Source organism: Trifolium pratense, linkage group LG5 (genome assembly GCF_020283565.1).
Source record: "Trifolium pratense cultivar HEN17-A07 linkage group LG5, ARS_RC_1.1, whole genome shotgun sequence".
NCBI lineage: Eukaryota > Viridiplantae > Streptophyta > Magnoliopsida > Fabales > Fabaceae > Trifolium > Trifolium pratense.
In genome coordinates this window covers 22,525,077-22,597,165 of record NC_060063.1, presented here as the reverse complement: position 1 = coordinate 22,597,165, position 72,089 = coordinate 22,525,077, and the positions used below count along the sequence as shown (strand labels likewise).

The window sequence follows — 72,089 nt, the reverse complement described above, 5'->3', positions numbered from 1 at the left end:
ATAGTCTAGGTGATTACTATACTTGGTCTAATAAACATGTGGATGGGATTATCTACTCAAGGATAGACCGAGTCCTTGGCAATGTTGACTGGTTCCAATTAAATCTTGATTCCACTCTGACTAACATGGATCCTGGTATCTCTGATCATGCCCTGCTGTGTCTTAAAGGACATGATAATGCTATTTCTACTTCTAAATCTCAATTTAAATTTCTGAACTGTGTGACTACTATGGCAGACTTTACTGATTGTGTTTCCAGATGTTGGAATGAACCTTTAGATGGCAGGCCCATGTTTGTGCTCTGGAGAAAGCTCCTTAGACTGCAACCCGTGATAAGGAAACTGAGCAGACCTGTCAAAAGTATTAACATCACCCTTGAAAAGGCCCGAGAGAACCTGAGGCAGGCTCATAGCAGACTGCTGCAAGACAGAATGAACCCTTTTAACATCATAGCGGTTAAAGAGTACACCGAGGAGGTTATTAAGTGGAGTGATATGGAGGAGCAAATGTTGCAGCAAAAAGCGAAAATTGAATGGCTTCGGCTGGGAGATGGGAACAACAAATATTTCCATGCCTCCATAAAGACAAAACAAACACAGTGTGAACTAAGAACCTTGTACAGAGAGGATGGTACTATGGTGACTACACATGAAGATATTGAACAGGAAGTGCTCAGTCTTTATGGAAATCTTATGGGGAAAGCGGACACTAATCTAGAGGGCATTGATATTGTTGCTATGAGAGATGGCCCTCAAATCACAAATGATCAGAAAGAGCTCCTTCTTGCACCTATTATGGAGGACGAGATTCTAAGGGCCCCTAAAGAGCATCGGGGACCTGAAAGCTCCCGGCATGGATGGTTTTGGAGCCAAATTCTTTAAATCCACTTGGAGTATTATTAAAAATGATGTTATAGCAGCTGTAATGGAGTTCTTCTATGACGAGAAGATTTATAGTGCAATAAATAGCACACTGGTAACTCTTATTCCAAAGCACTCTGCAGCAAAGACTATCAAGGAGTATAGACCCATCTCCTGCTGCACTACTATTTTTAAAACCATCTCTAAAATTCTGACTGTGAGACTGAGCAGGGTATTAGGCAGTATTGTCAACCTCAGTCAAGCTGCTTTTGTGCCTGGGCAACACATCCATGACCACATCTTGCTGGCCTATGAACTCATCAGAGGATATAGTAGAAAGGGTGGAATGCCAAAGTGCATGTTGCAATTGGATCTTCAAAAGGCTTATGACACTGTAGATTGGCATGCTCTTCAACATATCTTGAGGGAGGTTGGGTTGCCGAATCAATTTGTCAGGTGGATTATGTTGGGGGTAACTTCGGTGTCTTATAAATTCAATATACATGGTAAACATACTAGTTTTATGAAGGCTATGCGTGGCCTCAGGCAGGGTGATCCCATCTCTCCATTACTGTTTGTGGTGGTGATGGAATACTTGCACAGAACTTTACAGAGATTGACAAAGGTGCCTGACTTCAATTTCCACTCAAAATGTGAGAACCTTAGCATCATAAATCTGAGTTTTGCTGATGATTTATTGATTTTCACACGTGGTGACGCCAAATCAGTTGAGCTGGTTATGTCTAAACTCAAGGACTTCTCTCGATCAACTGGTCTTTATGTCAACCCTTCAAAATGTAAGGTCTTTCTATGGTGGGGTGGAGGAGCACATAAAGGAAAATATTAAAAATGTGACCTCTTTTGCGGAAGGATCCTTGCCGTTCAGATACCTTGGTGTGCCTCTCACTAGTAAGAAGCTTTCTATACATCACTACATGCCTCTGGTGGATCGTATTGTGGAGCGCATTCGTACATGGAGTGCAAAGTTGTTGAGCCATGCCGGTAGACTCCAATTGATCAGTAGCGTGACCTTTGCAGTGGCCAACTACTGGATGCAATGTTTGCCTCTTCCCAAAAAGGTAATACATAAAATTGATGCGATATGTCGTTCATTTTTGTGGACTGGTGGGGCTGTTGTCACTAGAAAATCCCCTGTGGCTTGGGGAAATGTGTGTGCGCCTAAAGCCCAAGGGGGTCTTAATCTGATCTCTCTTGCAGAATGGAACCGAGCCAACCTAACTAAATTGCTATGGAACATTCACAATAAGGCTGACAGCCTTTGGATACGTTGGATCCATAGCTATTATATCAAACATGACCAGTTGATGACTATGCCGGTAAAGCCCTCATGTTCTTGGATTCTCAAAGCTATCTTAAAACAAAGGGAGGTGCTCCCAAATATCCAAGGGTGGGAACATATCAAGGGGAAGACTATCACTATGAAAGTTTACAAGGTGTTGAGGGAGGACTACCCCTTAGTAGACTGGAAAACAGTTATGTACCAGAATATTGCTCGGCCTAGAGCAGTTTTCATTTTTTGGTTGGCTTGTCACAACAGGTTGGCAACAAAAGATAGGCTCCTTAAAATTGGCCTGACTGTGAACTTACAATGCTGTTTTTGCACCCAAGAGGAAACCATTAATCATCTATGTTGTGAATTCGTCTTAAAATCACACCAATAAAAGAACTTGATGTGTGGAGCAATAGAACGGCAACCAAATAATTAAGCGGAATAAGCAATAATAATAACAACCGATAAACAAGATAAAGGAGAAGAAAGAACACAATATTTGTTTACCCAGTTCGGTCCAATAATGACCTAGTCTGGGGGAGAGAGCAGCCCCTCCGTTCCACTATATCAAACGAGTAACTTTACAAAGAAATTCCCAATTGGGTTACAAGAATTAATCCTAATTCTACCCAAATCCCGAATCTCTTCCCGTGGCCAAGAGACTCAATTTGACAAGTGTTTCCCAAGGTGTAATCAATCCCCTTTGCCAAACCCTAGAGTTATACCAAGAGACAACCCCTCTTGTTTCTCTCTAAAACCCTAGCCTTGTGTCGGCGGCAAATCCTAATTGAAAACCCTACATTGTTGCTCTCTTTCTCTCTCTCAATTTTTCTATGAATAAAGCACTCCCTATTTATAGAAAAATAATATGCCAAAAAATTAGTAACAAATCTGTTTTAAAATAAAACAAATCCAAGTCAAAGTATCTTCCAAGAAAATATATTTTTTTCCCAAAAAATCTTCAAAACATCAAAGATGCAAAAAGATTCAACAAAGATTTTTCTGACTTCTTGTAACTGAGATTTCAAGGCATATCCAACAATTCTCCACTTTGCCTTCAAATCGATGATGATCCCATCAACCACCGTGCTGCTCTCTCCATCTTGAATCTTCTATTCAAGATCACCGGATTGTACCTCCCTCTTCATCCTCGGAATGCCTTCCGCTCTCATGAAGATCTTGCATCCCACTACCATAGGATTTTAGGTAGCCCCACAAGATTCACCGCACCCTCTTCAGACTCCGAAGTGGTCAACTTCGTACCTCCCTGAAGAAACGCTTGCTCCCAACTATCATCGGAATTTTAGATAGCTCAACAAGCTCCACCATCCCTCTTCAGCCCCCGGATTGTGCCTTTTCCGTCCTCCTGAAGAATCGATTGCCTCCGACTATCCATGGATTTTTGCGATAGCCCTACAAGCCTTCACCACTCTTCGACCCCGGAATGCCTTCCGTACTCTCGAAGTTTTGCTTGGCTCCAAACCAACCTTGGAATTTTAGGTGGTTCCACAAGCTGCAACATCAAACTCTCCTTGTATCCAACTACCTCCAGCAGTCTCACAAGTTACCAAGTCTGATCACCTGTTGCTTTCAATTGCCTCCCTGAAGATCCTCTCAAGGTCTTGCACTTCTTCAGCCACAATTGAAACATAATCCACAAGGTCTCCATGGTCATCCCCTTTGGTTCAACAATACCACTCTCCTCCATATCTACGATTAGATAGCCAAGAGCTAATGTTGACTGTCTACCACTATTGGAAGACTCCACCTCAAACTGAGTTTCCACCAAAGTATACCCACCATGATCTCCACCTTGGGAAACACTTGTCAAATTGAGTCTCTTGGCCACGGGAAGAGATTCGGGATTTGGGTAGAATTAGGATTAATTCTTGTAACCCAATTGGGAATTTCTTTGTAAAGTTACTCGTTTGATATAGTGGAACGGAGGGGCTGCTCTCTCCCCCAGACTAGGTCATTATTGGACCGAACTGGGTAAACAAATATTGTGTTCTTTCTTCTCCTTTATCTTGTTTATCGGTTGTTATTATTATTGCTTATTCCGCTTAATTATTTGGTTGCCGTTCTATTGCTCCACACATCAAGTTCTTTTATTGGTGTGATTTTAAAAAGAATTCACAACAATTGGCGCCCACCGTGGGGCAATCGGAACAATTTGAAGTGAGCACCATGGTTTCTAAGTGGGATATCGAGGAACTTTCCGAAAGCAATTTGGAATTGTGGAAAGTGAAGATGGAAGCAATTTTAATGTTCGAGGTGATGGATAAAACATGGAGTGTTGTTATCTGGTGCCTCGAAGATAAAAGGTTAATGGAGATCGCGAAGAAGGTCGGCCTGGAGAGGCGGTGGTAATAATACTCAACATCAGCTTGGAGAGGCGGTGCTAAGAATACTCGGGTTACTATCTGAAACAACAACTTTATTATGCGGAGGTGCTAGTGGAAGTTGAGATTCGGTGGAGTGTTGAGTCATGGATGTTGGATGCTCCTTTCACATGTGTTCAAAGAATGAATACTTTGAGACTCAAGAGTTATTTCAAGGTGGAGTTGTTCATCTTGAAAACGGAAAACTTGAAGGTTCAAGGTATGAGTTTAGTTTGTCTTACGAAGTTTGACAATCGTGAGTTTTTTTACATGATGTGAGGTATGTTTCTGAACTTAGATACAAAGATAGTTGGTATGCATCTTTAACTAGTGGTGACTCTCATAATGTGGTTGAGTTGTGGGACTTCGGGTGGACCTGTTAGTGACATGAGTTTAGTTGGACTAGTGAACAAGGTTTACTAGGTGTTGAACTGAACTGGAATTGTTGGAGACTAACAATAGCTTGAAGTATGTTTCAGAGGAGTTGAAGAGGTCTTGCGTGTTACAAGGTGGAGAATTGTTGGATATGCCTTGAAATCTCAGTTACAAGAAGTCAGAAAAATCTTTATTGAATCTTTTTGCATCTTTGATGTTTTGAAGATTTTTTGGGAAAAAATATTTTTTTTTGGAAGACACTCTGACTTGGATTTGTTTTATTTTAAAACAGATTTGTTACTAATTTTTTGGCATATATTTTTCTATAAATAGGGAGTGCTTTATTCATAGAAAAATTGAGAGAGAAAGAGAGCAACTCAAGAGAGTAGAGATGTAGAGGCAAGGATTAGGGTTTGCCACCACACAAAGGGCTAGGGTTTTAGAGAGGAAAAATGTTTTCTCTTGGTATAACTCTAGGGTGGGAGAACTATCTTTGTGGTACACCTTGGGAAACACTTATCAAATTGAGTCTCTTGGCCACGAGAAGAGATTCGGGATTTGGGTAGAATTAGGATTAATTCTTGTAACCCAATTGGGAATTTCTTTGTAGCGTTACTCTTTGATATAGTGGAACGGAGGGGCTGCTCTCTCCCCCAGACTAGGTCATTATTGGACCGAACTGGGTAAACAAATTATCGTGTTCTTTCTTCTCCTTTATCTTTTATCGGTTGTTATTATTATTGCTTATTCCGCTTAATTATTTGGTTGCCGTTCTATTGCTCCACACATCAAGTTCTTTTCATTGGTGTGATTTTTAAGACAAATTCACAACAATCTATTTTTTGGCTGCACTGAACTGAAACATATTTGGCAAAAAGTCCTTAGATGGTTGCAGGTTGATCATGTCCCTATGGAATGGAGTGCTGAATTGAGATGGATTACGAAACATAGTAAAGGTAAAGGGTGGAAAGCACAACTCGTGAAGAGTGCAGCTGCTGAAACAATTTATGCCTTATGGAAATATAGGAATGATGTTTGCTTTGGTAACAAAGTATATAATACAAACATAGATGAAGACATTATCAATACTATAGTTTATAGAGGTTGGAGGAATGCTAAGCTTAGGGAGCACGTTGCTCATTTGCTAATCTAGTTTAGCCTCTCTGTATGTTTTTGCTTGTCCCCTTCGAGTGGTTGGATCAGTTGTGATCACCTTGTACAGACTTGTTTTTTGAATGGAATAAAAGTTTTCTTGTTTCAAAAAAAAAAAAAAATATTGTCACACAAAAGTCTCATAAGGTGATTGTCTCATTTGGTTTTGAGATATATATTATTATGGAGAGTTGTGGGTTATACAAATTCAGTGGGGGTATGCTTATATTTCTAATAAGTTTAAATGAGTCGATTTTATTCTATTTAGTCAATATTGATATATGATTGTTGTGTGAAACCAAGAAATCACTAACAAAAGTTTAGTGACAAAAGATCTTGGGCACATCTCTTTTGTATTAGGCACTTTGATACTTAGATTTCTCAATGTATCATTCGGTTATCACAAAAGAGTTGTATCAATAAAGTTGAAAGTAAATTCGACATGAAAGTCAATAAACTGAGGAATTGCCTTAATTATAAAGGGAGACTATGTAGTCTCAATCATTGTTCAAAAGAAAAATCTGGAAATTTAAAAAAAAATAAATAAAGTATTTTCCTATATGCTTCAGCTTTGAGAAACTTATGTATGATCTTATTTATATGCATCCAGAAATAGCTTATATAATAAGATCATTTGGCAAATACTTGAGCAATTCATAATTTGAATTTGTTGAAAATAGGCAACCATAAGGATTGTTATAGAGAACAATAATTTGTGCTCACGTATCGGAAATCTAACAATTTGGAGATCATTAGGATGTTCGACTCCGATCCTTTTAGAATGTCTATATTTAATGGACATCCTAACTCAAGAAATGACTATTGGTATTTATGTCACTTGGTTGCATAAAGTAAAAGGTTTTGAAAGACAAATTAAGTTATATTGTGACATAAATTAGTCGGACAATGTTGTTGTTGAATAATAGAACATATAAAGATAAAGTTTATGCTAGCTGACTCACTAATCAAAGACGTGACACCTAAGGTCTTTCATATTACTTTTGTCACTAAGGATGTCTTGGATTAGTGGGAGTCTCTAATTTGTTATGTTCTAACTTTGGTATTGATAAAGATACATGTTTTGTTAAGGTTTTCTGCAGAAATAAAGTTTGAGGTTATTATTGTTATAACCGGTTATGTATCTTTGGTGCAAATATTGAATTTGCAAACTTCAGTTTGATCTCACTAAAGTTTTCAGTTGGACCAGTTGGAAATAAGCATGATATAGAGATCACATTGCATGAAATTTCCATGTCACTCATCCATATCAGATCTATGTCGTCAAGTACATTGATGTGGTGGTCGTCGGGGTTCCGTCACGTTATACGTCAGTGACGACAGCCGCGGTGGTCCCATTATTGGTGTATGAAATGGACCAGATTGTAAAGTTGAAATCTAAAGATAAATAGCATTCGGATGCGCACCTAAGGAATAATGATATAATTATTTCGATATGTAGCCCAAGTGGGAGATTGTTGGAATATTTTATAATATTCCAATAATATTATGTGGGCAAATATCTTTATATAATTATATTAGCTATTTATCGATTAGGAGCCTTAATTGATTAAGTGGTCAAACAAAGTTAAAAGGCTAATTAGATTTATATTTAGAATTAATTAAGTAATTAATTAATAGGATATGGGCTCAATATGAGTGGATGTCAGGATGGCCCATTTCGGGATAATGGGAACCCTAATGGGTCATCACACTATATATAGGCTATGGTCCCCAATATACCGTACATAAGCAAATAATCTCTTCTCCCCATCTGAAGAGAGCTCAAGGCATTAGGGTACCGGTTGAGGAAGAACCACACAAGCCGACGGGTGCTCATCATCCGATAACTCTCTCTTTGTGTTTCAGGAGTGCTACGTGTCACATCAACGGTAGTATCAAATGGATTCTTCTATACAGGTATTCCTAATACTAATTCTTGATAAATCAACTTGATGTAGATTCAGTTTACATATACATGCTCCTTTTGTTCTATCTAGCTTCCGCGCTATTTGTATAAGAGCATGACTTGTATGTAATTAATTGGTAAATTAATTATTAAAACCTATCATCAAAAACTATAGTGATAATGTCTCACACACTTAAAGACTAAAATTATATTATTAATACATTTTTAACTATTATATTATCTCCTAATTAAAAAAAATGTTTATTTTACATTATTGTAAAAGAAATTATTTTAATTGAATTTTACATACTATTTATTGATCTAAACTCATGTTGGAGGTGGTGAAATTGTTTGTTGAAAAACTTGTGATATATATTCCAAGATTATTGTTGAAGCACAAATACGGATAGCAAAGAACCTGTGGAATGAGATGCACTTGATAAGGGATATATATTCTCCTAAATTTTTTTCTCAACAAAACGAATCCAAATAATTGTCTGTTGACTAAATTATCAAATTTATATCCTCAATTGAACAAGTAAAGCATTGATTGATTATTAATTATAATGCTGGCTTATAGTTGGGGTGACATGCATTAAGGCTATCCAAATGCAATTATAAGGTAGATTGCAAAGGTCGAAATGAGGCCAATATTTTTTTACAATGAAATGAAACCACTTTTTTTTTTTGACAAAATGAAATGAAACCACTTATTCATCTTGAATTTTGGTAATTAGATTATTTAACCGAAAAAAGTCGAATTGAAGTCAGAATTTTGTGCTATATGGACGGAGCCTAATATTGGATATCCCTTGAAATTGAAATCTCGGTAATAAGAAGTCGGAAGTTTTTTCTCAAGTTGCTGTGTTTTCGCGCCAGGCAAAATAATTGGCGCCCCAGGCGGAAATATTGGTCTAGGAGAAACGAAGTTTCTGACTTTCCGCTCCAGGAGGAATTTTCTGCGCCCCAGGCAGAATTTTGCGTGCATTGGCTGATTTTTTGTGACAAAAATCTTTTCTTTGAGGACACTCTAATTTGGATTTGTTTTATTTTAAAATAGATTTGTTACTAATTTTTGGCATATATTTTTCTATAAATATGGAGTACTTTATTCATAGAAAAAGAAGAGTGAAAGAAACAAAATGGTGACCATGGATTGAAGGCTATTGGGTTTGAAAAAGATCCACATCTTTTGAAATGGATGTAGATGGAATAATATATGGATATTAAGAGGCAATATTCTATATAATTTCGCGTAAGCAAGCAAATACATCGGATTCTTTTTCTTGCATCTATATAATAAGCTTTTGATTGCAACTATAAGACCATCAAAATACCGAAACACTAAGGTTAGATAACTAAGGTAAAAATGTCATCTCGTGTGCTCAAAAACCTCATCGCAATGCTTGAGGCGGAGGAAGCCGCAGAAGCGTCCAAATCCATCAATAACGGCACTTCAAACTCGTTTAACAACCATGGCAACGGGGGCCAAAATTTCTCCGGTGCAAAAATCAACAGCGGTGCAAATTCCGGTGACCGAAACGTACACCGCACCACCAATAATAACCGTGACCGTACGATTAATAACCACGGTAATGTTGTTGGTCATGGAAATGGAGGATTTATTGATGGTAATTTTGATGCCTCCTCAAAGACCTACAACTATTAGTTATATGTATTTGTGATCATATATATCATATCATATATATGCTACATGCAAGTATAATAATGAAATTGAAGCTATATATAGTTCCAATGGTTTATATGGTTTAATGTTGCTATAGGAGGTTCAAAATAGAAACTTCTGTCGCTGTAATAAATCTTCATATATTTGATTATATATAGTTTTTTTTTTTTTTTTTTTATAACTAATAATTGTATGCTATTAATATTTGCTATTTGATTATAAATCTTCATACAAAAAACTTAATGGGATTACACTTCTACTTCACATGTGAAATATTGGATCTCACACACTTGCCTTGCCTTGAGAATCATCAATTAGATTTTGAAGGCCAGAAAACAACATAGGATATATAGGAGGTTTTGTTTTTCCTATTAAGCAATTTAAAGAATGAGGAGTGCTAGCAACACACTCTTTAACAAACACATTCCAACACACTCTCTTTTATTGGTTGAAATTCACATGGGTCCCATAAAAATTATATGGGTCCACATTTTTTTATGGGACCCATGTGAATTTCAACCAATAAAAGAGAGTGTGTTGGAGTGTGTTTGTTAAAGAGTATGTTGTTAGCATTATTCTTAAACCAAAACCCACAGTAAACAACCAAGGACATCAACAACATCTGCGCTAAAAAATTTACCTGAAAAACTTAATGGGATATTAAAGAATTGGTTTGACTATTACAAAACAAGGTAATATTTCTAAAACAAAATTATGGAATACTAGGGGTAAACCCGTGCGTTGCACGGGTTCGATTAAAATATTTAATTAAAATATTTTTATAAATAAAAAATAATAATTGTGATAAGTATAATCATATATAGTTAAAAGATAGACATTAATTTAAAATATGATTATATTTAATATTAGTATATAAGTATAAATTAAAAATTAAAAAAAAAAGTTGTTTAGAAATATGAGATTTTTCATTAATTTATATCGTAGTTTTGTTTATAATTTAGGCTTAAATGCAGTTTTGACCCCTCAAGTTTCACAATTGTTTGATTTTGGCCCCCCACATTTCAATTGCTTGATTTTAACCCTCTAAGTTTCACAATTGCTTGATTTTAGCCCTCCAAGTTTCAATTGCTCGATTTTGGCCCTCCAAGTTTACCCCATTTTGCATTTGCTAGCCCCCCGTTGACTTTTTTTACTATAAATTGCTTATGTGACATTTTAAAAAAATTAAAAATATGTTTTAATTAAAAAATAATAATATTTGCTTTTATAAAAATGTATTAAAAATTGTTTTTTTAATAAAAAGTTTAATAATTATTTTTTATTTAAAAAAAAGTTTACAAAGTTTTTAAAAAATAATTCATAAAATGTTTTTGTTACTTTTTTATATAACAAAATTATTTTACAAACTACATATAATAAAAAAAAATTATAATTTAGTTTTTAAAAAACAATTTGTAATTTATTTATTTATTTTTAAATACTTATTTAATTTTAAAATGTCACATAACCAATTTTTAATGAAAATATTCAACGGGGGGCTAGCAAATGCAAAAGAGGGTAAACTTGGGGGGCCAAAATCGAGCAATTGAAACTTGGAGGGCTAAAATCAAGCAATTGTGAAACTTAGGGGGTTAAAATCAAGCAATTAAAATGTGGGGGACAAAAATCATGCAATTGTGAAACTTGGGGGGTCAAAACTGCATTTAAGCCTATAATTTAATGTAATAGATCTCTTATAATATTTTAGAATCATATTTTATTTTAATAGTGTAATCGTATAAGATCTTAGTTTTCTTTATATGAATTGCAACTGTATAGTCACATCACATGTACCACTTTGCTTTTTATTTTTGATGTATTTTTTTTTCAATAAGATCTTAGTTTGGATGTTGATTTTCTTTATAAGATCTTAGTTTATTTTTGTTATAAATGTGAATATTTTTTGTTGCCAATATATAAGTTTGGATGATGATTTCATATATATGAATTTAGGCTTAGTTATTTGGCTCATGTAAAGAAAGTTTATTATTTTATTTTGAGCCGTAACTTAAACATTTTTTTAACACTTTATAGAATATGTACTTATTTTATTTAAATATTTGCATTATTATTTAAATCAAATCAATAATTTTGGAATTTTTAGTGAATTTCAGATCACATGCACACACTATATGTAAAGAATAAGATTATCTAAATCACCTTATTATTTTGCATGTAATTATGTTTTAATATCTACAGTTTCTACAATTTCTAAAATTTATTTTGACGTATGAGCATCAACAATTTATATAGTTGATGATTTTTCATCTTAATCTTGAAAAATTATAACTATTTACTCTACCCCTTCACACAATTTAAGGTCTCTCAGATTTATAAAAAAGACGATTCTTGTTCAGATAATAAATTGTTTCTATTGAAGTTTCTTCTCAAACATTCACTTGGTAGAATATTTATATCCCATATTTTATTGGTCAAAAATTTTCATAATGTTTTTAGCTAGCGGTTTTATTTATCTTCTTTTTACTATGCTTAATTCATTTTTTTTATCTTTCATTTTTTTTAATGATTTTTTTGTCCCCTCATTTTTTTTTGTCTTTTGCTATTGAATGATTTTTATTCGGGTTTTCAGTATAGTTTAGTAGTGCTTATTAGAATGCAATACTCTTTTTTTATAGAGGGGTACTTTTTTTTTTATAATATAGAGCAGTACTCTTAAATCATATTCTCAAAATATTATGCACAAAAAATTATTAGATCGAATTGTAGTCTTGCAAGATCATAAAAGCAATATAAAGGATACAATTTATAAATCCAGTAACCTGGTAACACATGAAAATTATTAGACTTGATGTCTTGAAAGATTTTGAGAACGTATAAAAAATTGAAATTTATAATAAACAATAAAAGACATATATGTAAGCTAATATAATTTTTTAATCACTGAGTAACATAACTGATATTCAAGAGATTGACTCATCAACCACCACAAAAACCAATACTTGAAATGTAACCATCAACCCATAAGGTATTCAATGCAAAAAGTTATTTCATTCTAATAGAAGGTGAATAATATGTAACCTTTGAATAATGAATAAGAATAGTAAATGTCATTATATATACATAGTATATTTTTTATGTTGAGCATACATATAATTTATATGGCAAATGCTAACCTATGCCCTAAGGGCATATTTTAAGATGCAATTAATGAACTAGTATCCCACTTAATGTGTTTCAAAAATAGTAATAATCAAGTTTATTAATTAAAAGATATGGTCCACAATATTTATTAATTATTTAAATCAATTACAAAGGCAAATTGTGATACTTGCCAACCATCATCATATGATTAAACGCGCAACTAAATTATTTTGGTACAAAAGCAGTTTTTTTTTTTGTCAAATCTTTTTTTTTTTAACTTGAAAACAAAAAATAATTTTTTTTTTACTTAAAAAAAATTAAATTATTAGTATTATAAAATTCCAAAACATATTATCAATTCAAAATCCAAAATAGCACTAACAATCATTACCATCACAACATAATACTATAATACTCAGTCTTATTCACCGAAACAAAAAAAATACTTAAATGATTAATTAAATAAAAAAAACACTTAAATGATTAATTTTTGGTCATATGTTGGATGCATAAAGATATGCTGATTATTTTTTTTTTTGACAATAGGATATCCTGATTGTTAATAAAACGAAAATAATTAGATTACTAAGGATGCATATAATGTCAGGCATGTGTAATCATGATAATGGTTGACAAAAAATTAGATCACAATTTGCCTGGCAAATTGTGATACTTGCCAACCATCATCATATGATTAAACGCGCAACTAAATTATTTTGGTACAAAAGCAGTTTTTTTTTTTTGTCAAATCTTTTTTTTTTTAACTTGAAAACAAAAAATAATTTTTTTTTTACTTAAAAAAAATTAAATTATTAGTATTATAAAATTCCAAAACATATTATCAATTCAAAATCCAAAATAGCACTAACAATCATTACCATCACAACATAATACTATAATACTCAGTCTTATTCACCGAAACAAAAAAAATACTTAAATGATTAATTAAATAAAAAAAACACTTAAATGATTAATTTTTGGTCATATGTTGGATGCATAAAGATATGCTGATTATTTTTTTTTTTGACAATAGGATATCCTGATTGTTAATAAAACGAAAATAATTAGATTACTAAGGATGCATATAATGTCAGGCATGTGTAATCATGATAATGGTTGACAAAAAATTAGATCACAATTTGCCTTTGTAATTGATTTAAATAATTAATAAATATTGTGAACGATATCTTTTAATTAATAAACTTGATTATTACTAATTTTGAAACACATTAAGTGGGATACTAGTTCATTAATTGCATCTTAAAATGTGCCCTTAGGGCACATGTTAGCGGAACCCAATTTATATATACATACTTTAGTGACGTATTTTCATTTTTTTTCTTTTATAATTTTGATCCTCTTTTTATTTTAGCACCATTAATTTACATTATTTGTTACTTATTAATTTCCAATACTTCCAAGGTATATATGCATAGATATAATATACCATATATAAACGTAATATTATGTTACTTGCATTTTATTTTTTACAATATTTGCATTTGTTTTAAACCCATTATAATCTGCCTAGATATAATTTATGTTAGTCTCAAGACCAATGATTTGGATGATGAAATGGACACAAAATAAATTTTAGAGTAATGTTTAAATATAGCTAGAGAAAATTTTATCTAAAGCATGCTACATAGGCAAAAATATGGAGGCTTCAAAATAACCAAGAGTAAAATACACAGCTTGTTGAAGATGAACCGTCACATACATCTAGCTCCAAAAAATGCATGTTGATTTTGACCGCACACATAACTCCATTATAGAAAAACGTAATCCACAATTATTAGAAGACATAATTCATAATGATTATGAATGAAAAATGTAGAACATAAAGACGGTTGTAGTTTTAACACTTTTTTTTTTTACCGGAAAGTTTTAGCACATATACAATGTAATATCCACAATATTATGAAATAAAATAATGGAAAAAGATTTGGTTAACCTAAATATATAGTGACTTCAGCTTCAATCCTATAAGAAAAGCCAATGAAAAATTTGAAGAGTATCATCAAATAGTTGTTTGAATAAAGCGATGATGATCCAAAATCAATTTTTTTTATTATAGATAGATAGATAGATAGATAGATAGATAGATAGATAGATAGACAGAAAGTTGTAGAATTGTAAAAGTTATATTATTTATTTGTTCACCTAGAATAAGAAGTTGCATGAAATTTTGTAGAGGTGTCAAATCCTCACAATGCTTGCTTAATAGATAGAAGATAGATAAATAGATTTGAAAATTGAAAATAAATACAATATTCTAACAATTACTTAAAGCTTGCAACTGTGGAACAAAACACTAAATGACCATTTTCAACCTAAAAAAAGATAGAGATAATAAAAAAAGTTATTAGATATGATGTGTTATAAGATCATAAGAGCAATCAAACAATTATAATTTACAAACTTAAATGAAAGACAATTATCTCATACCTATGTATATCAATTTCTTAAACATTGAGTCGCATGCTTGGGAATGTAACTATATATATATATATAGAAACACACACTAATGAATTTATGTAATCTTTAAAATATACTCATAACGCAAAAAAATGAGAGTTTGAAACGATGATACTTAGCTTGTTGAAGTTCCTTTGAGAAAGAAACACATTTCAGTACAAAGAGGTTGATAGATTAAAGAATGAACACACAAAATGAGTATTACAATTGCATGATGTGAGAAAGTGGATAGGTTATTGCACATTTATATAGGATACTACTCAACTACAAATATATTTAATTTTGTAAACGTTTTTTATATATGAAAAGTTGTGCTCTTTCAAGTTCTAGAGCATTAACACAATCACAAATTATATGAAAAATTTCCGTTTTGTTTTAGGAGTATTTAATTTTAGTTGGTCCCTTTTAATTTAATTTTTCATTTTTTCATTTTTTCATTTTTTAGTATTGATATATCCTTTTGTAAGCAATTTTATTAGAGGTGACACATCATCACAATGAAGGCTTTGGAGCAACTCAACCTTCCTTTTACTAGTAAAAGATTTCCAATATTTATTAACCATGTCTTCAACTAAGGTTTATAATTGTTTCAAGAAAAAAAGTTTTATATTTGCTTAAAACAAATAATTAAGTTTTGTACTTTTTTTTTAATAGTTAGAGTATTTTATTAATTACCCAAAAAAATAAGTCTTTGTGAGTTTAACTCAGTTAATAAGGGAATTCCCATTATATATGCAGAGTCGGAATTCGTACCGAGAAACTCCATTATTCACTTTAAGGTGGAATTTCTAGTCACTATACTACGTGATAAAAAAAATTTACCCAAAAAAAACTATATCGAGTAAATCATCCAAAACAGGGATTTGGATTCACCTAAATTTAGTTCATTTTTTTTTTGCTTTCACCACCAGTTTAATCTGGTTCAGAGGTCAGCTTTGGCATCAAGTGGTTCCAGCCCCCTCCCGATTGCTGTTGCGGGAGATTGAATTGTATCCTCCCTAGAGCTGTCAAAACGGGCGGCCCGACTCGATTCGGGCCGGCCCGGTCAGGCTTCGGGCTTTATCGGGCCGGACTAAAAAGCCTGGATAAAAAATGGGCTATGAAAATTAGTGCCCGAGCCCGGCCCGGTACAGGTTGTCGGGCTTTCGTGCCAGCCCGAATTTTTTATTTAATTTTTTTTTTACTTATTATGTTCAAACTCAACAATATAAATAACTAAAAAACTACTACGCTTTGTTGTGCATACCAAAATTGGACTTTCAAATTAATTACCATGCTATGTTAATCGATACTCTTATATTATACATACACTATATAGGATAAAAAATTCTCGCGCGCCCTATTTTTACTCACCAGATACCTACAAGTTTCTCGCACCCTATTTTTACTCATCTACTACCTACGAGTTTTTCGCATGCTCTATTTTTACTCACCCGCTACTTATGAGTTTCTCTCACCCGCTATTTTTACTCATCTGCTACCTACGAGTTTCTCGCGCACTATTTTTACTCACCCCCTACCTACGAGTTTCTAGCGCGGCATATTTTTACTCATCCGCTACCTACGAGTGTCTCGCACGCCTTATTTTTACTCACCCGCTATTCATGAGTTTCTCGTGCGCCATATTTTTACCCATCCCCTACTTAAGAGTTTCTCTCGCGTGCTATTGTTACTCATCCGCTACTTAAGAGTTTCTTGCGCCCCCTATTTTTAGTCATCCGCTAACTATGAATGCGCTCTATTTTTACTCATCCGCTACCTACGAGTGTCTCGTGTCCCGTAATTTTACTCATCCGCTACTTAAGTAGCGGATGATATTTGAGACACTTGTAAAGTTGCAAAATAAACTCTTATAATACAAACTAAGTTAAAATCATCCAAAACAAGTTACTTATATTATTTATTTTGAAAAAAAATATTCTAAATTATTCAGGCTTGCGGGCAGCCCGTGGCCCATTCGGGCTAGCCCATATTTTAAGCGGGCTTTATCGGGCCGGGCTAAAAAGCCCGGAAAAAATCGGACTAGGATTTTCGATGCCCAAGCCCGGGAAAAAATCGGGCTTGGCGGGCCAGCCCATTCGGGCTAGCCAATTTTGAAGCACTAATCCTTCCTATCAAGTTCAGCGTTAATCACCACTGAACAAACTAAAAATTGATTACATGTAGTACATTTTTAAAGTCAAATAAAACATCCAAACTAATAATAATAATAATAATAATAATAATAATAATAATAATAATAATAATAATAATAATAATAATAATAATAATAATAATAATAATAATAATAATAAGGGTAAATGATCATTTACCCCCCTGCAAAATAAGCAAATTTTCATTTACCCCCCTGCACAGATTTTTTTTCTGTTTACCCCCTTGCAAAAAATAGATTCCCTCATTTCGCCCCCTGAGTGTACAGCAGGACAAGTGACTATGCAAACCTGTTGACGTGGCTTGTACATGTGGAAAAAATCATTTATATTTATTTTTTAAATTCCACGTCAGATAATATTTTTTAAAAAAAAAATATTAATTTTTTTCCTACAAAATAAAAAAAAAAAAATCTGTTTTTTTTCCCCAAAATTTTTTTAAAAAATTCCTACAATAAAATTAATTTTTTTTTCATACAAATGATTTTAAAAAAATTTCCAACAAAAAAAAATTTCCTCCCAAAATTAAAAAAAAAAATGAATTTTCTTATTTTTCTCCCAAAATAAAGATTTACTCCGAAATAAAGTTTATTTCCGAAATAAAAATTTTAAAGATTTATTTTCAAACTTTTTGAATTAAAAAAAACATAATCTTTATTTTTTAAAAACAAAACTTTATTTTTTGTTATTCTCTTTGAATTAAAAAAAATAGAAAAAGATTTTCAAAAAAAATATAAAATAGAAAAACAAGTTTTATTGGTGTTTTCCTCTTCTATCAAAACCATTTGCCCTAAAACTAGAAAATTATAAAGAAGCAGAAGACAATATAATGATGTAGAAGATGATTTCGGCGATTGAAGAAGACGACGACAAATACAATCATGACGGTGGAAGCAAACGATTACGGCGAAGATTCTGTTTTTTTAATTCAAAAAGATTTGAAAATAAATCTTTATTTTTGGAGTAAAATAAGAAAATTCGTTTTTTATTTTATTTTAGGAAAAAAATACTCAATAATTTTGTACGAAAAAAAAAGTCATTTATGGGAAATTTTTTTTAAAATTTTGAAAGAAAAAAAAAAACAAAATTCGTTTTTTAAATTTTGTAGGAAAAAAATTTTTTAATTTTTTTTTTTGAAAAAAATATTATCTGACGTGGAATTTAAAAATAAATATAAATGATTTTTTTCCATGTGTACAAGCCACGTCAGCAAATTTGCACAGTCACTTGTCCTGCTGTACACCCAGGGGGCGAAATGAAAGAATCTATTTTTTGCAAGGGGGTAAACAGAAAAAAAATCTGTGCAGGGGGGGTAAACGAAAATTTCCTTATTTTGCAGGGGGTAAATGATCATTTACCCTAATAATAATAATAATATTTAAAATTTGGAGATGAAAAAAATATGGTTGTAAAAAAAGATTTGACAAAAATTACAAATCAATTATAAATTAGTTACCGATAAAGCCGATAGATTTTTTTTAAAGCAAATGAGGTGCAGAAAGATCTCCAAGACCCTAAGTAGATGAAATTAAAAAGAAAAAATTACAAAAGATTGGAGGACATAAAACCTAACTCAATTAAAATCACAAACAACAACCGAAAAGGGTACAGGAGCACAAAACTAGATCAAAAGCAAATCAAAACAACACAATAGGAGTACAATCCATTGAACCCGCATAGGGGCACGAAACTAAATTGCAAAACAAACCAAAAAAAGGTGCAAAGTTTGACGAGCAACAACAAATTAAGTTTTTGAGAGCGGAAGTGAATCTGTCCGCCAACACCAACACAAAAATGAATTCATGCACCGACTGTTTACTGCAACAATCAACAATAAATTGAAAGCCATTTCTGGCCAAGCAGTCCAAATTCGAGAAGACCCTATATCAACAACTAAAGATAATAAAACTGCAGATCTCAACATATTTTGAACAATAAGAGATTATGGGATCCACCAACAAACAGAGCCACCAGTGAACAAACCCCCAACGAGCAAGCAAAGGGGGATCAAAACAACATCGACGACTACGTGGATCCAAAAGGAACTCAAACCACCGCTGTTTTAAAAAAAACACAGCAAAAGAGACAACATTGTTTTTGCCAAAAGAGATGAACAGTAGCGCAACAACAACAGTGTGACTAGACCAAAATCCGGCGAACATGAAAACCCAAAAACTGACGAACACAACAATGACGACAACGAGCTCTCACCGGGCACGACGATCCACTAAAAACCCACCACTGCAGCGTCGGTGAAGAAACGACCCAAATAGGTTTGAAGGTAGTATCGCAATGTCAACGAACACGAACACCATCACATCTTTAACACAATTAAAAAAACAAATAAAACAACCAATCGTTAATTAATCTGGTGGTGATTGACGCTGAACTTGATAGAAAATACCACATTTTGACTCCCCACAACTGCGATCGGTTGGGGGCTGGAACTACTTATATACTACGGTTTAAACTCTGTGATCTGTAATGCTGGTGGTGGAAACCAAAAACAAATAAAACACTATTTCTTTCAACAACAACTTGGGACACTTGAAATTTCAAGACCAATCCGCCAATCATCAAATCACGAAAAAAGAAGTCTCCCAACATGAGATTCTCCAATTCTATCAAAAACAAAATGAGATTCTTCAAAAACCCATTATATCTCCTGGTTCTCCTTTAATAATTTATTTGTTCTTACCTTGGCATGAGATTCTCCTATATCTTTGCAAATATGATGCCACACCCACCCATATCAAATTATCAACAAAAAATATATATTATACCAATATTATTTGAATGGATATTATTTTTACTCATCCGCTACGTACGAGTTCTCGCGCACCCTATTTTTACTCATCCGCTACATACGAGTTTCTCGGGTGTCCTATTTTTAATCATTCGCTACTTTAGTAGTAAAAATGAAAAATTTGAGGAAAAAACACCGTCCGCTACTTAAAATTAGGAGAATCATCATATTTGCATTGATATTATTTTTATCTGAGACTAAATTAGGCATTTAAAAATTGTGTGGGATTAAAATTGGTCTTAATTCATTTTTTTCCCTTGTGCGATGGTTGCTAGACAAAATTTTATTTTAATGTTTTAAACAAGAGGACTGATATTTGAACAACCCTTTGATTTTGTTTTTCTCTGTTTTTATTGGTCAAAAATAATGGAGAGATAAAAAGAAAGAGATAACATAATATTTGACTTCTTAATATACTAATAAAATATTTTATTTTCCTTAACACCCCCACTCAAGTTGGTGCATGGATATCACACATTCCCAGCTTGAATAAAGACTTATTAAACACCCTACTTGCCACTCCTTTAGTAAGAACATCAGCTAACTGCAATTCAGATCTTACAAAGGGAAAAGAGATTATTCCAGCTTCAAGTTTCTCTTTGATGAAATGTCTATCAATTTCTACATGTTTCGTTCTATCATGTTGAACCGGATTATGAGCAATTGCAATTGCCGATGTATTGTCACAGTACAAACTCATAGCCTCCTGTGGTTTAAAACCCAAATCTGATAGAACATTTCGTACCCATAAAAGTTCACAAACTCCAAGTGTCATGCCTCTAAACTCTGCCTCAGCACTAGACCTTGCTACTACCGGTTGTTTTTTACTCCTCCAAGTTACAAGATTCCCCCTACAAATGTAAAGTATCCAGAGGTAGACCTTCTATAATTTTTCGAACCTGCCCAATCAACATCAGTATACCCTTCTACCATCAAGTTTCCATGATTTGAGAATAAAATTCCTTTACCGGGGGTGGACTTCAAATATCTCAAAATCCTCTCAACATCATCCATATGAGCCTTACGTGGATCATGCATAAATTGACTAACAACATTCACCGCATATGTAATATCTGGACGTGTATAAGACAAGTAAATTAGTTTTCCCACCAGCCTTTGTTATCTTCCTTTGTCTATGTTGGCTGAGTTTGAGCATTGAAAGAGCATATGATTTTGTTCAATTAGGGTATCAACTGGTTTACACCCAAGCAGTCCAGTTTCAGATAGTAAATCAAGAGTGTACTTTCTTTGGCATAGAAAAATACCATGTTTTGATCTAGCTACTTCAATACCCAAAAAATATTTAAGGCTTACAAGTTGCTTCATCTCAAATTTAGAAGCAAGATATTTTTGCAAATTAGAAATTTCATCTTGGTCATTTCCTGTAACTATCATATCATCTACATATATAATCAAGGCTGTAATTTTACCTTCTCTTTTCTTCAAAAATAAGGTGTGATCAGAGTTACTTGCTTTATAGCCAAAAGCCTTCATAGACTTAGTGAACCTACCAAACCATGCTCTTGGAGATTGTTTTAATCGATATAGAGCCTTTTTTAACTTGTAAAACTTCACTCCATTTGAATCTATCATAGCTGGTGGTGAATCCATATGTAGGAAAGCATTTTTTACATCAAATTGTAGAAGAGGCCAATCTTGATTTGCTGCTAGTGACAAAAGTATTCTCACAGTGTTGAGCTTGGCTACAGGTGCAAATGTCTCTTGATAATCTACACCGTAAGACTTGGTGTAACCTTTAGCCACTAGTCGTGCTTTATATCTCTCAATAGTTCCATCAGCTTTATGTTTAATTGTAAAAACCCATATGCACCCCACTGTTTTCTTTCCTTTGGGTAAGGTCACAAGATCCCAAGTGTTGTTTTTTTCTAAAGCTGCCATCTCCTCAATCATTGCTTCGGTCCATCTAGGATCTGCCAAAGCTTCCTGTACATTACTAGGAAGAGAAACTTATGATAATTGAGATACAATGATGCACATGACTTAGATAACTTGTGAGATGACACATAATTGCTAATGGGATATTTAACTTTGGATTGAGTGTCTGGTTCATATCTGATGGGAGGTTGGCCACAGTTAGAACGGGGTGGAAGCTTATATTGGACAATAGTATGTTCGGTGTTAGGTGTGTTGGTAGTCTCATGTAAACAAGGGTCAGTTTCATGCGAATAAGAGTTTTTGTCGAATTTCTTACTCCTAAGTTGTCCAATACCAAAATCTGTGTTAAATTTTAAAAAACAATACAATTGAAATTTTCCAATCCCCTTTATAAAATAGTTAGTGTATTGTTTAACTCAATTGACATGATATTACATTATATATGTAGGTGTTGGGGTTCGAACTCCGATCATCCCAATTATGTGCACTTAATTAATTATAATTTCCCTCTTACCCATTATAAAAAAAAATTCATGTGTTTCGCGAACTTAACTCATTTGTCAGAACATTGCATTATATATGCAGAGGGCAGATGTTCATTTGTTAAATATACTAAAAAAAGAAATAAAAGATAAATTAATATTGGTAAGATAAGTTTTTACACTTTTAAAATATTGAATGTATAAGTTTAAAGACATAATTTCTTATTTATTTATTTATTTGTTAGATAGTCTAGTGGCTAGAAATTCCACCCTTAAAGGTGGATAAGTGAAATGTCCGGGTTCAAACTCCAACCTCTACATACAAAATGCATATCCCTAATTAATATGTTTAGCTAGTACCGAGGGCTTAACATTTTTCATAAGAAAAATACTAACTAATTACATCTCTAATAATAGGAATGGATCCCTCTGTAACTAATTCAATTCATGATTTGCATGAAGCTATTAAGAAAACATGTGACAGTGGTATTTGGTCACATTGTGATTGTTCTTACTGTAGAAGAACAACAAAAGGTAGTAGCAGCACTTGTTTGAGAAATGGAGATTCAAGTTCATTGTTGAGAGATGAATTTAGTGGTCAACAGAGTGATGGAAATTTAGGTGGTGAAATTGTGAGGCGTGATTTCGTTTTGAGTAATGTAAAAGAGCAATCTAACAATGGTTTTATCAATTCAACTGGAAACACTTCTGGTACTCTAAACTAAACAACTCTTTGGTTTTTTTTTAATGCACAATTTGGAAATTGTTGATTGTAATGCAGAAGTTTTTATTGGATGATCGTGTAAAATTATTTAACATTGTCAATGTATCTACATTAAACTCCTTATAATATGTATCTACATTCCTATTTATGTCTAAACATTTGGTTGGAATTCAGGTTTGTTTGCAACTAATGTATCTGCAAGACTTTGAATTTAAATTCAAATGTAACAATATCAATATTATTCGTGTGAGCAATATCGTATATACAAACCAAAGCATCTTAGATTCTAAACTATTTTTTTAATATTTATAAAACTCAACTCAGTCTCACTCGAATCAAATGAAGTGACAAGCATCACCTGAAACTCAAACACACAACTGTGAGCCTGAATTTGAATTCGGACAAAAATGTTCAAATTAATAATATCAGTACATTGAGTTAAATTTTAGAGAAGAAAATTTTCTCATTCATATATTCAATGAATTAGTACAACGTATATATATTGCTTATGATAGCAGTTTAGGCAATTAGTCTATACATAATTATTGCCTACAAATAAGCATGAAATATCTCAAATATATGATTCCTTATTAACATAGAATAGATCCCTAAAAATAAGCAATCAATTTCTCAACACGTCCCCTCAAGTTGGTGCATAGATATCCCACATGCCCAACTTGCTAACAACATTTGAGAACACTCGACTTGAGACTGCTTTAGTTAGAATATCAGCCAATTGGTCCTCTGATCGGATCCTAGGTAATTCCAACATATTCTCATCCAATTTCTCCTTGATGAAGAATCTGTCTACTTCCACATGCTTGGTACGATCATGTTGAACCGGGTTATGAGCTATGTCACATGCTGCCTTATTGTCACAATATAGTCGAATTGGTTCATCGGGTGGATAGCCCAAATCTGATAGGAGATGTCTTAGCCATAATGCTTCACATAACCCAAGTGCCATTCCTCTAAATTCAGCTTCTGCGCTTGAACGTGCAACGACATTCTGTTTTTTGCTTCTCCATGTAACAAGGTTGCCTCCTACAAAGGTGAAGTAACCTGAAGTAGATCGTCTATCATCTATAGATCCAGCCCAATCAGCATCAGTATACACACTCACATTGTTATTATTATCATATCTTTTGAATAAAATTCCTTTCCCGGGAGCAGATTTCAAATATCTCAAAATCCGCATAACTGCATTCATATGCTGTTCTCCAGGATTATGCATGAACTGGCTCACAACACTCAAGGCATATGCAAGGTCTGGCCTTGTGTGTGCCAGATACATTAATCTTCCTACAAGTCTTTGATACCTCCCTTTATCAGCCGGAACTTGATCAGGTTCAACAAACAATTTTGACCCCGCCTCTATAGGTGTATCAGTTGGTTGACAAGCTGACATACCAGTTTCTTCCAATAAATCTAAAGTATATTTTCTTTGAGACAAGAAAATTCCTTTAGTTGATCTTGACACTTCAATACCAAGGAAAAATTTTAAGGGACCGAGATCTTTCATTTCAAATTCCTTAGACAAGTAGCTTTGAAGGGCTTTTCTTTCTTCAACATCATTCCCAGTAACAACCATATCATCAACATATACAATTAGTGCAGTGATTTTACCTTGCTGCCTCTTTAAGAATAAAGTGTGGTCTGCATTACTTTGACTATAGCCAAATGCTTTCATAGATTTTGTGAACCTTCCAAACCATGCTCTCGGAGATTGTTTCAGCCCATATAATGACTTTTTTAATCTACACACTTTTTTCTCACATGCTTCAGGTATATTGCATCCTGACGGAAGCTCCATGTATACTTCTTCAGTCAATTCGCCATGAAGAAAGGCATTCTTCACATCAAATTGCTGTAAAGGCCAATCAAAATTTGCCGCTAGAGATAGCAAAACTCGGATAGTATTGACTTTAGCCACCGGTGCAAATGTCTCAGTATAGTCAACTCCATAGGTTTGGGTATATCCTTTAGCTACTAATCTTGCTTTAAAGCGCTCTATCGTACCATCAGCTTTGTACTTAACTGTATAAACCCATCGGCATCCCACTATTTTCTTTCCTGGTGGACAGTCAACGAGTTCCCATGTATCATTTTTCTTTAAGGACTTCATCTCATCATTCATAGCTTCTCTCCACCTCGGGTCCATTAAGGCCTCCTGCACACTATTAGGAATAGATACAATAGATAATTGATTTACAAGTGCCTGATTTGATTCTGACAAACGATGGTTAGACACATAATTATTCATTGGATATCTAGCTCTACTGGAAATTTCAGGTTCATAAGTAGATTTCGGAATACCTCTATTTTGCCGCGGTGGGAGTTTTTTTATGGGTGGTTCAAACATTGAGTTAGGAGCATCCTCAGCCGACGATTGGTTTGGTACTGAAAATTCTTGAGGTTCTACATCTTCGTCAAAGGACAAGGGTTCAATTACTTCCATTTCTTGATCATCATCAAAACTACTTCCTCCCACTTCAAATATTTTTAATTCCTCATGTACATCAGTATCATGGCCTAGAGTCAGAACTTCATTTTGCTTCTCCTCCTGAAGGTCTGACTTGGAGGAAAAAAACATGGTATCTTCATGGAAAACAACATCCAATGTAATATACATTCGTTTAGTTGGAGGATGATAGCACCGATATCCTTTTTGATGGGTAGCATATCCTACAAAAATACATCTCAATGCACGGGGAGCTAGCTTGCTTCGTTGATGCTTATGTAGGTGCACATATGCTACACAACCAAACACACGAGGGGTCAAGTTTGGGACAGCCGGTGCAATAATTGCTTCGGTAAAGACTTGCAATGGTGTTTGAAAGTCAATAGTGCTAGAGGGGACCCGATTAATCAAATATACTGCAGAAGTAAGTGCTTCTCCCCAATAGGACAATGGCGTGTGTGATTCTATCAATAAAGCACGAACGACTTCCAACAAATGGCGGTTTTTTCGTTCAGCTACTCCGTTTTGTTGGGGTGTGTCGGGACAAGTAGTTTGGTGAACAATTCCTTGCGCTTCCAAGTATTGTCGGAATTCAGAACTTAAATATTCCCCCCCATTGTCACTACGTAGAACCCGTACTTTTACATTATATTGGGTACATATCATTTTATTGAATTTCCGAAACAACATGTTTACTTCGCTTTTTGATTTCATCAAACATATCCAAGTCATTCGTGTGCAATCATCAATGAACGTTACGAACCAACGTGATCCACCTAAGGTAGATACCTTAGATGGACCCCAAACATCAGAGTGTATAACCATAAAAGGAATTGAACTTTTATTCATACTTAAAGGAAATGATACACGATGACTCTTTGCAAGTTCACAAACATCACACTTAAAACTTGATACATCAAACTTTGTAAACAATCTAGGAAACAGTTTTTTAAGATATCCAAAGGAAGCATGTCCCAAACGCCGATGCCATCTCCAAATCTCATATTTTCTTCCCTTTTCTTCAAAATCTTTTGATGTCAATGCATGCTGTAATTGAGTTGAGCTACTTGACTCTAAATTCAGATAATAAAGCCTCCCTTCTCTAGTACCATAACCAATCGTCCGCTTCGTTTGAATGTCCTTAAAAACACAATATTCAGGCCAAAAAATTACAACACAAGATAGAGCAGTAGTAATTTGAGAAACTGACAAAAGGTTATAATCTAAGGATGGAACAACTAATACAGAATTTAAGTTCAAAGTATTAGAAAGAGATAATGACCCTTCACCTATGATAGGTGCAGAGGAACCATTAGCAGTTGAAATAAATTTTTGTGATGAGGGTATAAGAGATGAGACTTGTCTAGAATCAAATGTCATATGATCTGTGGCTCCAGAATCAATTATCCATGTACTATTAGAAATAAGTGCAAGAGAGTTTAAAGCCTTACCACCATTACCTCTTCTTGCTACCAAAGCCGAGGTTGTTTCAGCAACATTTTCCATGTCAGTCTTTGTTTCTGCAACTGATGCAACGGAAGTTGTATTTGAATATTTCTTTCGTGGATCACGGTTATGATCCCACCATTCTGGGTATCCAATAAGTTCAAAGCAGCGCTCTCTTATATGACCAGATTGATCACAATGAGTACACTTTTGGTTAGATTTGGTGGAACCCATAGGAACCTTAGGGTGATTATTCCTGCTTCGATCTTGCTGTTTTTGAGATGGTCCATTCTGGCTCGATCTATTTCTGCTAAACATGGCTGAAGCTTCAGGCTTTTCCAGTTCTCCATTCATTGTTGTTTGTCGAACGAACTCACGGCGAACCATTGAGTAACATTCTTCTAATTCAGGAATGGGATCTTTTCTCAAAATTTCACCACGGACTTGTTCGAACTCGCCATCCAAACCAGCCAGGAAAATATGCACCCTTTGTCGTTGAACTGACTTGTGATAAGCAGCAACATCCTTCTCACATTCCATAATCACTTTGTCTCGATGATCCAACTCACTGAAAATTTCAGTTAATTCTCCGTAGTAAACAGAAAGTGATTTACCATTCTGTTTTGCAGAGAAGGCCCTCTGGTTCAATGTAAAAACTTGCAATTCATCTGCTCCATCATAAAAAGCTTTTGATAGAGCTTTCCAGATATCCCGAGCAGATTTTAGACGAATATAACGCTTCATAATATCTGGTGTCATAGCCATCAATAACCATCGCTTAACTTTCTGATTATCACCATACCACTTCTCGTACCCATCATCATCTTCGGTAGGTGGTTGTTTATTACCACGAATAAATGAGAGCTTCTCCTTTTCAGCAAGATGCATCTCCATAATCTGAGACCACATATCATAATTTGTTTCGTCGAGTATAATCCCCGCATTGAAGGATGAACTCTCTGAATGAATAATAATTGGCGCAGGAGCAAACCTATTTCCATTGGCTTCAGTAGCCTTTTTTGTTGATTCAGAATCTGATTTGCTCATGGCTCTAGGTTTAGGTTAGGGCTAGGTTTAGATCTAAACCTGCTCTGATACCAAGTTAAATTTTAGAGAAGAAAATTTTCTCATTCATATATTCAATGAATTAGTACAACGTATATATATTGCTTATGATAGCAGTTTAGGCAATTAGTCTATACATAATTATTGCCTACAAATAAGCATGAAATATCTCAAATATATGATTCCTTATTAACATAGAATAGATCCCTAAAAATAAGCAATCAATTTCTCAACACATTGCACGTTATATTTATGTAAAAGTACAAACCAAAAGTATATCTCAATACAAGAATTTTTGGAATTAGATTCTTCAATCTTTGCCGTATATTATAATATGCCACACCCATATAAACAAAAGAAAAGGACTATACCATGTTGGTTCTTTGAAATTATATATATTATAAACATGCCCGAGTTGATTATATAATGAGGTGTTAGAAGCAAACCTTATATAGGGTCACACGAACACTTGGTGTGGGTGACTACAGAGGCGATTATGCCGCCGGGCATGCCTGGCACGTGCCTGGACTGCCCAATTTAATATTTTTTTATTTTTTTTTTAATAAAAACAAAAACAGAAAAATAAGTAAAAGAAAGAAAGAGATCGTACGTCACTTTCTCAATCTCTCTCTCTCTCAAAGACTATGTTTTGATGGTTTTTTCTAGTTTGTGTAGCTTCTTATTTAGTTGAGCCTTAATTATGTCGGAAACATGGCTATACTCTTGCTTGTTGTTTCTTGTTCAAAAATTCATTACAAAATTAAATATTGAAAAACAGAGTTTAAATATTTCTATATTCGAAATTTGGGTTGATAAAATTATCTCAAAAAATTTGCCCAGACTCTCTAACATTCCTGGAGTCACCGCAAAGAGACTTGTTAATTATGGTTCTATAGGCAAAAACCAATAATTAGCCGAATATAAAAACCATACCCCAAAACTCAACCACAGTTACAAATGGGAACAGCCCTGCACAACACTAATCTAAGCAAGAATTGCACTTCTTTTGATGTTACCATAGTACGCTTTGGAGACTCTCTTATGGTTCACATGAGGTACGCAAAAGAAGATGATAACACAGTCATTTGGGCTGTAAAATATGAAATAGGCGAGAAATTAGATCGAGTTTTTAGCTTTAAACTGCAAGTGAAACATGACAAGAATGATACATGTTGAGAACATACATGTTGGCATTAGGAGACAAGGCTGATAATGGAACTAATATCTTGGTCAATATCGTGCGTGTTGGTGGTGGTGATGACCTTCATGGAGGAATAAGAATAATGGATATTAGATGTTCGGGTGCATACTCAACCTTTAAAAGCAATGAACAAGATTACTCGATAGAAACTAATATTATTTCATATGATTGTTCTTATAGAGACGGTTTATTTGTTCTTCAAATGAAGAAAATGAACTACTCTGATGACATGGCATACATGGCGGCTATGGCACACTACTATGTCACCAAACCTGTTGGTCTATATGTTGAGGCCACAATTTTTCGCAGTAAAGACAAAGGTTTTGTGGTTAAAGTGAACGGTCCTTTCAAATACCAAAGTGTTTATCTGGGCAGGATTAATGTATCTAATTTGTGCCACATATATTTTAATATGAGTGATGCTTTGGATATGTTTTGGTGAATTGTGCTTTTTGTTTAAAAAATTCATAAGTTCTTAGCTTTTTGTTGCTAGTTCTTTTGAAACAGCCAATGGTAGTAACTAGTATAGTTAGTTTTTTGCTAGTTTTTTTAGGGTGGGAATCAAACAATGAAGCACATATACAGACACTGAACACGACACAGACACTAATAATTTGAAAAAATTACATAATTCAATGTAATCATAAGTGTCTGTATTGTGTCAGTGTTTGACATGAGACACGCCTAATCTGAGAAGTGTTTGTACTTCGTAGGAATCGAACTCTTGACCTCCTTATCACTTCACTCCTTAACTCATCCACTCCCAACCATCAAACCATCCGTATATGTCTCGCTTTTTGTTGCTAGTTTGGTCAATTAGTTGTTCAAATTTGTTATATTGAACCAAATTTGATTTATTAATTTTGCTTCTTCTAACTTTACATTGTGCTAGTGTCTGAGTTTGTTTATGTAAAATTTAGATTCTGACATTTGTTTTTGGGTTTTTCAATATGTAAATTGAATTTGTTTGTGTACTATTATAAGTCCTATATGGTAAATATTTTTGCTATTATAATTTTTTTTTTCCTTCTACAGTGCTGTGTCCTGGTGTGGAAAACTAAATGCTATAGCTTTTGCTGCTGAAACGTGGTGAGAATTACAAGTTTTGTGTTTCTTGGCCCATTTGGACATGTTTCATTCCTGAAAATCTTACTATGTGTTACACAATGTCATTGCTTCATTCTATGACCATGGATGTTCCATTATTACTGTTTCTTATGCCAAAATATTGTAAAGTTTGAGTTGAACTGTTGTGAAGTTTTGATAGTCCTCTTGGATTATCAAATTAAAGCTTATGCTAATATGAGGCAATTCGACCGTACAATCTGGCATTAGCTAATAGTATTTGCAATATTTCAATTTTTGTTATAAAGTAGGAGTTAAGACCTATATATCTTGATCTAGATAAATTGTATGAATACCAAACGTCGAGTCTCAATCAAGGCATCCATCATGTTCAGCTCTGAAGAGGGTCAAGGCTAAACTCAGGTTGAAAAGAAGCTTCATGCCGATAAGAGCTCTTCATCATATTCGACAATTTATACCTTTTACCACCTGTTTACACCTGACATGATGTCTTTTGCGATTTTAGCAGGAATACCATTACAATTAAAAGCCAAATTAAATATGAATGAATAATATATTCTAGAATTCCTAAACTGCATTTTGAGGTCCCGTATACAAAAAGTTAGTTGACGTGTAAATTTTTCTCTTCCCTCAAAAATTATGATACTTATCGACACTTTTCTTGCAGTTTTATTCTTGGAATGATAATTTTTTTATAATTACATCTTCTGCAGATTCTCCTCGTGATTCAGTCCAGTTTATAGAATGGTCACTCACCTGTTGCCCCCGTGCATTACTGATTGCAAATTTCCCGGGAGGGTAACTATGTGGACTCAACCTTCTCAAGTAAGTGGGAGCTATCAATCTAATTTCCTGAGACACATAATCTAACCTATATTTTCAGTTTTCCTGGCTCCTACATTCCACACCTTTGTTTGTGTGAAAAGAGAAACTCAATCACCATTGTTGAAGAACTAAGAGGAAGAACATGCATAAAGCAAAAGAAACTATGCACAAGCTTAGGCGCGGAATGAGCCTAAAGCTTAGAACAGAATTTGCATTAACCACAAAACTTGAGAAGTTAACTTATTTATACAATGCAAATGTTGAACTAACAAGTCTAACTAACTAACCAACTAAGAATATGTCAAAAAAAAACTAACCAACTAAGAAACTAACTAACAACTCATCCTAACCAATTTTAGGACCAACGTAGTTAGGGAAGTTAGATAACTTGTGTAGTAAGAAAACTCCTCAATCCTTCTTGCCTTGAGCTTTAACAGTTTGTGTTATATGTTGTTAAAGATATAGTTAGTTAGTAATTAGGAGAAGTAGTTAGTAGTTTCTTGATACCTATATATAGGCTTTGATGTAATCTTTTACACTCACTTTTCTCATTTTGTAATATTTTTCCTTCATCAATATTATACACTTTTGAGCTATTTTCTCTCTTCTCCCATGGATGCCAAGTTTCTTAACATGGTATCAGAGCAAATATGGTATCCACCTTAAACATCTTTTCCGCTGCATTTTCTTGAGAAAATTCTATTTTCTCACTGTTGATTTTTTTCTCAATTTTTCTTTCTCTTTTTCTCTGTTCTAATTTACTAAGAAAATTTCTTCACTTCCAATTTTCTTTCTCGTTTTGATCAGTTCCATTCACTGATATTTGTTTCATTACCGATTTATTTCAATGATTCGTCATCTTTTTCAGTTTCGATCTGGTTCATAGAAGAATTCGTGCTGACTGTTATTCTCTTGGAGGTGAAGATTTCATTTTCGATGATTCATAGAAGAATTCGTGCTGACTGTTATTCTCTTGGAGTGGTATGAATTTTGTTATCCTCTTCGTTTTGGTTTGAGTTTTTCTGCGTATATGTACTTTGAGTGTGGGGCATTATAATGCTCACAAGATGCTTATTAGAAGATGTCTATGAAGATAGGTTTCAGTGGTTCTAGTTATTGCTAATTGGATATGATTGGTTGATAATTCATGTTTCTTACCAAAAGTCACAATCAATTTTGGCTCACTGGTTTTGGATTGTTCCTTTTTCCATCCACTTGTGGTAGTTCATTTGATTCTTGCTACATTATATGAAGTTTTGGTGTTAGCATATAGAAGAGTTCTATTTGAGCAAACCAGAAGTTGTTGATTAAATCTGCTCTAGATACTCATAAGTTGTTTGAGTTTGGTACTTATTCAATTTTGCAAGAGACTATTCTTGTGTTTTGGCTGCTACTGTAGTAGTTTTGAAGAATTGGTGTGAACAAGCAATACATTGTCCTATTCTGGTTTTTTATTATTTGGCCAAAGTTGCACATGGCCCTATTCTTGTGTGAAGGTTGAAGAATAAATTTGGATAGTCCTTTTGGTTGTTATGGTTGCTACATGAAGGAGTTGTTACTGTTGCAATTGGTTGGAAGTTACTACTTTTCAGTCTTCCTTGTATGAAGATTAATGTGCACATTTGGTTTCTTGCTTTATTTGCTATTGAAGATATAGCTCTTGATGGTTTCAGATTTGTTTTGAAGAGCCTCGGTTTTTCTATGATTGTGAAGATTGAAGATTGGTTTTGAACTCTTTGATCTACTCTTTGTTGCATTTATGCTATCTCTTGAGCAGGTTGTTTTTGCTTGCTTTGTCTAGTGGTTAGTTGGTTTTTTGATGTGCTATCTCATCTTGAGCACAACATTGGTATTGATGCTTTACTCTCTAGCCATCAACCATACTACTTGATCTTTCTCCTTGATTTGTTGGTCCTTTGATGTGCTAATTACCTTTAGCACAACTTGAGTATTGATGCTTTACTTTGTAGCCATCGGACCTCTTCTGACATTCTCTTTTTTTGCTTCTGTCATGAGTGTTTGGAACTCTTGATGGTTAAGCTTTGTGCCCTTTGTTGGCTATGTTGATCTTAGCTTCTGTTAAGTGGTTAAGCCTTGAGTTATGGCTTCTGCTTACACTACAAGAATTCCTTGCGATTCCGACGAACATTTCCTACCAAAATTGAATTTGTAGGTGAACAGTACCATTTATGAGCATTTTTTTGATGGGTGCGGCTTTCAAGGAACATTTCCTACAAGTTTTTCGTAGGAAATGTACTTTATGAGTATTGTTATTTCCAAGAAACGTTTCCTACGAATAATTTCGTCGGAATTGTTTTATTTAAAAAAATAAAAATATATTGTAACAGTCACGTGCTTTTTAACAGAAAAAGAAAGAATTGTTTATATGACACACGGATTCCTAGAAACATTACCTACCAATGCTTCGTCGGAATTGTTTTATTTTAAAAAAATAAAAATTGTTTATATGACACACGGATTCCTAGAAACATTACCTACCAATGCTTCGTCGGAATTGTTTTATTTTAAAAAAATAAAAATTGGTAACGCAAAAAATTGTTTTATTTCCATATTTCAACTTTTTTTTTACATCATCTTATAAAGAAAATATAATACTTAATCTATTCGAAAGGGGTTAGTACCACTTGATGCCAGAACCAGATTAAACTGGTGGTGAAAACAAAAAAAATATTTGATCTACTTCTATCTACTTCTAATATAATAATAACATTAATTACTATCAATAAGTTAAAACTAAGTTTCCCATGAGAATATTATTACGATCTGTCTATATATTCAGAGTCCGATTATCAAAAAAAAAATTCTCATTTGTTTGTTAATCCAATTATGTGATATTGAACGGTCGGATTGATAAAATTCGAAATCTCCAGTCAAAATCGATAGTTTTAGTCAAACTTCATTACTCTTTCATTAAAACTAGCTTTTCAGTGAGACTGTTATTACGATCCGTCTATAAATCCGAAATCCGATGATCACAATTCTTTTTATCATTTGTTTGTTAGTCCAATTAGGTTATATTGATCGGTCTGATTGATAAAATTCGAAATCTCCAGTCAAAATCGGTAGTTTTAGTCAAACTTCAAGACTCTTTCATTAAAACTAGTTTTCCAATGAGACTGTTATTACGATCGTCTATACATCCGGAGTCCGATGATCAAAATTATTTTTTTAATTTGTTTGTTTGTCCAATTAGGTGATATTGAACGGTCAAATTGATAAAATTCAAAATCTCCAGTCAAAATCGGTAGTTTTAGTCAAACTTCATGACTCTTTCATTAAAACTAGCTTTTCAATGAGACTGTTATTACGATAGTCTATACATCCGGAGTCCGATGATCAAAATTCTTTTTCTAATTTGTTTGTTAGTCCAATTAGGTTATATTGAACGGTCTGATTGATAAAATTCGAAATCTCCAGTCAAAATCAGTAGTTTTAGTCAAACTTCATTACTCTTTCATTAAAACTTGTTTTTCAATGAGACTGTTATTACGATCTGTCTATACATCCGGAATCCGATGATCAAAATTCTTTTTCTCATTTGTTTGTTAGTCCAATTAGGTTATATTGAACGGTCTGATTGATAAAATTCGAAATCTCCAGTCAAAATCGGTAGTTTTAGTCAAACTTCATTACTCTTTCATTAAAACTTGTTTTTCAATGAGACTGTTATTACGATTTGTCTATACATCCGGAATCCGATGATCAAAATTCTTTTTCTCATTTGTTTGTTAGTCCAATTAGGTTATATTGAACGGTTTGATTGATAAAATTTGAAATCTCCTGTTAAAATCGGTAGTTTTAGTCAAACTTCATGACTCTTTCATTAAAACTAGTTTTTCAATGAGACTGTTATTACGATCTGTCTATACATCCGAAGTCCGATGATCAAAATTATTTTTTTAATTTGTTTGTTTGTCCAATTAGGTGATATTGAACGGTCAGATTGATAAAATTCAAAATCTCCTGTCAAAATCGGTAGTAAATTTTTATCAGTAATAACTTGTAATAGTAATAGTAATCGATAATATCAAGTAAAATCATGAAAAATAAAATTATATTGGATAAATTAAAAAGGACTATTATTATTTAAAAGCATCGAATAAATTAAAACCGGTCTAAAAAATCAAAATTTGCTACACAGCATTTTCAAAGTAGAATTAATAAATTAGAAGCGACTGTCTAAAAAATCAAAACATATGATACAAAACATTTTGACAGTAGAATTTTTTATATGTCATGTAGGAGTAATTTGATTGATAGAATGAAAGAGTAAAAAAAATACAACAAAAAAACACAATATCAGTTCCTCTCTCTCGTTTACAGACCCAAGGGGTCTATTTGTAAATTTTTTTAACAAAATAATTCAGTTTTTATTTTCTTTCTCTCTCTTTACCAAAGAAGATTTGAGAAGCTATATCTCATCCTCTCAACAAACCTAGCCGCCGCCGCTACCACCACCACAACTCTCACAATCTCGTCTATTTCTTTTCAACCTTCACCATCTTTCTTTTCTCCTTCTCATATATTTCCCGTCAAGTTTAGTTTTAGATCGGAGATATTTTGAAATTTCTCAACCGTCATCTTCATGGTTAGATCTAGATCACGAAAGACTGTCTTTTAAAAAACCAACACCATATAAATACTATACTCCTTCTCCTCTACAAAACCCACAAAGAAAAAAATCAAGATTGGAACACCTTCGCCAGTGACAGCCGCGCCGGAAAACACAACCACCACACCGGAAAATCGCAAAATGATTGAGATTTTGAAATATGGCTTCGTGTTTTCAGTGTGGGTCGCGGAAAAGAAACTCAATGGTGATGATTTACCAGCGATGTAGTGAAGTGGGTTATTTCCCTCTCTTGTTTTCTCTTATCTTTCTTCTCATTTGTTTAATTTGGCACTGTCTTAGTCACTTATGTTCTTTCTGATTTATTTTTTTCGATTGCAGAAATGAAATCAAGTTAAAAGTTTGTTTTCAGGTATGAAAAATCCAAGTTATTGTTGTTGTTGTTCTTGAAATTTAGATATTATTAGTATTTGATAGGACAATCTATATGTAGAGAGATATGTATAATTAATACATAATAGATATATCATTGAATCTGGCTTGGTTGGTGTTGTATGGCTTCATGGGTGAGGCTAATACCACATAAATATTATATCATATATAATTTATATTTTTAAGTTTGCTCATGTCGCTGGGAAACAAGATTTGGATCTATTTAACCAAGTGTCTAGGACTCTATGCATCATGCATCTTAGAAATATAATATGAAAGCAAAATTTAATTAGGCAATAAAGCTTGTTGAATTCTACTAAAATTAGGAGCTTATCGATAGTTATATTACATAGAATTATATAATGTGTGTGGTGACTAATATATGATTTTGAAATTGTTCAGAGGGAGATGCAAACAGATCAACTATAACAATGTGCAAGAGCTACTTCAACAAGCTTTGATAAGAAGGAGGAACAACCTTTCACGGGACACTTGCATTTTATTTTTGTGTAGATATTTTAGTGATAATATTTGTAAAGCCCAGCTTATTTCAAACTACAATTTAAATATTAATTTATTTTTTTTGAATTATATCTTGAATATTACGATAAAATCAATTACATAATTTTACATATTTTATTTTATTTTCAATTTAATTTAATTTTTTCATTTTCAATTAAAATATTTTATTTTAATTTTGCTGAAAATAGCTATTTTTATTTTTTTTAAATATTAAATACAGTTCCTACGAAAATTTCGTAGGTAATGTGCTGACACATGCTGACTAAAGTGGCAGCTGACACAAATACGTTTCCTACGAAAATTTCGTAGGTAATGTACTGACTCATGCTGACCACTTACACAAATGCGTTTCCTACAAAGTTCGTCGGAAATGTTGTAGGAATAGTTAGGTTTTTGCCTACAAAGCTCTTGGTAGGAAATGTCGTCGGAAATGTTACATTTCCTACGAAAATGGGCACTATTCCCACGAAATTTTTTGTAGGTAATGCAGAGGATTCTTGTAGTGTTAATGGTTAAGCATTGATTTGTTGCTTCCTCCGAGTAGTCCTTGAGTTGTGGTTTCTACTTGATGGTTAAACTTTTGCCCTTAGTTGGCTTTGATGAGTTGTGTTTCTTCCTTACGGTGGTTAAGCACTACTAGTTGTTATTGAGTTGTTGTTTTAGCCGATGTATTCCGGCAAATCTCATTATATTTTCTTTTGATTTGATGTACTTTTGTATTGCTTATCCCAAGCTAGAAGTGTTGTGAACACCTTCTAGCTTGCGGGAGGGTGTTAAAGATATAGTTAGTTAGTAATTAGGAGAATTAGTTAGTAGTTTCTTGATACCTATATATAGGCTTTGATGTAATCTTTTACACTCACTTTTCTCATTTTGTAATATTTTTCCTTCATCAATATTATACACTTTTGAGCTATTTTCTCTCTTCTCCCATGGATGCCAAGTTTCTTAACATATGTTTGATGCTCTGATAGTTTCTTCATTCAGGGGCCACCTAATCTTGTCCGTGATGCTAGCTGTTGGCAGCATGAGCATGAGTGGCGGCAAGATATTGCAGTTGCTACGAAGTGGCTATCAGGAGTGTCTCCGGTATGCAGCTACATAGTCTTATGCTGATGTCATGTTCAAATATTTCGTGTATACATTTTAATTTGTCTATCTTTTCCCTTGACCTTTTGTGGTTTTCTAAGGGATAAATATTCGTTCTTTTTCTCTTCTCTCCCTCTATCATTCCTATTTGGTGCTGGTAGTTCTCAACTAAAGTCTCTCAATTGTTAAACCTCTGATCAAATAGGTTAGCATCTGCATGTTATCATTCTTCTGTATGATAGACCATAGTTTCAAATTGTAATATGAATTTGTTTTCTGGAAAAGATCTTAGGCATTGCTTGATAGGTGGTTAGAAGTTAGAACCAAGTTTTGCTTACCCTTAAAGAAAAAAGAATACTCTAAATATTGTAAAGGAAGACTAGAAAGAAGATCTTCATTATCATTATTTATCAACAAATTATAAAGTTGCTTTTGAAGATCTTCATTATCATTCTTTTGCAATAATGTCTCATATTTTCAGGTGTTTGTTGTGATATAATTTTCATCCTGTCTCTAATTCTTTCTGTGTAGACTTTCTTTTTATAGTATATTATGTAGCTTATGCTTAAGTTTAGAGACTTTTAGTCATATTCCAACACAAGTTAATAGTATATTTAAGATATCGTTTTATTTAGATCGTCGAGATTCTAATTCCGTATGATTTAAATTGAGCACAACTATTATTTGTATCATTTTTAATCTGAATCAACTGTTTTTTGAAAAGAAAAAAAAAAGAGTATAGGTGGCTATCATCCAAACGAGCTCCTACTCCTACAAATCCGAAGCTTACATTTGAGGAAAAGTTTCTTTCACAGCAATCTCAAACTTCAGGTCACTTATTCAATCCCAATTAATTGCCTACTGGGTTTTCCTTCAGTCTCCTTATTTATTCAACACCTGTCTAATAACATAACTGCTGCCTAATAAAATAATAACTACCTAATTGGTTCAGACATTTCACTTTAAACCTCTATTCTGCCACTCATAATGTTTACCAATAAGAGGCCTAACACCATATCCCTTTTAATGTCTTACCAAACAAAAGTATTGGCTAGGTGTTGTAGTTGTGTCCACAACGAAATGGATGGTCTGCTGTTTTTTGTGTAAGTTTCGTACTGCGTATGAGTGTTGGAGACCTGCATGTCCCCGTCTGTGACATGTGTTGGTTACTTGGACACCACTCAACCTGAAGGGTCAGTGCTACTTAGATGCCTCAATAACTTGTGGCACATGTAATTTCCTCTATTTGATTGCACTTTGGTTGGTCATTCGTTACTATTACTTTGCTATACGTATTAAATATATTATCCTTGTGTATCTGATGTATGCGTTTTCTTTGCGTCTGTTCTGTGTTCTCATCAATCTCAGTTCAACTTCACTGGTCCTATTGGCCTCCTAGTCAGAATGGCTCAACACCGAGGTGGTTTTACACCAGTAAAGGACTTTTAGGTTGTGGGCCCGTTGGCATTATGGCTGGTGATGCTATCATAACTGATAGTGTTACCATGCATGTGGCAGGTGTACCAATTGTTAACTTATCCACCATCATAGTCTGGGAGGTCACACCGGGGCCTGGAAATGGCTTCCAAACAAATCCGAAGACTTGTATTACGTCTGGTGTCCTGCCACTTATCCCACCCAACTGGGTTGGTTCGGCACCTTTAGCTGCATATTTATTTTCTTGGCAACATTATTTATTATCTCAACCAAAACAAGGAAACGAGGTGACAGACAAAAACATTAGGGATGCTGTACCTCTATTCTGCTCAGCAGTTTCAAATTTTTCAGCATATGTGAGTCCTGAAGCTGCAGCTAAATCTGCAGCAACCACTACACCGGGTTCTGGTGTAACAGAAGTGGCCATTCATTCAACTCGTGCTGGTTCTGTGATAGCTCTCGCGATAGTTGAGGTTATGAAGCTGATTCTGACTATTTTTTCTTCTTCTTTTTTCCCTCAAACAAGTCTGACTCTTGCTACATTTCCTCGTTTTCACTTTTTCTTACACTTCCCATTGATTCATACTTACAATATATTTATCTACCCAGCCTTCTTTTCACCTCGAGGTTGTGATAATGCTGATTGTAATGCATGTTGACAGAATATGCTAGAGGTTTCAACTATAAAAAGGATGCATACCTGATTTTATATCTGTATCCCTTAACTGCTAATCCACCATTTTGGATCCCTATACATATGGTGATCCCAGAGAGGCCGACTGAATGTGCAGTATTCAATTTCATTGCTTCATTCTATGACCATGGATATTTCATTATTACTGTTGCTTATGCCAAAATATTGTAAAGTTTGAGTTGAACTGTTGTGAAGTTTTGATAGTCCTCTTGGATTATCAATTTAAAGCTTATGCTAATATGAGGCAATTCGACTGTACAATCTGGCATTATTTGCGATGCTTAAATTTTTGGTTATAAAGTAGGAGTTAAGACCTATGTATCTTGATCTAGATAAATTGTATGAATACCAAACGTCAAGTCTCAATCAAGGCTTCCATCATGTTCAGCTCTGAAGAGGGTCAAGGCTTTGAAAAGAAGCCCGAAGCCGATAAGAGCTCTTCATCATATTCGACAGTTTATACCTTTTACCACCTGTTTACACCTGACATGATGTCTTTTGCGATTTTAGCAGGAATACCATTACAATTAAAAGCCAAATTAAATCTGAATGAATAATAAATTCTAGAATTCCTAAACTGCATTTTGAGGTCACGTATACAAAAAGTTAGTTGACGTGTAAATTTTTCTCTTCCCTCAAATATGATGATAATTTTTTATAATTACATTTTCTGCAGATTCTCCTCGTGATTCAGTGTCCAGTTTATAGAAAGGTCCCTCACCTCTTGCCCCCGTGCATTACTGATTGCAAATTTTCACGGGAGGGTAACTACGTGGACTCAACCTTCTCAAGTAAGTGAGAGCTATCAATCTAATTTCCTGAGACACATAATCTAACCTATATTTTCAGTTTTCCTGGCTCCTACATTCCACACCTTTGTTTGTGTGAAAAGAGAAACTCAATCACCATTGTTGAAGAACTAAGAGGAAGAACATGCATAAAGCAAAAGAAACTATGCACAAGCTTAGGCGCGGAATGAGCCTAAAGCTAGAACAGAATTTGCATTGACCACAAACTTGAGAAATTACAATGTGATACACTTATTTATACAATGCAAATGTTGAACTAACAAGTCTAACTAACTAACCAACTAAGAAACTAACTAACAACGCATCCTAACAAACTTTAGGACCAAAGTAGTTAGGGAAGTTAGATAACTTGTGTAGTAAGAAAACTCTTCAATCCTTCTTGCCTTGAGCTTTAACAGTTTGTGTTATATGTTTGATGCTCTGATAGTTTCTTCATTAAGGGGCCACCTAATCTTGGCCGTGATGCTCGCTGTTGGCAGCATGAGCATGAGCGGTGGCAAGATATTGCAGTGGCTACCAAGTGGCTATTAGGAGTGTCTCCGGTATGAAGCTACATAGTCTTATGCTGATGTCATGTTCAAATATTTCGTGTATATATTTTAATTTGTCTATCATTCTTCTGTATGATAGACCATAGTTTCAAATTATAATATGAATTTGTTTTCTGGAAAAGATCTTAAGCATTGCTTGATGTTTTCAGGAAAAGATCTTAAGCATTGCTTGATAGATGGTTAGAACCAAGTTTTGCTTACCCTTAAAGAAAAAAGAAGAAAAATGTTGTAGTTTTGTTCCTCTTATTCACTGTTTCGCTTCCCTTAAACTGATTATTCCTTTTATCCTCTGTACAATTGATACTTAATAATGTCTGCTTATTTTTATAGGTTTAGTATCGAGTCAAATTGAATTCTATTACAGTAGAAAACTATTAATATATTTCCATTGTAGCATATTGAAATGCTAGGACAGTGACATAATCATACAGTTATAATTGATTGTGGAATTAAAAAAACAAATAAACAGAGTCAAATAGTTTTCTTCACAGTATACGTACTATGAGAGACTAGTTGAACAGTACAAAGAATCAGCATCGTCAATTGCGGAAAATAATGGTTTGTTCTAATTCCGCTATGCAACATTGCTATAGTGTCGCTATAGCTACTATTTCAAAATATTTTGTACTAAATAGCGTATCACTAAACAATAATGATCTGTTCAAATTCTAAAGTTTGTTTTGAAGATCTTCATTATCATTCTTTCGCAATAATGTCTCATATTTTCAGGTGTTTCTTGTGATATACGCTTCATGTTGGTGTAAGCCCTAGAGGCCAATTATTTATAATTGCATGATACTTGTATTGGATAATTTACTTATTAAATAAAGGCTTTTCTTTATTATGTTTATGTGTTAAATAATAATAGAGTCCCTAGAATAGTAAGTTCATTGAATGGAACGTTAAGTGTGACTTAATCGTGAGAATCCATTACACATGAGAACACTATTCTTAAAACATCCGTAGTCGAGCTTTGCTGTGAATTGGGATAACATCAAAACATAGAGACTATTATGTTGGTAGACTGATGATCACATCTCACGGATCATAGATAAAGAGTTATCAAGTCTTCACATAGATATAAATATTAAGAGTAATATTTATATCGGATTGACCCACCATGAGAATACTACATAGTATGTTATGAAATGTCATAAGATATTCTCATAGTGATGAGTGGTGTATTCCACTCTTCGACCTGAAACCACTATGTTCCCTAGATGTAGGAGTGTAGTACTTTGTCGCCATTCAAAGTTATCCGTAACAGGATGACTATAAAGTTGGTTGATGGGTATTCCACGAATCATACTAAAGGACATGAGTGACCTAGATGGAATTTACCCCTCCTACATAACAGGAGATATGTCTATGGGCCCAATATTGAACTTAACAAGGGTGACGTACTATGCCTTGTGTTCAATATAGACATAAGGGTAAAAGGGTAATTATACACAAGATATTTATCACGGAAAGGTTTGTCAGATCACGTGACATTCTTGTGACTTGGGTAGCAGTGATGTGTTGCTAGATACCGCTCACTGTTTATAATATTGAGATTAATATTATTGTCAACGTCATAGGAACCTACAGGGTCACACACATAAGGACAGTTAATGACGGGAGAAATAAGTATGACTTATTAGTGGGGTGCGATTAGTAACAGTAGGTTATTGGGCTTGCGAAGTCCAATAACCGCTTTGGCCTGAAGACAACATAAGAAGCTCTATAAATAGAGCCTTATGCAATTCAGTCTGGTGTTACACACATAATACGAATTTTAGAGAAACCCTAAAATTCTCTAAAACCCTAACCGCACTAAATCTCCCTCTACCGTCGTCTTGCAGCTAGCACTAAGAGGTGAACGGAAACTGTTCGTGTGGACCGGCTAGAGGTGCTGCGATCGTGCGGTTCTTGTGATCAATTCAGAATCGAGGAATTGTTCTTCAAAGGTAATAACCGAAACCCTGATCATGTCCATTCGCAAGGATCCATCGAAGGAAAATTTTAATTTCCGCTGCGTTTTACACTCTGTTTTAAATGCGATTTTCCTTCAGTGGTATCAGAGCCACTTGTGAAACCATGAATCGGTCTTGTTGTTATTTACAGTTTTATTAATATGATCAGAATCGGTATTAATAATAATAATAACAAAGATTAATAAAATTTGAATGATCAATCTTAACATATATGTGATATATGGTATAATTCTGATACGACATCAGTGTATGTGATATACTGATAGTATCATTCATTGAAAGGTTTTAAGTGATTGTCGTGAGCATGGATGATTGTGAGCGTGAGCTTCGGAACCGATAACTGGTGAAGCATCATATATCCAATCGTCTGTGATGAACAAAATCCTGAAACGTTTTGATGAATGGTCGTTGTATTAGGGTTTGTAACAATACAAGGGTTATGCTGTTATATAAACAGAACATATTGTTCATTGAAAGTTTTAAGTGATTGTCATGAGCATGCATGATTGTGAGCGTGAGCTTCGGAACCGATAACTGGTGAAGCATCATATATCCAATCGTCGGTGATGAACAAAATCCTGAAACGTTTTGATGAATGATTAATGTATTAGGGTTTGTAACAATACAAGGGTTGTGTTGTTATACAAACAGAGTACGGCTAGGGTTCACTGATGAAGTGTTCATCGAAATTTAGCTTCCGGGCAGCGGAACCCCCGGCTAACTCTGCGTAAGGTGATCAATCATGGTATTTTATTAATTGGACTAATTTAATAATAATAAATTATGTGTTTATTGTTATTAAAGTTGCATGATGAATGGTTATGGCCTTAGTTCTTCCTTTCGTTTTATTTGGGATTTTAAATACGGCCTGCGTGTCGTGCCTCTCTTATATTCTCTTGATGCAATTTCTTTTCTCATCTCACTCCCTCGTATGAACACGAGTTTCTTGTAGTGATGTAATATAAGATTAGCAAATAGGATAGGAAGGACAGCAATGAAGATCTATCTTGGAGAAGTATAGGTCGTTCTTAGATATAGCATAGGTTCTCTCATTGGCTTGAGGGAACAATCACGCTAGGGGCCATAACCATGTCACTTTATTATATTATGTATGTTGATGCATGTTATGTATGGAGTGACGTCATTGTATGTAAGCCGTGGTAAGGTGAGATCAAATTAATTATAAAATCCCTCAAAGGAATTAATATTAAGTTTTATCGCTTTCCAACGAATAGCGCCCTTCAAGATCAATATCGATCAATGTAGGTTTTGCCAACGCGAAGTGCATTGTCAATATTGATAAGTTGCGGTGAGGTAATTTGTTTATCCGGTCGCTATTTAATGGGTCTAACTTAACTAAAGAAAATATAATAAGATTATATGACTTTAGAAGCAAGTATTAGGTTATTCCATGCGATGGATTAGAATAAGCGTTATTCACCCAATAGAAAAGATATGAGAGTTGTATGAGATACAATTGGAAACGAGTTTCCTACCTAAATAACTAAATTTTGTGTAATCAGCCCAACGCTGACTTAAAACGAAGTGAAATATGGATCTCATTCTCACTAGAAAATTTTCCAACAGGATTTTCCGAATCAAATGTCGAGGGTCATTTGTTTTGAGTAAAATAGTGGGAGCACATGTTTAATTAAAGGCCTAATTAAATGTGTATTAAAATTGTTCAATACTTATATTTTCACTTTTACAATTGTAGATCACCATGTCAAACACCAATACTTCAAACAACATTTTGCGAAGCATTCTTGACAAAGAGAAATTGTCTGGGACAAATTTTCTTGATTGGCATCGTAACTTGAGGATAGTCCTCATGCACGAGAAAAAGCTGTATGCTATTGAGGAACCCCAACCTAACCCTGAGGATGAACCTGCGGCCAATGCTCCTAAGGCTCAAAGGGATGCTTATCAGAAGCGTCTTGATGATGCCATGGATGCAAAGTGCCTCATGCTGGCTACCATGACCTCTGAGCTTCAGAAGCAACATGAGGACATGAATGCGTTCGATATGATCGAACACTTCAAGACGCTCTACCAAGAGCAAGCCAGGATTGAGAGGTTTGAGGTTTCCAAAGCCCTGTTTTCAGCCAAGCTATCTGAGGGATCTCTAGTAAGTCCACATGTGCTCAAGATGATTGGGTACGTGGGGAACTTAGAAAAATTGGGATTTCCACTCGGAAATGAGCTTGCAACTGATCTGATCCTGCAATCGTTGTCGGAGAGTTTTAATCAGTTTGTTCTGAACTTCACCATGTCGGACATGGAGAAGACTCTGCCACAACTGCTAGGCATGTTGAGGAAAGCTGAGCAGAACATGAAAACAAAAGGGAAGTCCAACCATGTTCTTATGATTGGCAATGGAAACAAAGGGAAGGGCAACAAAGGGAAGGGAGACAAAGGGAAGGGCAAGGAAGTTGCCAAACCCAAACCTACCCCTCAAGCTTTGAAGCCCACTGGGGGAGTTGCAAAGGAGGGTAGGTGCTTCCACTGTAACAGGACTGGACATTGGAAGAGGAACTGCCCAAAATACCTGGAAGATAAAAAGAATGGAGTAGAGAGCTCCAATTCAGCAGGTATCTTTGTTATTGAAATTAATTTATCTACTTCTTCTACATGGGTATTAGATACCGGATGTGGTTCTCACATTTGTACTAATGTGCAGGGGCTGCAAAGGAGTAGAGCATTGACTAAAGGTGAAGTCGACCTACGAGTGGGAAATGGAGCAAGAGTTGCCGCATTAGCTGTAGGAGTTTATGCTTTAACTTTACCTAGTGGACTAATAATACAGTTAGAGAACTGTTTTTATGTACCTGCTATTAGCAGGAATATTATTTCTGTTTCTTGTTTGGATAAACTTGGCTTTTCATTTATAATAAAGAACAATTGTTGCTCCATTTATTTAAATGATATCTTTTATGCCACAGCACAAATGAGTAATGGATTATATATTCTTGATCTTGAAATGCCAATTTATAACATTGATACAAAAAGGATTAAACCTAATGAGTTAAATCCTACATACCTTTGGCACTGTCGTTTAGGCCATATAAATGAGAAACGCATTTCCAAGCTCCATAAAGATGGGCTCTTGGATTCATTTGATTATGAATCTTTTGAAATATGCAGATCTTGCTTATTGGGAAAAATGACAAAGACCCCATTCACTGGTAAAGGTGAAAGGGCAAGTGATCTCTTGGCTCTCATACATACTGATGTATGTGGACCATTGAACACACATGCTAGAGGAGGTTTTCAATACTTCATCACATTTACTGATGACTACAGTAGATATGGATATGTGTATCTAATGAAGCATAAATCCGAATCCTTTGAAAAGTTCAAAGAATTTAAAAATGAAGTACAAAACCAACTAGGAAAGAAAATCAAAACCCTTCAATCAGATCGAGGAGGTGAGTATTTAAGCCTAGAGTTTGATGACCATCTAAAAGAGTGTGGGATCTTATCCCAACTCACTCCTCCTGGAACACCACAATGGAATGGTGTGTCTGAGAGAAGAAACCGAACCTTGTTGGACATGGTGCGGTCTATGATGAGTCACGCTGATCTTCCAAACTCCTTTTGGGGACACGCCCTATTAACAGCAGCTTATACACTTAACCGTGTTCCTTCTAAAATGGTTGAAAAGACACCATATGAGATGTGGAGTGGCAAGAAACCACATATGTCTTACTTAAAGATTTGGGGTTGCGAAGTTTATGTAAGACGCCAAATTTCTACTAAACTTGAACCTAAATCTGACAAGTGTTTCTTTGTGGGATATCCTAAAGAGACAAAAGGATATTACTTCTACAATCCTTCTGAGGGCAAAGTGTTTGTCGCTAGGACAGGAGTATTCCTAGAAAAGGATTTTGTTTCCAAAGGAATCAGTGGGAGGAAAATAGATCTTGAAGAAATTCATGATCCACAAAGTAATGACACACCAATGGAGGAACAAGAGCAGGATGCACAAGAGATTGTGACAGAGAATCCTACTCAAGTAACACAAGAACCGCGTAGGTCTAACAGGATACGTCAAGAACCTGAAAGATATGGATATTTCATATCGGAGCAAGGTGATGTATTACTCATGGATCAAGATGAGCCTGTGACTTACCAAGAGGCTATTACTGGCCCTGAATCTGAGAAGTGGCTAGAAGCCATGAAATCTGAAATGGATTCCATGTACACAAATCAAGTTTGGAACTTGGTGGAAGCTCTTGATGGGATCAAACCCATAGGATGCAAGTGGGTCTTCAAGAAGAAGACTGACATGGATGGAAAGGTACAGACCTACAAAGCGCGATTGGTTGCTAAAGGTTTCAAACAAATTCATGGGGTAGACTATGATGAAACATTTTCACCAGTTGCGATGATCAAATCCATTCGGATCTTATTTGTCATCGCCGCATACTATGATTATGAAATCTGGCAGATGGATGTAAAAACTGCCTTCCTTAATGGGAGTCTCCTTGAGGATGTGTACATGACACAACCTGAAGGCTTTTGCATTCCAGGAGAAGCCAAAAAGATATGCAAATTACATCGATCAATCTACGGATTGAAGCAAGCTTCCAGAAGTTGGAATCTTCGTTTTGATGAAACTGTAAAGCAGTACGGATTCATTCAAAATGAAGATGAGCCTTGTGTTTACAAGAAGGTTAGTGGGAGCATAGTCGCATTCCTAGTATTATATGTAGATGACATATTACTAATAGGAAACGACATCCCTACCTTGCAACAAGTTAAAACTTGGTTAGGGAATTGCTTTTCTATGAAAGATCTGGGTGAAGCAGCCTATATATTAGGAATAAGAATCTATAGAGATAGATCACAGAAACTGCTTGGCCTAAGCCAGAGTACATACATAGATAAAGTGTTAAGACGCTTTAATATGCATGATTCCAAGAAAGGATTCATTCCTATGCAACATGGCCTATGTCTTTCAAAGACACGGTCTCCTTCATCTAAGGAAGAAAGGGACCGCATGAGTAAGATCCCTTATGCATCGGCTATAGGATCTATCATGTATGTCATGATATGTACTCGACCAGATGTTTCATATACCTTAAGCGCAACAAGCCGTTATCAGTCTGATCCTGGTGAGGCTCATTGGGTGGCTGTCAAGAACATCCTTAAATACTTAAGGAGGACTAAAGACTCATTCCTAATATATGGAGGCCAAGAAGAGCTAAATGTAATTGGTTACACTGATGCTAGCTTCCAAACAGATAGGGATGACTCTAGGTCGCAATCAGGCTATGTGTTTTGCATAAATGGTGGCGCTGTGAGCTGGAAGAGTTCAAAGCAAGATACAGTTGTTGATTCTACAACCGAAGCTGAGTACATCGCTGCATCAAATGCAGCAAAGGAAGCTGTTTGGATAAAGAAGTTCATCACTGAACTTGCCATATTCCCTAGCATTTTGGATCCCATTGAATTATTTTGTGACAACAATGGTGCAATCGCACAAGCTAAGGAACCTAGATCTCACCAAAAATCCAAACACATACTCAGGCGCTATCATCTTATTCGAGAAATAATTGATAGAGGAGATGTGAAGATATGCAGAGTACCAACACTTGACAATGTTGCTGATCCACTTACAAAGCCTCTTGCTCAGCCGAAGCATGAGGGCCACACTAGGGGCATAGGTATTAGGAGTATGCCTGATTGGCTCTAGTGCTAGTGGGAGATTGTTGGTGTAAGCCCTAGAGGCCAATTATTTATAATTGCATGATACTTGTATTGGATAATTTACTTATTAAATAAAGGCTTTTCTTTATTATGTTTATGTGTTAAATAATAATAGAGTCCCTAGAATAGTAAGTTCATTGAATGGAACGTTAAGTGTGACTTAATCGTGAGAATCCATTACACATGAGAACACTATTCTTAAAACATCCGTAGTCGAGCTTTGCTGTGAATTGGGATAACATCAAAACATAGAGACTATTATGTTGGTAGACTGATGATCACATCTCACGGATCATAGATAAAGAGTTATCAAGTCTTCACATAGATATAAATATTAAGAGTAATATTTATATCGGATTGACCCACCATGAGAATACTACATAGTATGTTATGAAATGTCATAAGATATTCTCATAGTGATGAGTGGTGTATTCCACCCTTCGACCTGAAACCACTATGTTCCCTAGATGTAGGAGTGTAGTACTTTGTCGCCATTCAAAGTTATCCGTAACAGGATGACTATAAAGTTGGTTGATGGGTATTCCACGAATCATACTAAGGGACATGAGTGACCTAGATGGAATTTACCCCTCCTACATAACAGGAGATATGTCTATGGGCCCAATATTGAACTTAACAAGGGTGACGTACTATGCCTTGTGTTCAATATAGACATAAGGGTAAAAGGGTAATTATACACAAGATATTTATCACGGAAAGGTTTGTCAGATCACGTGACATTCTTGTGACTTGGGTAGTAGTGATGTGTTGCTAGATACTGCTCACTGTTTATAATATTGAGATTAATATTATTGCCAACGTCATAGGAACCTACAGGGTCACACACATAAGGACAGTTAATGACGGGAGAAATAAGTATGACTTATTAGTGGGGTGCGATTAGTAACAGTAGGTTATTGGGCTTGCGAAGTCCAATAACCGCTTTGGCCTGAAGACAACATAAGAAGCTCTATAAATAGAGCCTTATGCAATTCAGTCTGGTGTTACACACATAATACGAATTTTAGAGAAACCCTAAAATTCTCTAAAACCCTAACCGCACTAAATCTCCCTCTACCGTCGTCTTGCAGCTAGCACTAAGAGGTGAACGGAAACTGTTCGTGTGGACCGGCTAGAGGTGCTGCGATCGTGCGGTTCTTGTGATCAATTCAGAATCGAGGAATTGTTCTTCAAAGGTAATAACCGAAACCCTGATCATGTCCATTCGCAAGGATCCATCGAAGGAAAATTTTAATTTCCGCTGCGTTTTACACTCTGTTTTAAATGCGATTTTCCTTCACTTCATCCTGTCTCTAATTCTTTCTGTGTAGAGTTTCTGTTGATAGTATTTGTGTAGCTTATGCTTAAGTTTAGAGACTTCTAATCTCAAACTTCAGGTCACTTATTCTGTTTACATTGTTTATGGTTGCCTTTTATTTGGGGTACATTAGAAAATCTAACTTTGGGGAAGGGAATAGTTTACCTGTCTACTAACATAACTGCTGCCTAATAAAATAATAACTACCAAATTGGTTCGGACCTTTCACTTTAAACCTCTATTCTGCCACTCATAATGTTTACCAATAAGAGGCCTAACACCATATCCCTTTTAATGTCTTACCAAACAAAAGTATTGGCTAGGTGTCGTAGTTGTGTCCACACCGGAATGGATTGTACGCTGTTTGTTGTGTGAGTTTGGTACTGCCTATGAATGTTGGAAACCTGCATGTCCCCTTCTGTGACATGTGTTGGTTACTTGGACACTGCTCAACCTGAAGGGTCAGTGCTACTTAGATGCCAAAATGATTTGTGGCACAAGTAATTTCCTATATTTGATTGCACTTTGGTTGGTCATTCATTACTATTACTTTGCTATACGTATTAAATATATTATCCTTGTGTAACTGTGTAAATATCACTTACCAAGTTCATATGAGTTCAAATTAATGAAGCAAACACTTTTACTATTTCTAACAAAGAATAAGGTTGTCTATGTATGTATCCAAGTTCATATCAGTTCAAATAGATTCTTAATGTATAACAATGCATTTTTCTTTCTAGCTACATATAGATCTACATTTTCAAAAGATTAGTACTTTCAAAAATACCTGAAGATATATTATATGGTGGTAGTTCTTTGCTTCATGTATAATTTCCAAATGTTTCATTAGAAGACCAGATCTGCTTCATGTGTAGTTCTCTGCAGATGAATATTTGCAAACACATTAATATTTGTAAAACAACTTACAGTTCCCATTTTTCTAACTTACCATTTCCAGATCTGCTTAAATATGCTTTCAATTATGTTAACAAATTTATCTTTTCAAACATTTTTTTGAAAATGACAAAAAAATCACCTCAATGTATGTTTTCACAACTTTCTATTCAGATTCCAACCATGTCCAGAGCTTGTGATCATATCAAAGACATCCGTGACAAAAAGGAAGTCTGGAAAGTTGCTGTCAAAATTGATGATATCTGGACTAATACCAAAGCCTCCAAAGAATATGCTGAACTCATGAAACTCAAAACATTTACAATCAGCAACTTTAGGGTTCAACACAATGATGATAAGTTTAAACTTACTCCTCATACTTTTAAGCTGCAATTCATATCTGGGACATTAGTTAAGCCAAATGAAATGCCTAATATGCCTGTTTCATTCTTTAAGTTCAAGAAATTTGAGGATATCAAAGCTATGAATTTTCGTGAAGATTATCTTGGTTGGTAATTTACTGTTACATACACACATATATAATCCTAGATTTCTTTTGTTCGAAACTTAAACATATGTTGTTTGACACTGTGTGTTTTCATCAGATGTCATTGGTGCTGTTCATGAAATTGGTTCATCCCAAACAACTGTAACAACTGGAAAACTTAACATTTCATTCCAAATCAAAGACTTGGGGTAAAACTTTCCTTTTTTCATGTGTTTTATAAATGTTATGTCATTCACTATGTTTTTTCATAATTCCTTAGTGGAACCATATTGGACTGCTTCCGAGTTTATGGAGTACTGCAAGAATCACACTGAAGAGGGTCCTCTCATCCTCATCATTCGACGTGCACGCCTTCAGAAACCCACCGGTCAGATATACCAATCAACTTCTACTAACATGCTGTGTATTACCTCAGCTTCCACCTTTTTAGTTCACTTATGTTTTTTTTTTTAAACGCTTATAGATCGTTATCCAATGCATGGACCGGAACTAAGCTGATCATCAATGAAGATATTGGTGATATCAATCATTTCAAAAAATTCAGTGAGACATTTAAGCCGCCAATAATAATAAGATCTGGCGGAGGAATTTACAACTATCTCTATCAATTGAAGTCGTCATTGGATGATTCTGCTCAAACTAAAGTCGAGGGAAATAACGTTCTTGGTATAGTCCAGATAACATGGAGAACAAATTTGGGTGAATCCGGTCGTTTGAAGACCCAGCAAATTTAATCATCTTGTGTCTTGTAACCTAGTTAAATATCAGTAAACAATAACCAAGTTGATGGTCAAGCTTCTTTGTTTCTGCACAACATTCATCTGAATCTAGTGTGATTTATTTCATTTTTTTCCTTCGCTTTCAAAACAAAAAAGCTGATTAAATGTCTAATATTCAAATCCTGTTAGGTGCACATAAATTTAGTTAAAATTTAATGCTTTTAATGTGGCCTTCAGTTTTCTAAATTATGATTATTTAGTTCTCATATATACACCAATATTTTGTCTGGAAATGTTCTTTTGCAGCCAACAAACAAAGAAAGAAGTTTCTGTTGATGATAAGTGAATTGAGATAAATTCACTGTTACTTGTAATAGAAGTTACCAAGTTAGTTAGTTAGTTTTGCTTGTTACAACTACTTCTACTTGTTAGCTATGATCCCTTAACTTGTATATAAGGTGGAACATAGAGCTTGTAATGATTAAGTTGCTTAATACAATTTACCAAGTTAATTAGTTAGTTTTGCTTGTTACAACTACTTCTACTTGTTAGTTATGATCCCTTAACTTGTATATAAGGTGGAACATAGAGCTTGTAATGATTAAGTTGCTTAATACAATTTTCATTCTTTCTCTCCTTCGTTTAGGCTCAATCGCCGAACTGTGCAACTCATCTTCATCTTGTACCTTGCAAGATCTCTTTCATGGCATACTTAGCTCACTATACCTACTCTTTACAGTTTCATCTATCATTAGCCTTCAAAGACCATTCACGGTAATTTATGATCCAATATACATTATAAACCAGAAAACTGCATCTTTGCGGTATTCACGGTAATTTAAAATTCAAGAATTGTTATTTTTATCATGTTCTACTTTTGATCCTCAAGTTTAGTGTACTAAAATATAAATATGGATGGAAGCTGAATTCGATTCCTTGTTCTTTGCAGCTAAAATTGAATCTTACGAACATGACTGGGAGAGAGAGCTATGTGAGATTCTAGCCACTAGGCTACTTCACCCAAAAAAAAAATCCTACTATATAATTATTGTCATCCCGCACAATAAAATAGTACAAATTATAAGCCAAAATAAGTTTTAATGACTAATTTAATCTCATCTGTTGATATTAATCCAACGGTTCCCGATTGACCCTCTCATATCTCATAATAAAAAGTCCTCTCACTTAATACATCCCCTTCCTACTATATAATTATTTTAACGGTATTTATATAGATAAGTATAAATAATTTAAATTAATTTTTTCTCAAAGAATCTGGAACATTAAAAAGTGTGTTTTTATTTTTGGTTTTGGTCTTTGATAAAGTGTATTTTTTAATTAAATCAAGTTAGTGATTGTAGGCGTGACCTAGTTTAGTGTGTTTTAAAAAGGGTGCTGTTAAGGAGTAATAAATGCTTCTTTATAATAAATGATTCTTTGTTGTGTCCCACTTATTTTACTTAGAAAGAAGCATTATTTTTTTTTTGGGCAATAAATGAACCTTATGCACATGATAAGAGACGCAATAAATGTTGGTTGGTCCCACCTATTTTATTTTGAATAAAGGGGAAATTTATTTGCTTATAAAAAAAAAAGAATATTTATTTCAGTCTAATAAATATAAAATAAAAGATGCATTATTTTGTATTTTGCCAAAATTACCCTCACACCCTGTAACACAAACATACGCTATTTGTTTCTCCCTCTTTCGTTTCCCAACAGCTTCTTCTTCTTCCTCCAATAATGGCGGCCACCACATCGTGTTCTCCGGCTATCTCCGTCATCTCTGAAATCAAAACCAAACCGATCACTACCGGAAGCTTTCCCAACTTCGCACTCCAATCTTCCTCTTCTTCCAAACTCATCTCTAAAACCCTAACTCTTCGCCGATGTTATTGGCTGGGGATCAAAATCCCCGCAATTCTTCAGTGTTGGCGATCAAAATCTCCGCCCCACTGGATTTCAAAGGGATTAAGCAGATTAGTGTTATTGGTTGGGGATCACAGGGACTGACTCAAGCTCAAAATCTAATGGACTCGTTGAAGCAAAGTCTGATATTGTGGTCAAGGTTGGACTGAGGAAAGGTTCCAATTCCTTTGCTGAAGCTGCTGGGTTTTCTGAAGAAAGGTTCTAGTTTATCGATTTACTTTTTTTTTTTGGTAAAGTGACACGTGGCATTGTGACTATTACTCTTCCTAAATTTTTCCGGTTTCCCGCTAATTTGTGGTAGACTGAGAGTCTCTGTTATTCTTCTACTGCTTTGCACATTTATTTACAACAAATAACAATAACAACACATTGGTGAATTGAAGTGTTAACCATGGATTTGTCTTTTCTTCAACGCCCAAATGCACAATCTTTTCTTCATGGTTCAAAGGCATATCAGGTATTCTGTTTTCTGATTATTTTTTTTTCTCCTTCCTTTTATGCTTTAACACTTGCAACATGTATAGAGTTTCAAAAAAAATAAAATCATAATACTTATAGTGATAAGTTGTATAGATGCAGACATGGGTGTAAATGTGCGTCATATAATTGAGGGTATTTTTGTCAAAAGAAATTTATGAGACACACTTTATAATAATGTTTCTTTCAATTACTGTAAAAAAAATAATGCTTCTTTCTAAGTAAAATAAGTGGGACACAACAAAGAATCATTTATTATAAAGAAGCATTTATTACTCCTTAACATGTGCACTATATGCACATGTTAACAGCATCCAAATAATATAATGATGTTTAGTGAAATTTATGAGAAAATATATTTTTATGTGCGGAGTTATAAGTTGTCCTTATTGAGGGGCACTGTCACTTGAAATTATTCAAGTAGACCTGAATAAAAATCTACCTATGTTATCAAATGTGGGGGTGTTATCGCTTGATAGTCTTTCAAGTAGATCTTATAATAAATCAAATCTTGAGTTTTATTTTCTCATTTCTAGAGATGTTGTCACTTAGAATTTATCTAAGTAGACATGATGAATTATATTATGAATGTCGATTTGACAATAGGTGATATATTGTTTATAGTTGAAGAGTCATTGTATTAAAATAATATAATGATGTTAATCAGATAAAAGCCGATGAGAATAAATCTATAAGTGAATTTAATTGTTCTAAGTGAGAATGTTGTCGCTTAGTTAACTAAGCAGACTTGTATAGATTTATTGTGAAGAACAAGTCCATTGTTATAGACTTGTATTAATAAATATATGAGATTAATTGACTTAGAGACGTCTTAGTCAATATTATATTTGATGAAAGAAAAATGTCTTCATCAATTGTGTATAAAGTAGCTACTAAACAAAGCCCCTGGGATGAAATAATCGTGTGACACATCGAGGAGAATTGGACTTAAGCCATTTGAAATCAACAAGTGATGGGAACCCAACCTTTGTGATTGGAGATCCAATGAATAAGGTTCATATGGGTAAGAACAAGTTACTTGTTAGATATGCTAGCACCAAAAATTAATTAATTAATTAATTTTTGTTTTTGTCATTTTCCTATGGTGTGAGTGAGAAAGTGCTAGACACTGCATTATTGAGAGGTTAAGCTTTTAATGAATTTCATATCACTTATGGGTGGTGTATGATTTGCAGCATACACTTGATGAAATCACCTATGTGAGTGTCAAGTGGGACCGCTTGTATGAGATCTTGGCGAAATCTCTAGAGCACTCGTGAAAGAATCCAGGCACGCACATGGCCTATTCGCGCACCACAGTGTCAACGGCAAGAATTGTGGGGTGTGATGTGGGTGGTAGACCGCTAGCATACGCCAGGTGACTTTGGTTCATATAGTTTGCTACACTAATTTCACTGTGTGTTAAGTCTATCATTCTAGGACTGGTTCATATAGCTTGTGTAACACCTGAACCCATTATTTAAGTAATTCTACCTTTATTAAATCTTTTTCAAAATACGCAACGGAAAATTACAATTTAATTTATAGAATATTGGTTCTAGGTATTACACTCCTCTTTACAAAAATACTAATGTAGTTAATTAGTAAAAATACTTGTTTATACAAATCTTAAATCAAATAATGTATTTATTAACTATACAAAACAACCTAGATAAGGAGACTCTATATACATATAAAACCCCGTTTTCCCGTGTCACAATCAGAGCGGAGCTTCACAGACGACTCGACATCGATAAACACATAACCTGTGAAATCTGGTCCCAAACCAGTCAAATACACAAAACGGAGAGTTAGATAACATAAACATCAACATACTAGTGTGAGAAATATACTCATACTTCATCATTATTATCATGCATATTCTAACTCACAAATATACATTAATATCTTCATTCAATAATAGATTACAAGATAATTGTAATCAAAACATCATTTACAAACAACAAAGCATCACAAGCATACATTCTCAATCTTAGTTCAATTATAAGATTATTAGGCATCAACACATAGAAGTATCATTTAGAGTTAATAAAACATCTAACACTTCAATCAATTATAGATTACAATATAATTGTAATCAACACATCATCTAGCAAGTATAGACAATTCATCACAAGTTGCAGATATGTGTCACACACCAATTATCACGTAATGTACACATAATCCTAATGCAATCTAATGCCGTAACTCATGCTATGTCACCCTAGACATATCTAATGCATGTGTTACCATCTTCTTTATTAGAGTATCTCACCTCTAATATCTTTCTTTATCGGATAAATATAATCTAATATCCTTCTTTATTGGAATATCCAATATCCCTAATATAATTTATGAATTCATGTATGTTTTCATGAATACTCTCACACAATCATTTTAATTAGCATTAAGCTCTTCCTTTACTAATGTGGAACACTATCCAACATTACTTCTTTATTAAGATAACACAATACCTTATTATACGTCTTTATCGAATAACATAATTCGATATACTTCTTTATTATAATAACATAATTCTAATATCCTTCTTTATTAAGTTGATTTACACCATAAAATTGTTTTATTAAAGTTATTGTTTTGTATATATTTTTAATATATTTATCAATACATTTTCACATAAAAGTAAACAAATATAGCGTAGAATTGAAAAATATAATTTTTTTTTTACGGAATAAAAATGTTGTTGTTTTTTGGGAAATTTAAATAAAGATTAAATTTTACTTAGTGGAACAAAAAGAGTAAACCTAAGTTTAGTTGAGTTGTTTTGAGAAAATCATCTCTTCTTTTGCTTATTTTTTTTCTATGTTATTTCTATGTGGTCACAATTAAATTCTATAATAATGATAAAATATAGCACTTGATTAAAAATATAAACCATAGTAATATTATTTTTAATTAAAATTACAATATTGATTTTTCAACTTATCTTTTCAAAAGGTGCAAACATTTCAAAAAGTGCAACTATCAAACATAAATATCTCAAACGTTGGGTGAACAACAACAATAGGGCGTGCCTTGATAACAGTGGCCACCAAAATTGAAGCCCTTTGTTTTAAAATGATTGAAACAATTATATGATTATGTTGGCAATTTCAAATCAGCTTCTACAACAATCGATTCAAATTTATTAGAAATATAATCTAATATTAAGATATTGTCATTTCAAACCTATGATAGAAATTGTCACAACAAAAATGTTTCTAAAGCTCACAACTTAAAACAAAAATGTAAGAATTTAAAACAACGCTCTCAAATTATGCGACTGCAAAATATTTCCTTGATAACACATGAAAATTTGATGGACAACAACAAATGCCCAAGCTAATGAAACAATTGCCACAAAAATGGTAGCTCCTTGTTCTACAATTATCGGATCCATAAAACGACTTATTTGGACAACTCCCCTAAATAAAATAATTCCTTGATATGTGAATTCAACTTTTACATTCAATTAACGGTTCATATTTCTATCATCTATTGTACAATATATTTTCATTTCAAACATATGATATAAATTTTCATAAAAAATATGTTTCTAAAAGTCAATTTTTTTTTAAAAAATAATATAAGAATTTAAAACCTATTCTCAAATTCTACTACTACAAGACATTTCATTGACAATACAACAAAATTTAGTTGAAGAACAAGTTTACTACCAGCAAACATCACCGAAGCAAGACACATAATTGCAATGGTACAGGTGGCCAAATTGCGAGGGTTGTCTGATCATTGCCCTCTAATCTTAGTTCAATTATACATTCTCAATCTTAGTTCAATTATAAGATTATTAGGCATCAACACATAGAAGTATCATTTAGAGTTAATAAAACATCTAACACTTCAATCAATTATAGATTACAATATAATTGTAATCAACACATCATCTAGCAAGTATAGACAATTCATCACAAGTTCCAGATATGTGTCACACACCAATTATCACGTAATGTACACATAATCCTATTGCAATCTAATGCCACATCTCATGCTATGTCACCCTAGACATATCTAATGCATGTGGTACCATCTTCTTTATTAGAGTATCTCACCTCTAATATCCTTCTTTATCGGATAAATATAATCTGATATCCTTCTTTATTGGAATATCCAATATCCCTAATATAATTCATGAATGCATGTATGTTTTCATGAATACTCTCACACAATCATTTTAATTAGCATTAAGCTCTTCCTTTACTAATGTGGAACACTATCCAACATTACTTCTTTATTAAGATAACACTATCCCTTAATATTCTTCTTTATTATAATAACATAATTCTAATATTCTTCTTTATTAGGATTACAATATAATTCCTAATATTCTTCTTTATTAAGTTGATTTACACCTTAATATTCTTCTTTGATATTTAAACAAACATCATCAACAATCATCAACAACAATTATATTTCACACATACCATCAATAATTCATCAACACATACAATGCGTTTACTCACATTTTAACACAATACTAATAATATAAGTCAATTGTATTAAGCATGCATTATCTCACAAAACAAACACCGGAATCGGAATCTACGCGAAAAATCGAGTAAAATGGGTTTCGGGTACATAAACCGTCAAAAGTCAACGGTCAACCAAAGGTCAACGCAGAAATTGACTGAGCTGAGCCGGGCGCAGGAAAAGCTAAGCCGGGCGCAGGGACCTGCAAGCTCCCCAGAAAAGCTGCGTCAGGCTCGGAAAAAGCTGAGCCAGGCGCAGGGACCTGCAAGCTTCCCAGAAAAGCTGCGTCAGGCTCGGAAAAAGCTGAGCCAGGCGCCGGACGCAGAGTGATTTTCGAGTTTTCCTTACACTACAGGTCCTTTATCTTATTTTTTTTGTAACACTTTGGTCAATTATCTTTTTTTTTGTAACAATTTGGTCCTTTATCTTTTTTTTCGTAACACTTTGATCCTTATCTTATTTATTTATAAAAAATAAAGAACCAAAGTGTTACAAATAAAACAAGATAAAGGACCAAACTATTACAAAAAAAGGGACTAAAATGTTACAAATAAAAAAAATAAATGACTAAAGTGTTACAAATAAAAGATAAAGGACCAAAGTGTTACAAAAAAAAGATAAAGGACCAAAGTATTACAAAAAAATAAGATAAATGACCTGCAGTATAATTTTACCTTTTATATATTGTTTTAAATGAATTAATATTATTATTAATGATTGTTAAACATGTGTTTACTTGGTCAAGTACACGTTTTATTTTCAATTGGTATCAATACCCATTTATTCCTAGTTAATATAGTCATTATGGTTAATGAAAGAAAGCTTTTGCTCTTGAGTATATACATATATACGGACGTGGCTTAAGGAGAGTGAGGAGCATATACATGATTCATTTTAAGGGCACGTAGAGTTTCCAATAAAAAATCAATATTATCTTTTCATAAAAAATTGAGTGTGATCTTCCTGGATTACATCACTAGTATCTTATAATGTCTTTCTAGTTCTGTCATTTCGGATATGATTCATATCCGGGAAGGACCTGTTTAATTCTGGGGGATTTGCGCTTATGAGGCGGATAAATCCAGCACGCCTCAGGTATTGTTCCATGGTTCACTATTTTGCAGGTCATTCATGGTTTGAAAGTTCAAGGTTGCTTATGTTGCGATTGTCGAAATCAATAAAGATAAGTTCTATAATATCTTTTATTATTTTTATGTCATTCTTTATTTGATTTTTACTTATATAAATATATGATTTATTATTGTGATTAGGTCCAATTTTTACAACAGAAGAACATTGCAGCTTTTGTAACGCCCCAACTTTTAGAATTAGTTTATTAAAAAAAAAATTATTATTAGAAGTTGCTTGTTTAATTATTTGATGTGTTAAATAATTAATCATGGGAAAAATAAATGAGTAGAATGATGTTGGTGAACTAAAATAAAATAAAAGAAAAAGAAGTAGAAAAATTAGATAATGAGGTGTTGAGAGCTATGTTGCCTAGGTACGGGTATGGTACTGGTATCCGATACGGGTAATGGTACGCGGTACGACATTTTTAGAAAATTTAAGGTACGGGTACGTTAATATAAATTATTATAAATATTATTTTTAAGTGAATTATAATCATCATGCTTTGAAGATTTAATGTTTTTTGGTCTACCGTCTCAACTATTTTCATAAAAAATGAGAGATAATTGAAATATAATAAAAAATTATAATATTTTAAGTGATTTTTCAGCTGCCAATATGTTTTTTTCGTATTCATTATCATAAATCAACCAAATAAAAATGGGTGCGGAATCTGTGCGTACCATACGAGTACCATGGAGTATCCGGTACTGATACGTGTACTTCACCATTTTAGGAGTACCCATGCTACATAGGTTGAGAGCAAAGAGGAGAGGGGGTGTGAATAAGATAGTAGTAAAAATAAATATAAAAGAAAACCATGATTTTAATTTTAATAAATTCAATTTAATTGTATTAAAAAGTTTGTTTCTTGGAATTAAGTGGTTTAAAGTGGGTGAGGTTAAGAAGAGTCAGGATAGAGATACAAACAAGAAAACAAACAGAAAAAAAAAATAGTGCTAGTGGGTGAGAGAAAAGAGAGAGCTCATGGGAGAGTGAAGAGAAGTAAAGGAAGGAAAAGTTTAACCTCAATTTACGGAGTTCACTACAATCCAAGTAAGGGAGCTTTATACTCTTGAAATTCTGAATTCAATAAGAATACTTGATGTATTTATCATGTGTGTGTTTAAGTTGTTGTTCTTATGCATGTGACGTTGTTGTTATTGTTGTTTGAATTTACTTGAATTTGAAATTGGAATTTTACTATGATGATGATGATGTGCTTTGTTACTTGAATAAAATCGTGTCTTATTTGTTACTGATTCTGAGTAAGTTTTGTTGAGTTCATCCATGGTGTTGTTGTGTTAAGTATAAAAAGAAAAATAACTATTTTACTTAAAATATGAATTTTGAGTTGTTAATTCACAAGTTGAGTTTTATATGGATTTAAATGTTCTAATCGGTTTATGAATATGTCTGCAAAGCTTTTAAACTTCTGGGAATCAGTTAGGATCATTCCCTTTGAATTTTAAACTTAAGTTTGAACCAATTCTACTTCCTTCTTTTCACGTACGATTTGTAACACCCAAACCCGTTATTTAACTAACTCTGCCTTTATAAAATCTTTTTCGAAAATACGCAGCGGAAAAATTGAAAATCTGATTTATAAAGCGCTGGTTTGAATATCACAAACTTCATTCAAAGATAATACTAATACATTTATCTAGTAAAATATTCGAATGAACTAAAAACAAAACCTCGCATCGAACGATGCGTTATTAGTTATACAAAACGGATACTTTTCAAATGAAAGCTTAAGACCAACAGAGTATACTAAGAGGACTACATGCATATACATATAAAAACCCCTTTTTCCCGTGTCTCAATCAGAGCAGAGCTTCACCATTGCACTCGGACGAGGCTAACACATAACCTGTCAACCTGGACCCCCAAAGGTCCAGCAATTAACACAAAGCAGAGAGTTAGAAAACATAAACATAAATATAAGTGTGAGTAGTATACTACACACTTCACACGCTATCATACATTTCTAACTCACGCACATACATCGTCAAATACGACTACCAATTAATCATTCATTTACAAACACACCAATCATATAGTTTCACGTCTTCTCGGACACTACCAAAGTGTTCATTTTATAGTCATGACGGACTCTACACTTGTTCATTTTATAGTCATGACGGACTCTACACTTGTTCATTTTATAGTCATGACGGACTCTGCTCATATACCAAGACATGGCAACAATCACAGTATTAAACAATTAGTAAATACCAAAGCTTAACACATACGGAAAACACATTACAATCCAATCAGATAATGTCACATAACAATTATCAAATACATGTGCATTTACCCTAGTGCATCTAATGCCAATTATCCAATGTCATGTCATCCCTAGACACGACTAATGCATGTGGTACCAATTTTACATTGTTCAGATTTCAGTCATGACGGACTGTTCAGTTTTCAGTCATGTACGGACTGTTCAGATTATAGTCATGTACGGACTGTTCAGATTATAGTCATGTACGGACTCTACATCAGCAGTTTTACATCATGCAGGATAAGCGTCTCACCAATGGTGGACCAAACCAGTTTTACATCATGTTGGATGCTGCTATTCACCCCATTTAAGATGAACCCAGTTTTACATCTTGTTGGATGCGTCGGAACTTACCGAACCACCTTATCTCCCTTGGATAAGCTCAATAACAGTTTTATATCATGTAGGATATGGTTATCATCAACCATCTCTCCCATAAAGAGGAGTCACACAGTTTTATATCATGTTTGGATATGGGCTCCAGATCTCGGATAACATAATCTCATCTTCGGCCACTTTTCATAAACATAGTCCATTTTCATCAATTATTGGAATTCACATGATTCCCATAACACAATTATTCATGAATGCATGATTACTTTTAAACACATCAAATACATGACGCTATCTAGCTCGAAGCTATTCATTCACTGATGCGGAAACACAATTCCAACATCTAACACACTAGGATAACACAATATCCTATCACTCCAATCATAATTATTCACATGATAATTATCTGCATAACCATTTTTATACACATAAAGTTTCATTTACACTTATGTCATAAAACACACATCATTTCCTTAACATTGCAAATTAATGCTAAAACATCACATTGCTCACTTTAAGCTACAACTTATTGCACACACGTTTATCGATCATATAACGATTAACAATAAGTATTAACAGTATCAACATGTATCAACAATCATGTAAGGATACCCTTAAACCATGTTACAAGTGCCTAATTACACTTACAAACATCAACAAAAATTGTTGTCACAGAGGCCTTCGCTAAGCGAGGGCTTAGCGAGACATGGCGAACCTCACCAGGAAGTCACCTGCTCATGGCGAGCTTTGGCGAACATGTTCGCTACAGCGAACTCCTGGTCGCTTAGCGAACTATACCAGAAAAATATCTGTTCTTGAGTTTCTCTAAGGCGGTTTAACATTGAATTCACTCAAAAATCCATCTAGACATGTTATAAATTCTTATAAACAGCTAATTCAAGCATATATGGTACCTATGAACATTAATTAACACTCACAAACACCCACATACATCACACTTACAAATTCATATCAATTTCTTGCATTTTAAGCAAGTTTAACAAAACATGCAAATCATTGATCAAACATCTACATATACCCACTTTCAACTCCCCAAAGTTGTTTACCTCATCTACCATGAGTTCACTACACATGTTAGGATCAAAAGAATCCATTTTCCATTAAGAAAGTCACCCACAAAACCCACAAGAAAATAGAGTGGAAAGAGTTTGGGAATGGAGGAATCGACATCCTCCCCTCTTTCGAATCACTCACGAATATGTAATCTAACTCTCGTACCTTAGCTCGACAAATCCACAAGCTTGCTCTTCTCTTTCTCTCCCACGAGCTCTTCCTCTTGCTCTTTCCCTAGCACTTCTCTTGCTCTTTCTCAAGAATTGTAACTTATGAGACTATTCATGGTTTGACATGCTACTTATAGCTCTCTCTATTCTCATGGATCAAAGCCCAATTGGCTAAGCCCAATAACCACTTACACGCCCCAAGGCCCAATCAACATAACTTCTCGCTCATTAACTTACGTTCTCGCTAAATGATTATTCGCCGCTTAATAATTTAATTATAAATTATAAATCACGCCCTCGCGTAATAAAATAATTAAATAACGAATACTAAATTTTGGGTCGTTACAATTCTCCCCCACTTAAAATATTTTCGCCCTCGAAAATGGCTCGACTAAGAACAACCTCGGATGAACTCTCTCATCCGACTTTCTAATTCCAACTTACATTCTAACCAATGGGTTTCCTCATACTACCTTAACCAAAACATACAAAACACTTCATGCAAATTCGCCCATGATGGCGGCAAAGCAATCCTATACGTCACTTTTCCGAATCATTTTACTTCCCTCGGTATTCCTTTATACCATCTCCGGTCAAAATAACACTTCTTCCGGATTCACACCAACAATCATTCAAATTCCAAACAAACCAAGTCTGACAAAATCAGTTTATTCCAATCTACACAATGAAGTTTACTACCAACAATAGATCAAGGATAGCTAATCCCTCGATTTGTCGATAGATAGTCAACAATCGTGACAACGGTATAAATCATTCTTATCAAACTACTTAAAATTTCAACTTAACATCTTACGGTACTCGCAGCACCACTCCAAAACAAAACCACTTAACCCAAAATACTCCGAAAGACCCTTCCGTTGCATACTTCACAACTTTTCAAATTCCATAAGTTCTTAACTGCGTCGAATCTCACTCCAACCATTCATTCGGTAGTACAACTTCTACACTCATTTGTTGTCCAACTTCTCAAAGTTCTTAACACATTCCAAAAATATATTATCTCCAACCGTCAAATTCTTTTCCTTTGCAATTCCCAAATCGTTGCGTCGAACCCCATCATAACTGTTTTATTTTCCAAACAATCTCTTATCCAAATTTCTAGGTTCCTTAACACGACATTTCCAATGTCACTTTTCCGTCGAGGTACTTTTATCCAAAATATTTTATTTCCTTACCACATAGTATTACTATACTACTCTAACATATACGATGTTCCCAACATCACTTAGTCTCCACCGACTTTTTCCATTCCATAAATAATTTTCCAATTGCTACAAAACATCTCTGATACTTACTTCAAGCATCACTTCTAAATTCTCAACACACATTTTCCAAACACAACAATCACTTATGTGTGAGATAGTCCTTTCCGCAAATTCTTACTTGACATAAGTCACTTTCTTACGTCTCTCTAATACTCGTGCTCGACATGTTTCCAAAGGCTAACTTTCTTATCCTCAAACATCCAAAGGTAACACTTCGCACTTAACTTCTCATCAACCTCTAAGGTTTCATCCAATCTTAGACACTAGTTGTCTGATTATCGTCCAAATGGATTCATTTCCTTCCTCTATAAACTTCTTATGAAATCCTTCGATTTGTTATCCCACTTCCATCTTGGAATAACTCTACTACTTGTACAATCATATGCCACTTGATAACTTAAAAAGTTTGCTAATCTTATTATGATATCTTCATAACTTCATTCTCATTCCGTGGTTAACTAACACTAACGGTTTACAAGGCTCCACCTCTATTTCTAAGTTTCTCAAATCCTTCCAAGAAATGACTACTCGGTTCAAACATACTCAACCTTTATAAATCCTTCCTAGGCTCTTCTTGATCACCTAGTAATTCTGTATTTAAATCTCAGCTACTATCAAAAGTTGATTTCCAAACAACCATGATCTCCGTCTTGTTGATTCCAACACAACTCTCATCAGATTCCTCTGAAAACTTTTCATCAACAAAGCTTCCATCTTTATCACTCTTCCTCCCCTTTGAGGATGAACCATCAAGTGAAAGACAACCAAACAATGGAACATTCTTGCTACGAGTTCCGCTAGAAACACCACCAGTCCCACTTATTGTAAACGGGTTTTCAGTTCCCTAACCACACCTTCCATCCTTGACATCAATCTCCCACTTAACTTAACTCTCAAGGTATCCACCATTCGCATACTCGTCGTATGATCATCACTAGGTTTTCTTACCCTCGACGTACACGTCTTCTCCGTTTCCCAGCAACGGTTTTCACTTAACATTCAATCTGCTCCATCGTTCCCCAATGGCCACATTCTCCCTACGGCTAAACAACTTCATTCCGACTCACTCCGAAATGATCATCTGATACTTCCTCCAAAATATTCTCCAAATAAGAACTCCACTTCGAACAACGCTACTCAATCTTAAACAATCCACTTCAAGAATATCTCTATTCGTCCTTACTTCTCGCGTTCGAAACATCTTGGAGAGACAAAATCTTCTCCCCCACTTATCTCAAACCCACCTTTACACTTCCACTAGAACATTCGGTGTAAGCACCTAACCGTCCTATCGATTCCAAATCTATTCCTCCCAAGAGAAATCTAATACCGACAGCATTCACATGCATGTCGTATGCAAAGGGTAAACATAAGGTAAGATATCTAAGCATCTACTCAAAACCCCGGTGCAGTCCTCTTGACATACACACCACTACAAAATACATAAACACACTATTCCCATCTATGCTAATGTAACAACCTACGTAACAACTAGCATACATAATTACTACCACATGTCTATACATATATTTATAACTAAACTATATGTAAGACAATGAAACATCCATGTACACAAGACATCGAGTCAAGTACATGCATTACATTTCATATCACTCACAGATATGAATCCCACAAAATCAATTCAAACATGTATATATATATATACATATAAAATATAGCATGCTTTTAACAACTTCTCAACACGAGAATACATTCACACTTAAGTAAACACTCAAGCTATAAACATAATAATACACAACAAAAACAGACAGACACAACTGGCACACATGCTCACTCGATCTGAATGCACAGACCGGCTCTGATTGACACCTAACCTCACAGTCCGAAGACGACCTGCTCTGATACCACTTTGTAACACCCAAACCCGTTATTTAATTAACTCTGCCTTTATAAAATCTTTTTCGAAAATACGCAGCGGAAAAATTGAAAATCTGATTTATAAAGCGCTGGTTTGAATATCACAAACTTCATTCAAAGATAATACTAATACATTTATCTAGTAAAATATTCGAATGAACTAAAAACAAAACCTCGCATCGAACGATGCGTTATTAGTTATACAAAACGGATACTTTTCAAATGAAAGCTTAAGACCAACAGAGTATACTAAGAGGACTACATGCATATACATATAAAAACCCCTTTTTCCCGTGTCTCAATCAGAGCAGAGCTTCACCATTGCACTCGGACGAGGCTAACACATAACCTGTCAACCTGGACCCCCAAAGGTCCAGCAATTAACACAAAGCAGAGAGTTAGAAAACATAAACATAAATATAAGTGTGAGTAGTATACTACACACTTCACACGCTATCATACATTTCTAACTCACGCACATACATCGTCAAATACGACTACCAATTAATCATTCATTTACAAACACACCAATCATATAGTTTCACGTCTTCTCGGACACTACCAAAGTGTTCATTTTATAGTCATGACGGACTCTACACTTGTTCATTTTATAGTCATGACGGACTCTACACTTGTTCATTTTATAGTCATGCCGGACTCTGCTCATATACCAAGACATGGCAACAATCACAGTATTAAACAATTAGTAAATACCAAAGCTTAACACATACGGAAAACACATTACAATCCAATCAGATAATGTCACATAACAATTATCAAATACATGTGCATTTACCCTAGTGCATCTAATGCCAATTATCCAATGTCATGTCATCCCTAGACACGACTAATGCATGTGGTACCAATTTTACATTGTTCAGATTTCAGTCATGACGGACTGTTCAGTTTTCAGTCATGTACGGACTGTTCAGATTATAGTCATGTACGGACTGTTCAGATTATAGTCATGTACGGACTCTACATCAGCAGTTTTACATCATGCAGGATAAGCGTCTCACCAATGGTGGACCAAACCAGTTTTACATCATGTTGGATGCTGCTATTCACCCCATTTAAGATGAACCCAGTTTTACATCTTGTTGGATGCGTCGGAACTTACCGAACCACCTTATCTCCCTTGGATAAGCTCAATAACAGTTTTATATCATGTAGGATATGGTTATCATCAACCATCTCTCCCATAAAGAGGAGTCACACAGTTTTATATAATGTTTGGATATGGGCTCCAGATCTCGGATAACATAATCCCATCTTCGGCCACTTTTCATAAACATAGTCCATTTTCATCAATTATTGGAATTCACATGATTCCCATAACACAATTATTCATGAATGCATGATTACTTTTAAACACATCAAATACATGACGCTATCTAGCTCGAAGCTATTCATTCACTGATGCGGAAACACAATTCCAACATCTAACACACTAGGATAACACAATATCCTATCACTCCAATCATAATTATTCACATGATAATTATCTGCATAACCATTTTTATACACATAAAGTTTCATTTACACTTATGTCATAAAACACACATCATTTCCTTAACATTGCAAATTAATGCTAAAACATCACATTGCTCACTTTAAGCTACAACTTATTGCACACACGTTTATCGATCATATAACGATTAACAATAAGTATTAACAGTATCAACATGTATCAACAATCATGTAAGGATACCCTTAAACCATGTTACAAGTGCCTAATTACACTTACAAACATCAACAAAAATTGTTGTCACAGAGGCCTTCGCTAAGCGAGGGCTTAGCGAGACATGGCGAACCTCACCAGGAAGTCACCTGCTCATGGCGAGCTTTGGCGAACATGTTCGCTACAGCGAACTCCTGGTCGCTTAGCGAACTATACCAGAAAAATATCTGTTCTTGAGTTTCTCTAAGGCGGTTTAACATTGAATTCACTCAAAAATCCATCTAGACATGTTATAAATTCTTATAAACAGCTAATTCAAGCATATATGGTACCTATGAACATTAATTAACACTCACAAACACCCACATACATCACACTTACAAATTCATATCAATTTCTTGCATTTTAAGCAAGTTTAACAAAACATGCAAATCATTGATCAAACATCTACATATACCCACTTTCAACTCCCCAAAGTTGTTTACCTCATCTACCATGAGTTCACTACACATGTTAGGATCAAAAGAATCCATTTTCCATTAAGAAAGTCACCCACAAAACCCACAAGAAAATAGAGTGGAAAGAGTTTGGGAATGGAGGAATCGACATCCTCCCCTCTTTCGAATCACTCACGAATATGTAATCTAACTCTCGTACCTTAGCTCGACAAATCCACAAGCTTGCTCTTCTCTTTCTCTCCCACGAGCTCTTCCTCTTGCTCTTTCCCTAGCACTTCTCTTGCTCTTTCTCAAGAATTGTAACTTATGAGACTATTCATGGTTTGACATGCTACTTATAGCTCTCTCTATTCTCATGGATCAAAGCCCAATTGGCTAAGCCCAATAACCACTTACACGCCCCAAGGCCCAATCAACATAACTTCTCGCTCATTAACTTACGTTCTCGCTAAATGATTATTCGCCGCTTAATAATTTAATTATAAATTATAAATCACGCCCTCGCGTAATAAAATAATTAAATAACGAATACTAAATTTTGGGTCGTTACAATTCTCCCCCACTTAAAATATTTTCGCCCTCGAAAATGGCTCGACTAAGAACAACCTCGGATGAACTCTCTCATCCGACTTTCTAATTCCAACTTACATTCTAACCAATGGGTTTCCTCATACTACCTTAACCAAAACATACAAAACACTTCATGCAAATTCGCCCATGATGGCGGCAAAGCAATCCTATACGTCACTTTTCCGAATCATTTTACTTCCCTCGGTATTCCTTTATACCATCTCCGGTCAAAATAACACTTCTTCCGGATTCACACCAACAATCATTCAAATTCCAAACAAACCAAGTCTGACAAAATCAGTTTATTCCAATCTACACAATGAAGTTTACTACCAACAATAGATCAAGGATAGCTAATCCCTCGATTTGTCGATAGATAGTCAACAATCGTGACAACGGTATAAATCATTCTTATCAAACTACTTAAAATTTCAACTTAACATCTTACGGTACTCGCAGCACCACTCCAAAACAAAACCACTTAACCCAAAATACTCCGAAAGACCCTTCCGTTGCATACTTCACAACTTTTCAAATTCCATAAGTTCTTAACTGCGTCGAATCTCACTCCAACCATTCATTCGGTAGTACAACTTCTACACTCATTTGTTGTCCAACTTCTCAAAGTTCTTAACACATTCCAAAAATATATTATCTCCAACCGTCAAATTCTTTTCCTTTGCAATTCCCAAATCGTTGCGTCGAACCCCATCATAACTGTTTTATTTTCCAAACAATCTCTTATCCAAATTTCTAGGTTCCTTAACACGACATTTCCAATGTCACTTTTCCGTCGAGGTACTTTTATCCAAAATATTTTATTTCCTTACCACATAGTATTACTATACTACTCTAACATATACGATGTTCCCAACATCACTTAGTCTCCACCGACTTTTTCCATTCCATAAATAATTTTCCAATTGCTACAAAACATCTCTGATACTTACTTCAAGCATCACTTCTAAATTCTCAACACACATTTTCCAAACACAACAATCACTTATGTGTGAGATAGTCCTTTCCGCAAATTCTTACTTGACATAAGTCACTTTCTTACGTCTCTCTAATACTCGTGCTCGACATGTTTCCAAAGGCTAACTTTCTTATCCTCAAACATCCAAAGGTAACACTTCGCACTTAACTTCTCATCAACCTCTAAGGTTTCATCCAATCTTAGACACTAGTTGTCTGATTATCGTCCAAATGGATTCATTTCCTTCCTCTATAAACTTCTTATGAAATCCTTCGATTTGTTATCCCACTTCCATCTTGGAATAACTCTACTACTTGTACAATCATATGCCACTTGATAACTTAAAAAGTTTGCTAATCTTATTATGATATCTTCATAACTTCATTCTCATTCCGTGGTTAACTAACACTAACGGTTTACAAGGCTCCACCTCTATTTCTAAGTTTCTCAAATCCTTCCAAGAAATGACTACTCGGTTCAAACATACTCAACCTTTATAAATCCTTCCTAGGCTCTTCTTGATCACCTAGTAATTCTGTATTTAAATCTCAGCTACTATCAAAAGTTGATTTCCAAACAACCATGATCTCCGTCTTGTTGATTCCAACACAACTCTCATCAGATTCCTCTGAAAACTTTTCATCAACAAAGCTTCCATCTTTATCACTCTTCCTCCCCTTTGAGGATGAACCATCAAGTGAAAGACAACCAAACAATGG

General features: G+C 34.4%; 4 protein-coding genes and 1 long non-coding RNA gene across 5 annotated transcripts in view; all 5 read left to right on the top strand.

Annotated features, from left to right (window-relative positions):
* The window catches only part of LOC123886260, a 1,407-nt gene extending 526 nt beyond the window's left edge, over positions 1-881 (top strand). Inside the window, exon 1 of the mRNA XM_045935591.1 lies at positions 1-881. This exon is cut by the window's left edge and continues 526 nt beyond it. Within this exon, the coding sequence (XP_045791547.1) occupies positions 1-881 (881 nt within the window).
* An 8,390-nt stretch (positions 882-9,271) lies between these two features.
* LOC123884707 (putative uncharacterized protein DDB_G0286901) lies at positions 9,272-9,821 on the top strand. Its single transcript, XM_045933869.1, has one exon. It carries the CDS (start codon positions 9,335-9,337, stop codon positions 9,632-9,634), a length of 300 nt encoding a protein of 99 aa, XP_045789825.1. The 5' UTR covers positions 9,272-9,334; the 3' UTR covers positions 9,635-9,821.
* Positions 9,822-29,219: 19,398 nt separating this feature from the next.
* On the top strand, positions 29,220-29,905 carry LOC123886258. Its single transcript, XM_045935590.1, is given in 3 exon segments — positions 29,220-29,432; positions 29,434-29,459; positions 29,461-29,905. Coding segments are annotated over 3 exon segments (684 nt in total).
* Positions 29,906-35,646: 5,741 nt separating this feature from the next.
* Positions 35,647-38,839, top strand: LOC123887132. Its single transcript, XR_006801358.1, has 4 exons — positions 35,647-36,239; positions 36,347-36,377; positions 36,800-38,008; positions 38,733-38,839. It is a non-coding gene; the product is annotated as an uncharacterized LOC123887132 (long non-coding RNA).
* A 494-nt stretch (positions 38,840-39,333) lies between these two features.
* LOC123886257 (mediator of RNA polymerase II transcription subunit 16-like) lies at positions 39,334-41,672 on the top strand. The gene is made up of 3 exons (XM_045935589.1): positions 39,334-39,918; positions 41,389-41,490; positions 41,649-41,672. The coding sequence occupies exons 1-3, from the start codon at positions 39,334-39,336 to the stop codon at positions 41,670-41,672; spliced, it is 711 nt and encodes a 236-aa protein (XP_045791545.1).
* Positions 41,673-72,089: the final 30,417 nt, after the last annotated feature.

What these genes read in the sequence shown, in the direction of transcription:
- LOC123884707 (XM_045933869.1), top strand. Translation starts at nt 9,335, where the DNA reads ATGTCATCTCGTGTGCTCAAAAACCTCATCGCAATGCTTGAGGCGGAG.
- LOC123886257 (XM_045935589.1), top strand. Translation starts at nt 39,334, where the DNA reads ATGCGTTTTCTTTGCGTCTGTTCTGTGTTCTCATCAATCTCAGTTCAA. An exon ending in TAGCTCTCGCGATAGTTGAG is followed by an intron (nt 39,919 to 41,388) that starts GTTATGAAGCTG and finishes TTCTTCATTAAG; the next exon opens with GGGCCACCTAATCTTGGCCG. An exon ending in GGCTATTAGGAGTGTCTCCG is followed by an intron (nt 41,491 to 41,648) that starts GTATGAAGCTAC and finishes TGATGTTTTCAG; the next exon opens with GAAAAGATCTTAAGCATTGC.